The sequence below is a fragment of the Crocodylus siamensis genome, chromosome 3 (genome assembly GCF_052110815.1).
Source record: "Crocodylus siamensis isolate JL-2025a chromosome 3, ASM5211081v1, whole genome shotgun sequence".
Lineage (NCBI taxonomy): Eukaryota > Metazoa > Chordata > Crocodylia > Crocodylidae > Crocodylus > Crocodylus siamensis.
Window position 1 is genome coordinate 218,489,614 of NC_143397.1, and position 72,089 is coordinate 218,561,702.

At 44.1% G+C, this 72,089-nt stretch overlaps 1 protein-coding gene and 1 non-coding gene across 6 annotated transcripts; both read right to left on the reverse strand.

Annotated features, from left to right (window-relative positions):
- Positions 1 to 29,120: 29,120 nt before the first annotated feature.
- On the reverse strand, positions 29,121 to 48,443 carry CFAP418 (cilia and flagella associated protein 418). Of its 5 annotated transcripts, none has more exons than XM_090040384.1 (6): positions 47,780 to 48,443; positions 45,543 to 45,642; positions 41,572 to 41,642; positions 40,636 to 40,701; positions 36,177 to 36,283; positions 29,121 to 32,263 (listed from the first exon to the last, which is right to left on the reverse strand). In XM_090040384.1, the coding sequence occupies exons 1-6, from the start codon at positions 48,196 to 48,198 to the stop codon at positions 32,235 to 32,237; spliced, it is 792 nt and encodes a 263-aa protein (XP_089896510.1). In that variant the 5' UTR covers positions 48,199 to 48,443; the 3' UTR covers positions 29,121 to 32,234. The 5 variants fall into 5 exon arrangements, with proteins under 5 accessions (XP_089896510.1, XP_089896509.1, XP_089896507.1 ...); XM_090040381.1 differs by having other exon boundaries at positions 29,129 to 32,263; positions 36,188 to 36,283; positions 47,780 to 48,439; XM_090040386.1 differs by having other exon boundaries at positions 29,136 to 32,263; positions 36,188 to 36,283; positions 48,073 to 48,431.
- Positions 48,325 to 48,406, reverse strand: TRNAS-AGA (transfer RNA serine (anticodon AGA)). The gene has a single exon. It is a non-coding gene; the product is annotated as a tRNA-Ser (tRNA).
- Positions 48,444 to 72,089: the final 23,646 nt, after the last annotated feature.

Here is a 72,089-nt window from a genome sequence, read left to right on the forward strand (position 1 = left end):
AGTAATTGGTCATTTTCGCCCAATATAACTTTGAAAGAACTTCTGCCCAAAGCAGAGAACAGAGAGCAGAGAACTGTGTATACACTCGAGAAGAACAAATCGTGCATCTCTCCGCCTACGTTATCTTTTTGGCGTACCCTGTCTCGTCTTACCAGTCGGTTTATCTCTCTATCTTTGGCGTTATCTTTCTTATCGAGCTCTTAGTAATCTGCAGACTGCAATGGCTTATATGAATCGCTCGGAAGCAACTGTCTTACCCACTCTGTAAATGCTGGGTAACATGATATCTGCATGCTGTAACTAAATCAATCAGCTCCTCTGCCTAGGCTCCAGTACATCAGAAGCGTAAGTAAAATAAATCTTTTGTGAAACCATCACGCTGTGTTTAAATCATACTGACTCCTGCTCACCTTTATCACCCACCTGCCCAGTCATAAATCCCCTTCCTCGTGCCAAGCCGGTCGTGCTGACCCAGGCTCGCAGGTCAAGGGTGCACCAGCATTATGGGGCGTGACGCCTCACATTGGAGGTACTAAATAAATGCACATTCGGAAAACTGTATTAAGGCATGTGTAGATGTGCCCAGTGACAGCACAGACAACTTAGCTTAAAATGCAACATAATAAACCAAAAAGACAACGGAAAGCCTTGCACAGATTGTATGCAATCCTGAGGGCAGAGTGTCTCTTTGTAGCCAGATATTCAGAAAGTTTTCCTGGGGGATCCACAGGTTGTCTTAAGTGATGAGGAAGAGATCCCACAGACTTCATCTTTGCCTGGGTTTTGATAGGCAAATCTGCACCTCCTTCTCTCCCTTGGGTGCCTTGACCATAGCATGCTTTTCATGTCTGCCTTATGTTGCATAACCCTCATGAGTCTTATGCATTCAGTGCCTGTCTCTTTTTACATATTCCAGTCTCTCACCTCTTGCAGGTTCTTCTTTGAAATTAAAATCTAGCTCCCTGGTTTTTGTTTTTGTTTTTGTTTTGTTTTTTTAAGTCACACCAGCCTGTTTAAGCAGTCTGGTGACCATCTCCTGCTACCTCAGGTCTGTCATGTAGCTTCAGAATCAGTTAAAGGGCCCACACTTGTGATGACTGCTAGGTTGTTGCCAACAGCTAATGCTTTAGCCATATTACACAAAGAGTCTCCCATAACTCTTCACTTACGATGTTGGGTTACTCAGAGTAGCTGTTAAGCCACGCCACAGGTTACAAACTGAAGGGGAAATGTAGTGAGGAGATGGTTTGAATGGAGCTGAAAGAATTGACAGTTGGAAAAGCAATTTAATTTGAATAGTTATTCTTGGGTGGAAAGCAATGAAGATTCAAGAAGGTGGCATAGGCTCTGGACTAATCGTGGTTATGTCTTGTAATTTATTTTGTCTTTTAATAGAGGTGCTGCTTCAAATTTCCAGGCACCTGGAGATATTTTAGCTTTTTGTCATTTTTTAATTATAGCCATGCCAGTTCATAACAGACCAACAGCATGTTATGTATGACATAAAATCTGGCTACATCTTCAAGAAGGTGTTACCTCAAAATTAGTCATGCCCCTCAACTCATCCCTCTGACAGAGCCTGAGGAAACAAGGCCTTCATGAAGGCCCCTCTTGCAAGTCAACAGATCCATGTTTTCTGGGAAGTGAGTTCCAGAGTGAAGGACCCTTTTACTTCCCACTCTATGAAGCCATTCCCTCCTGTGGAGGAAAAAATATAACTTCTGCTTTTTTTTTAGTTTCCCTACGCCCTTTATTTGTCTTTTTAGGTTTGAAGGGAACATTGAGATGTTGGGTTCAATCCACAAAGGGTTTTAGGCTCTGCATTGCTCAGTGTTTCAGCAACTACATTTTAGATGTCTGACACTAACAACAGAACTCACAGCCCTAAGTTAGGCACCAAAGTTCCCTGTACAAGTACATGGGCTGCTAGGTCCCTTAGAACTGGCTCTTCAAAAATCGGCATATTGGCTGAGAAGCCACTTTTAGGCAGCAGGGAAAACTTGAAGCTATGGGTTTGTCTTAAACCCTGTCTTTCTCTGAAGTTTGCATTTGGGGGATACCAGGAGGTGCCTCTCTTTCTTTATGGTCTCTACACCAGAACTATCACTTGAAGGCAGGACCTAAGATCTTTTTCTTTCTTTTGAAATCAGAATAGGCATCACTTTTCCTTTAGAACACTGCTATTGCTTCCCACATCTCACTTCCTGGGCAAGTACTTAAGTTTATTTCATCCTCTTCCAGAGGTGATTTAAACCCTCATCCCCTCAAAGAGTACCCCAAGCACTACCAGGCTAGGTGCTTCCAGATTTTGGTGCCAGCAAAGTAGGGACGGTGATGAAAATTGTCATTTTGGACTTAGGTGCCTAAAATAGGTGAGATTTAGGTGCTTAGTCCTTTTGTGGATCTGGGTCCCAGAAACTTATTACCAGACTCAGTTAATATATTTTGTCTATCTTTGCCAGCTACTAAAATGAAGCATCTATCATTTTAAAGGCAGTTCCTGAGAAAATCCAGAATAACCTATAAGAGAAGCCAGGAAGCAGAGGACACATTATCTAGCCTTCTCTTTACTCCACTTGAATTTAAACTTAAATAAAGGTCTAGGTTCTGTTGCTGATGCTTCTGTATTTCAGTCATGGTCAAATCATTTAAGAAACCCCCCCCCCCTTTTTTTACTAGAAGTATAGATGCAGATTTAAGACTGTCAAAACTTGTTCAAAAAACATGTAATACATGGCTGGTTTTGCCTGCAGAAGAGAAAGCATGCTAACTATTATTACAAAGATCAACAAGCCAGATTCTGGCAATGCAATGTGAGCTTTAATTGATATCACTTCAAAAGTAGCTCAAATCTCGGAGACAACAGCTGACATGGTGCAGTGCAAAGACCTATGAAGCGTTAGAGTACTTGCAAAGGACTTTGCCCTTCAGTCTTTTGTAAACACTTGAACCACTGTCATTAACAGACACGCTGTGATTTTCTAAACAACCCTCTCGAGTTTTGATCTTCTTCCAAAGGCACTTGTATATTATCAATATACACTATCACTCAGTATCGCTTGCAACTTCCTTAATCCTTAAAATAACCTGAACGCTCTGCTACCCTTTGTATTTCCTGTAAAAAGTCAAAAGGGTTTCCAAAGGCCTCTAAATCACAGTCCCCATTTCTGCTCTTTCCCTTGCCTCAGTACAGTATGTGGTTTTATTTGATACATAATTGCTGTTTCTCTTTTTTAGAGAACTCCCTGATTAACTCCTCTTTTGCTGTGCTTACTAGATATGAATTGCTACCATTCAATCAGCTAACCCCCATGCACTAATCAGATATAAAACAGAAACCAAAGGTGTTGCGTCCCATGTGGAATGAACACATTTCTAAATTAATTATCTTCTTCCTCCCTGACCACTGGTAGAAACTTACTTGAATCTAATGTACTGGAGATCAGTGGTTCTCAACCTTTTTGGACTCAAGGCCCCCCCCTCACTCCCTACCTGCACCCCTCCAGCCCTGCCATTGCCTCTCACTCTCAACTCACAGCCCCCTGGCTCTACTGGTACCCCTCACTCCTGACCCACTGCCCCCAGGTCCCAGTCCCCCAGTGTGGGTATGCACATGTACCCCCAGATTTCTGTGCCCACAGCCGGCATGGGGCTGTAACCTGGCTGAACCTTGTCTCCACTCCCTCCAGGTCACCTGTGCTGCCTGTCAGTCTGCCTTCCTTCCAGGCTAGATTTGCAGCCTGAGGGGAGTGGTAGTGATGGCTGGGCCATGGTGGCGGGGTAGAGCTGCAGCCTGGCATGTGAGCAGCTGGTGGCAAGAGGAGGTGAAGGCAGCACCTCCCTGTCCCCTATTCCTTACACAGCTTGTGGTGCATCAACTTATATGCACATAAGCAAGCTCCCCACCCTTAAATCAATTCTGCCTTGGGCTTTTTGAATATCTGAATGTAGCCTAAGAGAAAAGTTACCCAAGAAATAGCAGAATTCAAATCTCCAGACAAAGAATATCCAATGTGTCCCCACTGAAAGGGAAGAAAAAAGGGAAAAAGAAGGATTCAAGGAACTACAGACTAGTCAGCCTCACCTCAGTCCCTTGAAAAATCCTGGAGCAGATCCTCAAGGAGGGAGAAAAAGGTGGTTAGGAACAGTCCGTATGGATTCACCAAAGGCTGTTGGACCTGGACTTAATTAGACAGTCCCTTTGGGGCCCACCCAGGGACGCCAATCTATTGGACCTGGAGACTTAATGACTTAATTAGTACCTGATTAAGGTCACCTAATTAGTGGCTGACTCTCAGCCCAGTATCCAATGGGGTGTTTTTTGGCTCTGGTCCTGTTAACGAGCTAATCAGGGCATATCTATTCACCTCCCAATTAACCTGGCAATGGATTGGGATTTAACTAATAAAGACATTCACTCCAAAGTATAACTGACATGAATAAATGTTATTAAGAAGAAGAATAAGATGTTATTAAGAAGAAGAAATAACACAGCTAAGTAACCACACACACAATAATAATTGGTAACCAGTTCTTTCCAAATCTATCCTATAACAGCTCTCTCTTTGTCTCTGTCTCTGTCTCTGTCTCTCTCTATATATATATGTATATATGTATGTATTTAACTTCTATACTAATTCCTAGCCTAACAGAATTAACTTCATTTAGGTACAAGGCTTTGTTAGGGAAAGGGAACACTCAGGACAGATTTTATTTAACTCATCTCCAGTCCTGATCCACACCTTAGATGATTACTCTGGGTCTCCACTGGCTGATCAGGGAATATGGCACTCAGTATTGGAGGAGGGAGGATTGGGCAATACTCACCCTGAGAAGTAGAGGGTTGCTCTTTATGTGCAAAGCACACCTGGAGGGGAATACATCCTGGGGAGCCAACCCTTTCTACCTCCACCAAGGAACTGCAGTCGAGGGAGAGACTTGGCAGATGGGGCTTCACAATCCACAGGAGTCCGATCCAGTGGACCCCTCCACAGTGGAGTGATCAAACCAACAAGCTACTCCAACACAGCTCTCATATCTCTCACTCAATTTCTCTGTCCACTCCACACGATGACCCTCAGATCCACACTCACGGACCCTTCCAAACGCATCCAGTCACATACACTGTCTCAAAGGCAATTTCCAGCCACACATGCAGACACCTCAGACACACCCACCCACACACACACAAGCTGTCAATCACAGACCTTTTATACATGTGGGGCACTTGGTCACTGAAGTACTGTGCACAGCCCTCAGGTCTGCACATGATACTTCATCCTGGGGCCTTTGCTGGAGGGTTACCTCATCCTTAACCAAGGTAGGTCACGCGAAGGTCACTGACTGACCTACCTTAACATAAGACCAGACAGAAAATCAGATAGCCATAACTTCAGGCCCAAATTTCTCTCCCAACAGGGCAAGTCATGCCTGACCAACCTGATTGCCTTCTGTGATGAGGTGACTGGCTCTGTGGATGCGGGGAAACCAGTGGATGTGGTATACCTTGATTTTAGCAAGGCTTTTGATATGGTCTCCCACAACATTCTTGCAGGCAAGCTAAGGAAGTATGGGCTGGATGAATGGACTGTAAGACAGACAGAAAACTGGCTGGAGCATTGGGCTCAGAGGTTAGTAATCAATAGCTGGATGTGTAGTTGGCAGCCAGGATCAAGAGGGTGCCCCAGAGGTCAGTCCTGGGGCTGGTTTTGTTCAGTGTCTGCATCAAGGACCTGGAAGATGGCATGGAGTGCACACTCAGCAAGTCTGCAGGTTACATGAAGCTGGGGAGAAGTAGTAGCTATGCTGGAGGGTAGGGCTAGGATTCAGAGTGACCTTGACAAATTGGAGGATTGGGTCAAAGGGAATCTCATGTGGTTCAACAAGTACAAGTGCAAAGTCCTGCACTTGGGAATGAAGAATCCCATACACTGGTACAGGCTGGGGGCTGACTGGCTGGGCAGCAGCTCTGCAGAAAAGGACCTGGGGGTTACAGTGGACAGTTACCTGAATATATGCTAAGAGTCTGCCCTTGTTGCCAAGAAGACTAATGACATACTGGGCTGCATTGGTAGGAATGCTGCCAGGAGGTCAAGGGAAGTGATTATTCCCCTCTATTCAGCACTGGTGAGGCCACATCTGGAGTATTGTGTCCAGAAAGGATGTGGACAAATTGGAAAGTTCAGCGGAGGGCAACAAAAATGATGAAGGGGCTGGGGGATATGACTTATGAGGAAAGACTGAGGGAACTGGGCTTATTTAGTTTGCAATAGAGAAGGCTGAGAGGGGATTAAATAGCAGCCTTCAGTTACCTGATCAGGGTTGGAAAGAGGATGGAGCTAAACTATTCTTAGTGTTGGCAGATGACAGAACAAGGAGCCATGGTCTCAAGTTGTAGCAAGGGGAGCTTAGGTTAGATATTAGGACTTTTCTCATTAGGAGGGTAGTAAAACACTGGAACAGGTTACCCAGAGCGTTGCTGCATCTCAGTCCTTGGAGGTTTTTAAGACCCAGTTAGAAAAAGTGTTGGCTGGGATGGTCCTGCTTTGAGCAGGGGATTGGAATAGATGACCACCTGAGGTCCCTTACAACCATAACTTTCTATGATTCTGTGTTGTTATGCATACTAGCCAAACATGAGAATAGCCAACTGGTGCACAGGTGGAAAAAAATTAATGATTGCAAACATTACATTTGTAGCCCTAGAATGTTAATATCTATCCTTGTTAATCAGTGTTTAGACACTTGATATCCCAGTGTTGTTACCTGTGCCAGAAGCAGAAGTAGTAAAGCTCTACAAATTGTTACAAGAGGATATTGAGTCTGTGGGGAACAGGCAAAGGGTGAATTCTATTGTGACTTTTTGAAATAAGTATCCAACATAGGGAAAACAAACTAAAGGGTGGGATTCCACTTTACAGCTATTAAATCTCCACATCCTACTGGAGGGAGGCCTAGCATTTGCAAGCTGCTGTTTAGAGGAAGTTCACAAGGTGACTCCATAGGCCCTGCCAACACAAGCATAAGGCTTGATGTTGTGTTCAGATCTGAGAAGGGAAAAAAAGAAAAGCATTGTCCAGGGTTGTGAAAAACAACCTTAAACTTTAATATAACATTCTTAAAATGCAGATAGTGCCAAATGACTCAGTAGCCAGTATTGTGTCTGTTCTAGAAGTGTTCTCTCTGGAGTCCCTGTGATCCCCTCAAATGTTTGTTCCCTTCCCACATACTTGGAGGCTGGCTCAGGCAGGGACTGTCCCCTTGCGCATAGCTGAGACTCTGTTGCAATACAAATAATAAACAGCCTGCCTGCTATTGAACCTGTGTAAGCAAAACTGAAATTAACCTAGTTAAAACCAAAATAAGAACATTCACAGTCCCTTGCTGATATATATGTATAAACTTAGCCATGAACATAGGGTGACTGTCTAGTTAGTCCATTAAAGTTGTGTTAATGTGTAATATAAATATTATGTAACCCGGGCAGTACTCCAAGAGGTACCCCCTCTCCAATTGAAGGGATCAAAGCAGGTGCACAAGCGCTGTGGGAGGTGTAGGGACTCTCCTCCCCTATAGAGCAGAGCCAGACCACCAATGGGGACTTAACCATATACCTTTTAATACTGGGAACATAACAGGCATAAATCAGAGGGTATGGTGGACACTACAATGCCCCAAGGGGGCAGGATTCAACAGAGGTTAGACACTTACAATCACTGACAAAAACAGGGTTAACAGAATATAAAACACAAACAGCAGAACAAACAATATGGGTTGGTGAAATATAAAAAGGCACAAAATGCAAAAATGTAAAATGACAAGGAAACATAGGGCCCTTTCTTCCCCTGGACGGGGGAGAAAGGGGGGAAACCACAATGGCCCCTTTCCACTGCAAGAAGATTTACTTCTTGTTAGCTCACTCACCCCAAGTCACTTCAGCTGGGACTTAATCCCAGCTCTCCACATGGTAGGGAAAAACACTGCCACACAGCCACCACAGCTGGCACTGCTCCAGCTTGCTAGGGGTCTTGGCCTTCCAGGAGCCCCGGTCTCATGTCAAGCTGCCCGGCCTCTGATTGGAGGAGCTGGAAGCAGAGCTGGGAACTGCTCAGGTCACTGCTCAGATCCTTCCTGGAGCGGGGGAGCCTGTCCTGCTGTCTGCAGCCTCTCCTTGGGGATCCTGGAGCCCAGTGGGGAGCCTCTCCTGCTGGCTGCACGCCGTGCTGCTGAGGGTCCCACTGCTGCCTGCAGGTCCTGCTCTTTCAGGCTTTTCCAGGGCACTGCTCCTGCCCCGCTGGCTCAGCTCTGTGAAGCCCCTTCCTTGCTGGTCTCCCCTGAATCAGCCCACGCTGCTCCTTTTATCTCCCTCCAGGTAACCCAAGGGGCCAATCGAGACACAGGGAGGTGAGTCTCTGGGGCCTGATTGGTGAGGAAAGGGAATCCCAAGTCCTCCAATCATCTTTTGCCCTTTCAAAACCCCTGGGCTAGGTCACTGCCAGCTAGCCCGTCACAATTATATTAAACTAGCCAATTGCCTGTCATGAATAATGGGGTGTTTCAGGGAGGGTTTACATGGCCCTGCCCCCACCTCCCTTCACCCTTTGGGGCTGGCCTTGTAAACAGTCCCTCCACTGCCGCCACCTCCTCCAGCCCCCAGTGTGGCAGCTCCGTCCCCCCTGCCCATCTCCTCCCTTGGAGCAGCGTGGTTTCCTGCTGCCTCCCTACCTGAGGGGGTGGCAGTAGTGGCTCCCTCCCCCTCTCCCTCCTGCCGCAGAGTAGTGGGGCTTCTCTTGCCTCCCTGCTTGAGGCAGCAGCAGTGGTGGCTCCCTCCCCATCACTCACCTCGGCCTCCTCCTGGGAGCAGCAGGGCTTCCCCCTACCTGAGGAGGTGGCGGTGGCAACAGTTCCCTCCCCCTGCCCACCTGCCTCTGTCTCCTCCCATGGAGCAGTGGGACTTCCTCCACCTCCCTACCTGAGGTGGTGGTGGTGGCAGCGGTTCTCTCCCTTAACCCACCTTCGCCTCCTTGGGCAAAGCAGCAGGGCTTTCCCCTGCCTGAGGAAGCAGCAGCGGCTCCCTCCGCCTCTGCCTCCTCCCCCAGAGCAGCGGGGCTCCCACATCCCTGCCTGCAGTGGCAGTGGCTTCTTTCCTTCTGAGGAGGCGGAGACCGTGCAGCCAATCACCGCCGGCCTTCTTGGCGGCAGTTGTCCAAAAGTTTTATAGACTAAGTCCTTTATTATATTAGAATTGTAACAACATGATTTTAGTGGATTAACTAGGAAGTCACCTTAAAATGCAGCCTCCCATTTTACTGGAGATTGTGAGAATGAGAGAAATCTACCTTTACCTCAGGGAAACAAAGTAAGGAAATAATGATGTTGAGTCTTTCGGAAACTTTTGTGTCCTGCTCATTATATGGAGATCTCTTTGGCTTTCATGCTCCTGTTAAAGTAAAATGGATCGTTCTTAATCGTATTTATTTACAAAATTGTTGAACAGTGTCTACACAGCCAGCAATTCTAGCATCTCCTTGGCACTACAGATGCCTAGGGAGGTATTGCAAAGGCAGTGCATGTAGGCTTGTATTAGTTAGCCTGTGCTCCCTGCTTGCTAGATGGCTGGTTTTACCTCAGCAAAAATTATTACATCCTAAAGAAAAGAGCCACTGTTTACTTCTTGGGAACAGACAACTGAATGCAAATATGTACTGACATAATGAACTCTTTTTTTCCCTGAGATATTAATCAAAAGATATCAAAATCAGTGGACTTTTTTTAAATGAACAGTATTTTTACATGGACTTTTAGCTAAACTGTTCTGACCTAACTCAGTGTAATCCAATAGAAGTATTCCAGGTTTACTCTGGATTTGTTCCAGTGCAGAATACAAAACTGGATTCTTCTCTCACGTAAGTCTTTTATGCCATTGTAACTGAATTTATTTTGAAGATAGTCCTGATTTACACCAGTGTAAGTGAGGGCAAGTGATATTGGGCTTGATATGATTATGGTACATACTTTCTGTTTTTCCTACTGCAAAAGCGATTGTACAGGGCTGTTCTTTATAATTAATTGTAAGGATATTTTAAGCACAATATAAACTATTCTCATCGTGATGTGCAGGGATTTAGATATAAAACTCCAAGCACCTCTTATGAGGATCAACCTCATAAATAGTTTTTGCATCAGTCCACTAATGCTTCTTACAGCTGCTCTTCCTGGAAAGCACCATCTTCTACCTCCTGCATTATAGAACTGGTGCTCTGAAATAGGAGCAAAGAGGATCATGTCATTCAGGATATTCTTTAAGAACTAAATGCTGGTACTGGCAGTATTTAAAAAGCACTGTTGGCTTCAGTGGAAGCCATCAGAAGTCAGAATTTGATCCCCTTGTAAAGAGAAAGTTCACTTTAGTAAGCACATAACAGAACTTGCAGCAAGACTTTACTGAATCTACTTCACTTGAGACTAATCTGAAGTCAGGAGATAGCTCCCTTGATGATTATCAATTTCCTGCAGGGCAAACAGCCACTAATGTTCATATATATCTCTTGCTCTCTGCCTGCATCATTGCTTTATGTCAGAAATAGTACAATACTAATACAATACTTATTGGTATTCAAAACAAATGTCATGCTTATGTTACACAGTTCTTCTGTCTGTAAAATCTGAAATGGAATGAACATTGGTAGGCCTTATTTTAACGCTAAGTAAATTGGGTTAAATCTCTGGCAGTGTTTGCATTCTAAGTATTTGTTTCAGGAGTCAAATATAAATATTTCCCTAGGATTAAAAGGTACCAAAGCTCTATTCTATATGTCTGGTTACTCTCAGAAGTGCACAGCTGCAACATCATTGCAGGCAAATTGCAAGGTGTGCTCTCCAGTGGACAGCTGCCTACAGCAAGACCAGCTCTGTGTGATCAGACATGCAGGCACACACCAAGGATTGTCAGCAAATACATTGGCACTTGCTGTTTTGCTTTTCAAACCCTTTTTCGTTTAATAAAGAAGCACGACGGGCTCTGGCAGGCTGCATGTGGTCTGTGGGCCGTATTAGAATACGGGCACAAACTTTGTTAAAGCAATCAGCTTTTTGGTGCTGTTCCAAAGTCCTGGTTTTAGACTTGGATATTTGTTTATAGAAGAGTGCTCTCCTTTCTGGAGATCTTGTTTAAATGGAACAAAAGCTAGTGCCCAGTCATTTCACAAACAGGAAGCAGTGCTAGTTCAAAATACCAGAACTATTTTAAGAGCTAGTCTTGAAAGACTTGAAAGGTAGATTTTTCGAGCAGCCAGAAGACAAGGTGGGTAATTAGGTGACTAACTTGCACATTTACTGCTCCTCCATATGGAAACTGGGCAAGTAGACCTAGAAAAGCCAGTTTCTATTTCAGCCTCAGGGCCTGGGCTGCAGAAAATCTGGCCTCTAATATTGGAATAGTAAGTACCTGATACACATTTCTAGGTTTAATGCTTTCTACAGCAGTGGGTCTCAATCTTTTTTGTACCAGGACCCATTTGTAAACATTGATGGCCAGTCCCAACCCAGTAAATAGTAGAAAACAAAGAAATATTTTGGCCCCAAAATACTTATTATACACTACAAGTTAAAGGTGCTGAACAGTCTTAATTTTAAAGACAGAAATCACCATCAACAGGAAAACATCAACAGCAATATCAACATGTGGCCCTCCATTACTCCCAAATGACATTCATCATTGTGCAATTTGAACAATGTAAATAGCCAGTACCCCTCACTCCAGACTCACAGCGCCCTGGCCCTGCCAGTGCCCCTCATTCCTGATTGCCTGGCCCCTGGCCCTGCCAATGCTCCTCACTCCTGACCTGCAGTCCCCTGGCTCCTTGAGCCCTGCTGGAGGGGGCCCCCCAGCTGCTTCTGTCCCACCTGGGCTGGAATGCGACAGCTCTGGCTTGTGTGGGCAGTGGCAGAGTGAATCTAGCCCCAGATGTCAACTGGAGGGAGGAGCAGGGGAGGCCTGTGGCACCCTCTGACCTGGGCTGGGGCTTCTGCACCATGCCAGGTGGCCTGGCCACATGCCCCCCACCCCCTGCCCCCCAGCAGCATCTCCCAGCTGCCCCAGCTGTGAGCACGGGCACCAGCCCCAGCACTGCTGACCTGGCCGTGCAGTGGCCCGGCCATGCAGTTCCCTGCTGCCCACAAATGGCCCCTTCCCCACCCTGCCGCAGGCCCAGCACCTGGACACCTTCCTCCAGCACTGGCACAAACCTGCCTCCCCCTCTCTCTCACACGCCCCTGCCACACATGTGTACACACACGCACACACACAAATGCATGCATACACCCACCCCCCTATGCCCCTTTCCCCCCACAGTCCCCCAGACGGTCTCCAAGTCCTGGCCCTCCAACCCCTGACCCCCATAGACTTACCTGTATCTACCTGCTGGGGCTGCTTCCACCACCCTATCTTGCTGTATGCCAGCCACATATATGTGCATGTGCAGATGCATGTGGCACCCCCTCCCACCAAATGTCTCAAGCAGCTCCTTGCAAGCTGGAAGGCTGCAAGGGAAAACCCACATTTTCCTGTGTTTTTCTGTGACTGTTCACGACCCTTTCAGATATTCTTGTGATCTACTTTTGAGTCACGACCCATGGGTTGAGAAACACTGCTCTATAGTATATTCAACATGCACTTTTAGAACTTGACTTGTATCTCAGTACCTGCAGAATTAGATCTGCTTTCAAGTTCCCTTAATAAGGTTTCTGCATTAATTGCCCTCCCATGTGTTACATCACTGAACATCAACAGGAACTGAACATGCAGTTTTTTTCTTTCCTGCTCTAGTTCAAGGAATGACTGATGGAAGGAATTCTTTAACCTCTCTGAAATTTTCTGCTATTTCTCACAGCCTCTTCATTGTCATGCTTAAATGAAGATAGAATCATGCTGCTGTCAGTTTTCCAGCCCACTTCAGTGGGTATTGGACTGAGCCTTTGTTTTGGAAGGAGAATCCTGGGGTGCCTATACATGAGCATGGAGGCTGCTCTGGCATGCTGGAATTTAGCGTGTGGGAGCAGACTTGATTAATTGAGTCTGCTGGAATGTGGCAATTGCTGTGCTCCAGCAGCTTCCTGCCTCTCATGTATCAATGTCCTTGTGCTTAAAAATGGCAGTGGGGACGCCAGTGGGGACGCCCGTAGTGGGAACTAAGGCTCATCAAATTAGCTTTAGTTGAAGCGCCTCTTCCATCATTTTTATATGTGGAAACACTGATACAGGAGATGCGGTGGTACTTTACAGTGGTTCTCGGAGTTGCTCTAATTAAAGCTTTGCCTCCCCACCCCCGAAGCATGTGTAAAAGTGCCCCTAAAGACTGATATCTGTATAACTCCAGCCCAGTGTGTCCCAATAATAGTACAGTTTTTCTCACACTGACCTGTCCACTGTTGGCACAGTGTCCCTGGAAGCTGCAATACCCACTGGCTTTCCACCTGATTTATAGGAGTGGCATTATATTTTAATCAGGGACTGTTATTTTTGGCTTGGAAAATCTTCCACTTATTTCATGGTTTTCCAAGCCAAAAATGATAGTCAATGGAACTGAAGTGACTAACTCACATTTGTGCTTATGAAAATCTCCCCCATCTGTAACATGTTTATGAGGCTGCCATTTTAAACTATGGTTTTTTCCTTCCTTATTAGTTCTAACCTTATTTAGCAGTTCCAAACTGCATTTGCTTGATCTTTTAAAAGATTTCCTGTTTTTTTTCCCCCTCAGTCTGGACTTTAGCAGTGTTGGGAAAGCTCAGAGTATGTTGCAATACATTTGATGAGGAAGTTAAATATTAGTTTCTGAATGAATCCAAACAATATCATTATCACGTTTTACAACTACTCTTCCAAACCTTATGCAGAAATATAGGCTCTCTTGTGGAGGAAGTATAGTACTCTACTAGGCCAGAAGGCTGGCTGCCAAGACATTTTGCACTGAATCTTTCAAATATTTTCAAAAAAGGCATGCAAGCCTTAATAGCAATGCAAGGGAGTTGCAAGCAAGTACTTTTCAGTTGAAGATATTTAGGTAGAATAAATTGTAAACTGTATTAATAAATTAGTTGTCTACTGAGTGTTTGTGAATAAACATCTTGATTTCAGTTTATGGTTATTTAGAGGGTCCTGCTACTCATTATGCATGAACACTTGGATGAGTTTGTACCAGAAACATTTACCTATTACTCATGATTCTATCATCTGTTATTCTCTTGTATTAAAGGTTTTAGTCATCCAATCAAGGCTCAGTGTTATGGCCATGTGATTGATTCCACAACATTGTTGCTTGCACTGTGTTGTGGAACAGCTGTCTTGAACAGTTTCAGAAACCACTGGACATCTGAAAATTATTCCATTTACAGATATATTATTTATAATTAATGCATTCAGATATCCCAAATTCTGATATACTAAGACAAAAGAACTTAGAATATGTTATATTCCCCTCCCCTCACCTCAGGGCACCTGTACCCTGAGTCTGACAATGCCCAAGGGAGGGCAGGGCCTCAGGGACCATGTCTCCTTTCTACTACAGATGAAGAGATGCCTGGAAAGAAGCAGGATAAATAAATAATGATGTTTTAGAAACTATAGGCAAGAACCCCTGTTTTCTTGGTTTGGCTGAGTGTGTTTGCTCTTCACTGCATTTGTGCCTGACACCTCTAGAACCAGTTTCCAAGGGTTTTGACACATCCCTTTGGCTTTTTTTCTTTTAATACAAAAATGAAATAACACTTTAGATGGCAGACCTTTTTTTTGCCTTGTAATAAAATTCATTGCCGCTCTGTGTGTGCATCTTTTTTGGTTTTTGGCCTGTCACAGCTCAAACTCATCAAAATTGTTTTTGATTCCATGAATATGAATACTAAATCAGGTCCAAAATGAAACATTCGCTTAGGGATCAAGATTCATGCTATGGCTTTCACTAGTAGACCTGTGAAAAAAATCTAAATTCCTTTGGGGTAGGTAGGGTGCATTTTAGGGTGTCTTAGTTGGTGTAGAATCAGGGAAGTGTTTAATATCACTATACAAAGGATTGGTAAGACTCTGGTTAAAACAGTGTTCTCAACCTGTGCATCATGACCCAAAAGTGGCTCGCAAAAATATATGAAAGTGTTGTGAACAAACTTTAAAAATGGATTCTCCCTTAAAGGAGAAAAACGTGGCAAACAAGGAGTTTCCCCTTGCAGGCTGGCAGGGTTCTCACTTGTGAGGGGCTGCTTGGCACCCCTCCATACCCCACACACACAGCCCCCCTTCCCCATGATATAAAAATCGCGGTTCGTTTCTCGGGAGGTGGAAAAAAAAACCTTCAGCTACAGACACACTCTATTAGCAACACAAAAGGTATATATTTGCAAATAGGGTCAGAGAGAGAGACAAAAGATCAAACACTCTGCCCCCGGGCACAATCATTAGCAGGCTTTTATCCCCTCTCTCCTGACCACGTGTGCAGAAGGAGGAACTTTTACAACTCATTTCCGGTTCATACAAACATATATGTAAACATGTCGCTTCATACGTCCCATGTGCATTATAATTAACTACTTAAGTATGCGGGGCGGATAGGCTTAATATGCATTAGGTTATCACGCGTGCGTAGAAGGGATCCAAGGTTACTCAAGGTTCAACCTGAAGGCTGAAATGGCAATTGCTCTTATCTAAGCCTAAGAATGTGGGGGTCATGAAAGAAAGTGTGATTTAGTGTAACAAAGAGATAGTAAATTTGCAGAACAAAGAGAGAGTGATACCTTAGTACAAAGGGCCTTTGGTGGTTTTCCCTTCAATTTCCAACCCCCCCCTTCCCTCTCCCATTAAGGAGACAAGGAGGGCTAGCAGCTGTGTTTTTTTTTCTAAATCTGCTATTGATAATGCATTTTTAATAATATTTCTAACAATATCCCCCCTCAAGATGCTTTCTGATCTTTACTTCATTCGGGCATATCAAGATAATTACGAGGAATTTTTCTGAGGACCATGACCTTTGCAGCAGTCTGTGCTTTTAGAGGGACTGCTGCGACCTGCATTCCTTCTACCGTGGTGGTTATCAATCTAGTGAGACAAGGAATAAGGCAAGGGATAAAAATCAAACCAGTTAGAGCACACAAAAGCACAAACCCTACCTTTTTCCACCAGGGTCTTCCAAATAATTGAAACCACCAGTCCTTATTCCATGTGGTTTCCCACGTTTGTATTGGTACATGGGCTATTTTTCTAATCTCTTTGGCAATCTCTAAGACTGCTTTCCCGTTGTCATCTATTTGGAGGCAACAATTAGAAAGGTTGAGCTTTCCGCAGACACCGCCTTCCTCTGCAAGTAAATAGTCTAAGGCCATCCGATTTTGGTATATGGCTGCTCTCATCTGAGAACTTTGTCGGGCCAATAACTCGAGAGCAGTGGTGGTCTGGTTAGTAATTACTTCCAAGACTGCCTGCAACCGGATGATTCTATTCAGCATATATATTGGTGTCCGGTATCCCCAACTCCCATCATTAGCCCATGTAGCTGGTCCATAATACTCAATAATCCTCTGAGGAGGCCACTCATCCTCCTTCCACTTTTGGGAGCTACCCTGTGTCAAACTTACATCAATACTTCTCTTGGCCCTTTTCCAATCATCATACAAACAGACTCCCAGCTTATTTCCAACCTCAGACGGTAACAAAAAGAAAGCTGGTACAATTACTCCCATATAGCAAGTTCCTGTCCACCCCTGTGGTAGTATTGTATAGGCCCGTCGTCCGCAAATCCAATAGTATCCTCTTAAGGCCCTATTTTCTCTATTGGTGGCATTTGGAGGGGCCCAACCATAGGGCATCTCGGGAAACCCCAAGCCTCCTTCTGGACCCAAAGGACCAGCAACTGCGTGGCCTCCTTTCATGGAACATTCCCATAGCCCATCCTGGTTCTTGTCTGTACAATCTGTCCGATCATCACTTTGATTTGTGGCACTCCAATACTTATTAAACCACACAATTGTTCCATTGGGATGCTGCCACACTAGCCGATTATACCCTGGGCTATTAGGATAATAAAGCCGTTCTAATCTTGTAAGGTTCATCCACCTTACTTTTAAAGTCCATATGCAACGGCTGTGTCCCAACCTTTTTCCTGTACCATTATTACTGATGCAATACTCTCCTAACGCCACTTGGGAAAGTTCCCAACTGTGGTTCTCATCCCATTTTTGACTAGTACTTTTAACATCTGCCTTACTACTTACTAGCCATTTCGGGGCCAAAGGAAAAGCCCTCCAAGGCCACTGGCCTCCGGCCTCCCGAAGCCCCCCACAGGCCCAGCAGTTGGTAAGATTAAAAGTACCTGCAATTCTTTCCATCATATCAACATACAAATTTGTCCCTGGGGGAGCAATTTGGGAAAGCGAGGGTGTGAGCCAGCGGTTAAGGCTGCTCAATTCTGCTTCTTTCATTATGCAGATAACAACAAGGCACATTAAGATTCCCACCATATTTTCCCTTTTACTTTCTTGTCTAATTTTCTGAGCTTTGATTAAGCCGTCTCAGGCGCACTTGGAGATCACCAGTAGGTTCAAAGCTCCACTTGCTGGCTTCTTGTTCCGAAGACGACTCAGCTTCCGGAGTGAGTTCGTCTTGGGAGATGTTGTCCTCTGACGCTTGTGGATGTCGTTTCACACGGGTATGGTGTATCCAACGATCATGGCCAGTAATCTTTACAGCGGTGTGGGTTGTTAGAAGTACCTGGAAAGGGCCACTCCACCTCTCAGTCAAAGGCTCCTTTTTCCACCGCTGCACCAAGACCCAGTCTCCCGGGGAGAAGTCATGTACCGGTACATCTAAAGGCAGACGCTGAAAGGAGGCTGCATACCTGTGAAGAGAAAACAAGACAGACTGCAAGGCAATAACATATGTATGAAGCTCACTATTACCTAATTCAAAAGTTACATTCTCTCGCATCCCAGGAGGTAAGACTCGAGGCGGCTTGCCAAACATAACTTCATATGGGGTCAATTTGAGGCCCCGTCGGGGAGTGTTTCGAATGCAAGTAAGAGCTAGCGGCAATGCTTGAGGCCACTTAAGGTGTGTTTCAATACAGATTTTGGTGAGCAAAGTCTTTAAAGTTCTATTCATGCGTTCCACTTGTCCTGAACTCTGTGGTCTCCATGGTGTGTGTAGTTTCCAAGTAACCTTGAGAGCTTGTGCGACTTCTTGAACCACTTTTCCCACAAAGTGTTGTCCTTGATCCGACTCGATGGACTCAGGCAGGGAATACCGGGGAATGATCTCCTGTAACAAATACTTCACTACTGTAGCTGCAGTGGCAGTCCTGGTGGGCCAAGCCTCGACCCAACGAGAGAGCTGGTCTACCATGACAAGTAAAAACCCGTGATGTCCGGACCGTGGGAGCTCGGCAAAATCAATCTGCCATGCCTGTCCAGGGTACGCTGCCCAGGGTCTACCTCCCATTGGCACAGGGGGTTTCCTTCGGGGGTTTACTTTCTGGCATGTGATGCACTTGGTAGCAATGCGCTGAGCTTCTACATATAGCCCTGGGGCTACTGCTTGGCGGATCACTAGATCACCCATGGCCAAACCTCCCATATGGGTTCTTGCATGGAGCTGTTGCAGCACCTCCCGAAGCAATGGCCTGGGTATCATGACTTTCCCTCCTGGTACTATCCACCACCCCTGGGAGTTCTTTTCTGCACAAGCTTTCTGTGCAAATTTATCTTCTTCAGGGGAATACTGTGGGACTAAATCCTGAACGTATGGCCATATGGCATGGGACATGGCCTGCTTGGATACCTCTTCCGCTTCTTCCCCAATAAATGCAGCTTCCTTTGCTGCTGCATCAGCCTTTGCATTTCCAAGCTTATGCTTTTTCTCAGCAGCCTTCCCATGGGCCCGCACATGAATGACTGCTACCTCTTTAGGCTGGTGGAGTGCCTCTAGTAGTTTGATAATCTGGGGGCCATTAGCAATCTTATTCCCAGAGGCAGTAATGAAACCCCTTTCTTTCCACAATAGTCCGTGCGCATGGACTGTAGAAAAAGCATAGCGAGAGTCAGTGTATATATTAACTCGCTGGTCTGTCCCCAGCTGTAATGCTCGGGTGAGCGCAGTGAGTTCTGCGGCCTGTGCCGACCATGAGCTTGGCAATGACTCCCTCCATACTACCTTATCCAAGGTTACCACTGCACATCCTGTTCGTCTTTTTCCATCGATGACAGAGCTGGAGCCGTCCACAAAGTATTCAACATATGGGTCTTCAATTGGGTCCTCAGCAAGATCAGGTCGCACCTGCGTGGTCTGATTCAGGACCTCAAGGCAGTCATGCGTCGGTTGCCCTGGCTCTGGCAGCAAGGTTGCAGGGTTTAAGGCTGTAGTATGTTTGAAAGTAAGTCCTGGATTAGAGAGCAAAAATATCTCATACCGTGATTGTCTGGAGGGGTTAAGAAATTTCCCTCCCTCAGTCCCTAGGATCTGGGGAACTCCATGAGGAGTGAGTATTTCCATATCCACACCCATGACTATCTTCTGGGCTTCTTCAACAACCACTGCTGTGGCTGCCACAGCCCGAAGACAGGCTGGCCACCCGAGTGCAACTGGATCTAGAACCTTTGAATAATATCCCACGGGTCTCCAGGTCGGGCCCGATGGCTGTGTCAGCACCCCTGATGCAACCCCTCGATTCTCATGAACATACAGTCGATATGGCTTTTTACTGTTTGGGATGGCTAAGGCTGGGGGCTGGGTTAATGCTGCCTTCAGCAGATCAAAAGCATGCTGCATTTCTTTATTCCATTTCCATTTAGTGAGACTCTCCTTAGTCAGGGATTCATACAGTGGTCTAGCCTTCCCACCGTAATCTGGTATCCATAGTCGACAGAACCCAGTTAGCCCTAGGAATGCTCGCTCCTTGGGTGACTTAGGTGGGGTTAGACCTTGAATCGCCTGTATGCGATCTGCACTCAGGGCTCTGACTCCTTTTGAGAGCTTATATCCCAAAAATGTGACTTCAGGCTGACATATTTGGGCTTTTTCTCTAGAGACTTTATATCCTTTTTTTCCCAGAGTGTTTAGGAGTGACCTGGTGGCTTCCTCGCAGAGCTGCAAGTTTGGGCTTGCAACTAGCAGGTCATCCACATACTGGAGGAGAGTCACTGCGGGGTGTGATCCCTTCCATTCCCCCAAGTCCTTCTGAAGGGCAAGTCTGAAAATATGGGGGGCTGCTATAAATCCTTGTGGAAGAACTGTCCACATGAGTTGGGCTTTATGGAAAGTATCTGGATCCTCCCATTCAAAAGCAAACAATTTTTGACTCTCTCGGTGAAGAGAAATAGAGAAGAAAGCATCTTTCAAATCTAGCACTGAAAATATTTCAGCTTCCCCCGGTACTTGTGTCAAAATCGTGTGAGGGTTCGGGACTACAGGATGGTCTGAAAGGACCTTCTTATTTACTGCCCGTAAGTCTTGGACCAGTCTGTATGAGACCCCATCTGCCTTTGGCACTCCAAGAATGGGGGTGTTATAGGGTGAAGACCCTTCCACTAGCCATCCGTACCTCTTGTATTTCTCTATTAACCGCTTGAGTCCAGCTCTGGCCGCTCGGCTGAGTGGGTACTGCTTTACCCGAACGGGCCCCTCCCCATCCTTGAGTACGATCCTTACCGGGGAGACGAACTTAGCTCGCGCAGGGGTTCCATCAGCCCATACTGAGGGGTCTACTCCAGTCATGTGATCTTCTGGACTTACTGCAGGGCGTCGGTCCTCCAGGAGAGCCATCTGATAGTTCGAGCTCTGCTTGACAGGTAGCTGGACCACCATCTGATCGTCTCTGAAAAAGATCTCAGCTTGCAATTTTGTGAGTAAGTCCCGCCCAAGGAGTGCAACCGGGCAACTTGGAGAATACACAAAGGAGTGCTCGAGCAAATGGTCTCCCACCTTGGTGAGGAGTGGTTTACAAACAGGGAGTCGGGTTTGCATTCCCTCAATCCCTTCTACAAGTACATCCTGTTCACTAGTTCCTGCACAGGGGGGTTTTTCTGGAATCATTGAAAATGTAGCCCCAGTATCCACCAAGGCTTCAAAGTTTTTGCCACCAACCCTAATGGTTACCATGGGATCTTCTCGGGCTCCAACCCGAAGGGTAGTGGTCTTAGATCCCTGTCCCCTTCATTCTGAATCCTCACCCTTGTCTTCTGCCTGCATGAGGTGACCTCTCAGTTCCCCCTCTCTCTTCTCCTTCAACTTCGGGCATTCCCTCTTCCAGTGTCCTTTCTCCTTGCAATAAGCACAAACATCTGCTCCCACTCTTTCTCCCTTCCTCTTCTGTATCCCAGCCTTTCCAGGGTTCCCTCCAGTTATAGCAGCTGCTAGTGCTGCCATCTGTCGCTGAGCCTTTTTATCCTCCTTGCGCTCCTGCACTTGCTCACGATTCCCATACACCTTATATGCAATTTCCACCAGCTCTGAAATCGGTTTCCTAGCACCTCCCTCAGTTTTCTGTAACTTCTTACGGATATCAGCAGCAGATTGACCAATAAACATAAGATTTACCATGCGCTGGTTATCTGGGGCTTCTGGATCCAGATCCGAAAACCTGCGAAACGCCTCATACAGCCTCCCAAGGAAAGCTGAGGGATCCTCCTCTCTTCCCTGTCTCACCTCATACAATTTAGACAGATTGGTAATCCGAGGCACTGCCTTTCCCATTGCTTCCACTATAATTCCCAAATACCGTGCACTCAGCTCTCTGCCCTCTGCAGTATGATTGTCCCATCTCGGCTCTTCTACAGGGCAGGTATCACGCAGAGTACGACCAGCAGCACCCTCTGACTCAACTCTGGCTGCCGCAATACGCTCTGCTGTACCTAACACTAATCTCCTCTCCTCCGGGGTTAGGAGGGTCTGGAGCATCATCTGGACATCAGCCCAAGTGGGTCGATGAGTCTGCCCAATAGATCGAAACAAATCCCTCATCTTTTCAGGGTCTTCACGAAAAGAGGGGCTCTGATTCTTCCAGTTAAATAAATCTGAAGTGCTAAATGGGGTGTAGACAAAAGTTGCAGTGCCTCCTTCCCCAATAACCTCTCGCATCGGACAGTTCAACACCGGCTGTGACTCTACAGGCTTGCGCAAATAATAACCCTTATTTCCTGATTCAGATGAGGCACTTGGCTGAGGCTCACGCTCTAACTCATTAGGTATGCATTGGTACGTCGGTGGTGGTCTCTCTAAGGGAGGGGGCGGTGGTGCAGAAGGACTGGATGCCGAGGAGGCGTCTGACTCATCTTCGCTACCCGACAGGGCAACCGGAGCACGGGTCCGGTACTTAGCCAATTCAGAATCCCCCCCCTCATTAGACTCAGGAAGTACAGGCGGCCCCCCCCGAGCCTTTTTCTTAACAAGCATCACATGAGACTTTGCTAAGTAATTCTTAATCCAAGGTGGCTGATTTTGAACCACCCACAACCAACAATCAATATAAGGAAACTGATTCCAATACCCATTTTGCATAACAATTTCATGGATAGCTATCACTTCTTTTAGCACAAAGGATCCTTTCGGGGTCCAGTGGACCCCAAATGTTGGCCACTCGAGTTGACAAAACTTACTTAAATCACCTTTTTTCATTTTTATTCCATAATCGGCCGGCTTTGCAAATTTATTAAAATGACGTAATAAGACTTTTAGAGGGGTATCAATATTGTTTTCTACACGAGAGCTACTCGTACCCATTTGCCCACAAAAATGCGCCCAAGGCACACCAAATACCAAAAAGATCTCAACAACAGATGATTTACAATGAGAGCTAAGCCTAGAATTTCTCAGCAAACTTACACATCCTTTGTTTTAGATCCGTACACCAGATTGGGCAAAGGGAATTCGTATACTCACTCAGATACCCCAGAGATCTCGATCCAAATTCCAAAGTGTGTCTGCCTCTCCAGAAACTCAGAATTTACATGGGATACTTCCTTTAACTTCCCGGATATTCGGACTTAAACCTCAAATTCCAGGGGCGAGTCCAAAGTCGGCTCGGTGCGCACAACCCCTGGTACCGGAGGTGCTCCGTCACTGAATTCCGGGGTAGTCCTCGAGAAGCCCCACGTTGGGCGCCAATTATTGATATAAAAATCGCGGTTCGTTTCTCGGGAGGTGGAAAAAAAACCCTTCAGCTACAGACACACTCTATTAGCAACACAAAAGGTATATATTTGCAAATAGGGTCAGAGAGAGAGACAAAAGATCAAACACTCTGCCCCCGGGCACAATCATTAGCAGGCTTTTATCCCCTCTCTCCTGACCATGTGTGCAGAAGGAGGAACTTTTACAACTCATTTCCGGTTCATACAAACATATATGTAAACATGTCGCTTCATACGTCCCATGTGCATTATAATTAACTACTTAAGTATGCGGGGCGGATAGGCTTAATATGCATTAGGTTATCACGCGTGCGTAGAAGGGATCCAAGGTTACTCAAGGTTCAACCTGAAGGCTGAAATGGCAATTGCTCTTATCTTAGCCTAAGAATGTGGGGGTCATGAAAGAAAGTGTGATTTAGTGTAACAAAGAGATAGTAAATTTGCAGAACAAAGAGAGAGTGATACCTTAGTACAAAGGGCCTTTGGTGGTTTTCCCTTCAATTTCCAACCCCCCCCTTCCCTCTCCCATTAAGGAGACAAGGAGGGCTAGCAGCTGTGTTTTTTTTTCTAAATCTGCTATTGATAATGCATTTTTAATAATATTTCTAACACCCACACACAGGGGGCGCTCCCTGCTCAGGTCCACTGTGTACTACACACAGAAGCTGTCCATCAGCTTTACTGCCAGTAACAAATCAGGCTAAAAATGGCTGTCAATAAAGTCTGTAAAAAATAAAAAATTTAGTTGTCAGTAAAAATGCTAAGCAGCCATAGCTTGATTGACAGACAGAGCACAGCAGAGCAACCAGTCACATGCTGCTGTTCTGTCCCAGGCTGCTGAAATACTGCTTGGTTGCAGGTAGGGTTCTTTGGGAGTCTGTAGTGGGAGGAGTAGGGCCAGTGACATTAAGGCTGGGACATGGGCTGGAGGGGGCATCAAGATATGCGGGGTGAGTAGGGGGCCCCAGCAGAGTGTAAAACAATTGCTGCAGTCAAGCAGTTTCTTGTTAACCCAAGACATTTTTTTCCGCTACAAACTTTTTACTTACAACCACACTTTTTTTACTTTTAAAAATTTTGGTTGATACTAAACCCTTAAATTTAAACCCACCTTTTCTAACTGGGGCCTGGCAGCATGGCACAGCATAGCAGAAGTCTTACAATTATATTACATAAAACATGTATCAATAAAAACATGTGTCAGTAAACAGCTTGCAGACTGTACTTTTTTTTCTTGGGTTGGCAACCCTGCTGCCTGTGCCCCTGGTAGCATGAGTGCTGCAGTTGGCCACCTCAGCACTACGACATTTGAGATTTTTTGTTTAGTTATTCTACTTAGGAAGTAAACAAATGAATTATATTTCACTGGAACATTGTTCCCACAAATAGTTCCTGAACAGTAACAGTCCTGGCACGTTATATAACTTGATAATGGCCACTGATTTTCTCAGTGGACACTTAAAAGCTAAGAAGTTTTATGGTTTGCAAATTACAGAGTTATACAATTAAAACATTTTTTAGTGGAAGGAAGAAGTCAAATAGAAAATTGTTAAAATAGTCTGGAGAACTCGCCTATGCCATACGCTGCATTGTTTTAAATTTGTGGATCTCTGCTGAGGATAAATTTAGTCTGTTATCCCTACAGGAAAATAGGTGGAATTTTATGAGATCAATATAAAATATTAATGCTTTTGGGCTATGTTCACTGCTGTTGTAAAACAGGATTCAATAGAATGGTATCTGTTCAAAGCCATTATGAATCTATCCCTTTAATCTTCATCTTCAATGGCCCAGCAAGAAACCTGCACTGAGTTCAAACTGAGAAAACTGTCAGTGACTGGGCATGTCTACATGTGCAATTAGGGTGCAGAAAGAAGTGCAGCTCCCAGCTATAACTCAGAACAATTTTTGCGACGTTATGAGTTACGTTACCTCAAAATAACACAAGTTCACTGTTGGTTACAGGAGAGAGGGGGCTGCCTGCGAACCTGCAGCCAGGTTCCCATAGCAATGGCCAGGCTTTCTGTGCTGTTTTCAGAATGGGAGAGAGGAAAGCCTGCAGAGGGAGCTCATTCTTGGGGCTCCCCAGCTGGTGCTGAACGGTGAGGTGTGTGAATTGCAGCCCCACCCCCTCAGGAGGAGGGGGGCTGCGATACACCTGCCTCACCCTCCAGTGGGGGCTGAAAACCTCCCAGACTGAACCCCCTTTTCTCCCTTTCCACTTTCCCATTCGGAAAACTACCACAGGCTGGGAGCTCTGCGGACACAAGTTACAAAAGATGCTACATTCTGTAACATCTTTATCTGATACCTCATGCAATGGGGGGTCAGATTTTCACCCAATCAACCATTTTTGAAGCTACTTGCAGCTGTGCACTTGTGTTTGGTCACAGCTATAAACTGCCTTCTGTGGCTAGATCAGGCGAAAATTGTCACTTCTGTCTGTAACTAAGTCAGAGCAATACAGTCCACAGCAATAAAACCTGAGTTTATTACCATTTGAATGGGCACCCAGGAGCACAGCATGTTGAGCTAGATTGGTGCAGCCCTGACTGGCAGGAGGCCTAGGGGTTCAGCCTGCCAGGCTGTGGCCAACTGCCCCCAGCACAACATGCTGTGAAGGGGCTGACTGGGGCACAAGGGTATTTCAGTGTGGGGCTAGTTGGCAGGCATCCCACATACTAAAGCACCCTCATGCCCCAGCCAGCTGGGGCAGCATCTACATGTGCTCCTGCAGTTTCTTACTCTGCAGCAGGATAGGACTTGGATTTACAAGTACTATCCTGCTGTGGAGTAAATTAGTTTACTCCATAGTTAATTAGTCTATTGTGCAGTAAATGTCTTGTGGAGACGCAGTAGCAATGGTGCCTGGTCTTTTTGTGATGCTTAATGTGCAGACTACTTCTACTGCACATTAGTGTGGTTCTTGCAGTAACACGTTAATGTGCAGTAGAATTAATCTACTGTGCATTAAGCATCTTGTGTAGACGTGCCCACTGAGTGCTAATCAGGCAGGCATAACAACAGGACTTTTGCACCTGAGAGGAGGGTGGCCTCATATGATTTTTTTTCTCCATAAAAATCATAATTAATGTAGCATGCTTAACATGAATATAAGAGCTTAAACCATCAGTTTAATCAATTTTAAAACCTGTCCTTCAGTAAAACCTCAGCTCGAGTACATTTTCTTGTTAAATGCAGACGAATATCAGATCTTAGGTTTTTTGTTTTTTTTTAAGATAGGAAATATAACTTAATTCTCTCTCTGGTGTTAAAGATAAGGACCAAATTCCACTCCTACATTTATGCAGCCCCATTGCTTCACATTAAAGTGTTATGCAGTGAGGTTTTTCTTAGTGCACCATCATTTGCCCCACTGTGTCACTATAACTTCACACAGTGAAGCTTTGTAGAAGCTATCTGTCAAATTTGCTCTCCAGTTACTTTGACTTTCATACAATCTAGATAATCTTCTAAAATGCTTTCTACATTCATTGATGCATCTTGCTTCTTGGTGCCAAATGCTGGCCTTTTACAGCTTTCTCTGCCTTTGAAAACTTACCCTGTTTCCACATACTGAATTACATATATACTATCTAAAAACTTACTGCACTTTATGAGGTCTTAACCTCTAGAGCAAACTTCTACCCAGTCCTGGTATAAAAGCTACATAATCTCTACTGAGCCATAGCAAAAAATGAAATGGGAGAGAGGGGAATGTAAATTCAATTGGAGAAGGATTGTGATGACTTCCTTGTTTGAAGATAGCAGTAAACGAGATGTATGCTCCTGTAGTTTATAACTAAATGACATAGATTCAAATGTTTTAAGGTCACTGAAATAAAATTGTTTTAACCAGGACTGCATGACTGAATGCCACATTTGTAACTGCTGTACAACCCACCTGTTGGACAGTTATCAATTTAACATTTTATGTTTATTTTAGTAACTCAGTTTCTTTTTCTAGAAAAGCCAGTATCACTGTTTTTTTATGAAGCAAGCCAAACAAGAGAGTGAAGAGGAGGTACTCTGCTCTGCATGGTTCTGCTCATTATAGTCTGGGTTAGGTAGTTATTTTTGACATGCAAAAGAATATATTCATTATGACCTCTTTCTTGAATACACTTTACTAAAATGAATTGTGTTTCCCTTTCTAATATTAACTCTGAATTCTAACAGTATGCTGTTTTATAATAAACAGGTGGTAAAAGTTATCAGTAAAATGAATATTTTTGTCTCTTCAGCATGAGATTCACTTTGCTGATCAGAGATCATTGCATTTCTATGCTTGAACAAACACCCTGCCCCACAGGACTTCAGCTCAACTGGAACTTTTTAGTGTGTAAATATTTATAGCTGCTAAAATCAATTCTGACCCAGGGCCAGGGTGCAGTGTCATCTCTTACTGCCACTTGGCAGCCTGTTAAGATCTCTTTGATTTACTAGCTGCATGTGCCTTATGTGAAAATTCACTCTGCACTAGATGATATGGGTCTGGGCCAGAAACACTACTGTTCCCTCACCGCTGTGAAAAGAAAAAGGAGTCTCCCTTTACAGGAGTTGGATTATAGCATTTTCCCCAGGATGAATCCAACACTAGTCTAGTTCCCTTTTTGCAGCCATGCAACCTGCCTGTCTTCAGTGGAGATGCATGCGTTTAATAAGAGACATATATCTGATGAATGTGACTATATCTCCCCAAGTTATTACTAGTTTCATAGGCTCTCCTGTGCTAACTTGTTTGTCAGGACAAGACTCAATGCGAATGCATATTCTCTGTCTGCTATAATCTGGAAAGCTGTCCACAGACGATGTATTCAGGAATTGGTTTCTTCTCCTAATCTTACCTGGCATTTTTTTGTAGAAGCTATTGCAGTAGGCATAGAGTTCTCTTCAGCATAAAGCTCACATATGGCAGCACCTGTGTTGATAAGATTCCTTTTGGATAGGCTGCCCTTCACAACCTCTGAGAGCTGCTCTAATTGAAGTGCCTCGAGCATCTCATGTATCAGCGTCCTCGCACTTCAAAATGACAGCAGTTTAGTTAAAATGATTTAACTAAAGCTCATTGAACGGGATTCAGTTAAAGTGCCCCTGCCACCATTTTGAACTGCATGGACGCTGATACATGAGACAATGGAGGTTGCTGGAGTGTGGTACTTACTATGCTCCAGCAGACTCAATTTAATAGATTTCATAGATATTAGGGGCTGGAAGGGACCTCGTGAGATCAAGTCCAGCTCCCACACCATAGGCAAGAAGGCAGCTGGGATCAAGTGATCCCAGCAAGAAAAATATCCAGATGTTTTTGAAAGGGTCCAGAGTAGGTGCTTGCACCACCTCTGGGGGGAGTCTGCTCCAGACCCTGGACACACACATTGTAAAGAACTTTTTCCGTACGTCTAGTCTAAATCGGCCTTCCTGGAGTTTGTATTCATTAGACTGTTTGTTATCCCTTGGAGAGCTCTGGTGAACAGCTCTTCTCCCAGGTCCTGATGTACCCCTCTTATATAATTGTAGGCTGTTACCAAGTCACCCCTGAGCCTTCTCTTTTCCAGACTCAAGAGTCCCAAATCCCTCTGCCTCTCCTTGTATGGCCTGCCTGCCCTCCAGGCATTGGATCATACGAGTGACTCTTCTCTGGACTCTCTCAAACTTTTCCACATCCCTCCTGAATTGGGGGGCCCAAAACTGGACACAGTACTCCAGCTTCAGCTTCACCAAGGCCAAGTAAAGTGGGAGGATGATGTCCCTGGTTTTGCTTGAGATGCATCAGTGGATGCACACCAGAGTTTGCTTTGCCAGCCACAGCATCACATTGGTCAATCATGACTCCAAGTTTAATATCCTATATTTTGCAAGAAAAATAAGCAAGATACATAACTAAATATTTGTTAGGTGATAATTTTAATTTGCTTTTTTCTTTAATGTTCAATTCTGTCATTTTATTCCTGCACAGTTGTACTCTAACAACAAGACGACAAACTGTTTGGAAATCAAAATAGGATTATATTTCAAATTGAATGCTTTTCTTATAGATTTATTTTCTTGCAATAAACCTTTTCTTGCAATGAATACCTTTTTCATTCATGTGAATTCTTATATCCAGTGTTATGAACAAGGCTGCAGACAAATTATTGAAGAAACGTGATAATTTTGGTGGAATACTCAAACCTATGTCCTTATCTTCAAATAAAAGCCACCTCAAGTCCCTAATATGCAAGTTTTTTTACTATTATATGCTTGTATGTTTGCTGCTATTTGCTGGTAACTTTCTCATCCATAAAAGAACACAGTTTCTACAATTTCCTTTATTTGCAAAACAGCATGAAGTGACCTAAGAGAACAGATGATCAATACTGTAAATAGATTCATCCTTCATTCGCTTGCCACCAAAATGTTTTGGGGTTTGTTTACTTATTGTACTTTCAAGTCCCATTTGATATTTTGATTCCTCACTTTTCTCTTCCTCTCCTCCTCCCAAACCAGTAGATTGGTCCATCTTCTCTTCTCTGCTTGTTGGCTTTGAGAACAGAGACTGTTACCTATTCATTTCTGTCTTTGATTCAGTTGTTCAGCCACCTCCCAGATGCTGCTACACTGAGAAAGAAAAAAACGGTAACCCAGCCCAGCTTTCCCAAAGTCCAGACCAATACCAAGACTGCCTGAAGTTAAGTAATTTATATATCATCCTTTACAAACAAAAGTATTTAACATTAGGTCCATAAAAGAGTGGTTCCTTCCAAATACAAACTTGGCGGCACAGGGTTTGTAGAAATTTCCCTGGGATAAACTGTCTGACCTAAAAGACAGACAAAACCAAAGCAACTTAGCACTCTGAAGAGCTGATCGACTTCCTTCATAGGGGGGAGTGTTTTTTACTAAATCAAATTCTGACTATACGTTTCTTCTCTATCCCCAACTCCAGAGTTCTCAGTATGGAAGCCTCTCAGATAATCTGAAGTAAACTCAGTACAAATCCCAATTGAGCATGGTGGTGCTCTTTATAAATAGCAGGCAGGTAAACTGAATCTTTCCAACAGCATCAGCCCAACTGGCTTATGGGTTTGCCTGTCTCCTGGAACCTGCAGTTGTATATTCTCTAAGAGCTGGGACCTTGTTCTGAAGAAGTTTTTGAAAGCCTCAAAGAAGTTGAACTGATCAAATCCAGACAGATCTAATGAGCAGAACACTTCCCAAATTTTACTGGCAACCAAAGTTCTTCAGGGATGTGACAAGACAGTTTAAATGGCTAGATGAAGATGACTCACAGCAGCAATAAAAGAGTCAAGGAAATATATTTTTGCAAATGTAAGGATTTCCATTTATTGGAGCAACCCATGTAGAACAATCTTTATAAAAAAGATATACAAAAAGCCCACCAAAAATAGTGTCAGTATTATCCTGCTTCTAAGTTGTTTCATTCATGCTGCCCATATAAGCCTGGTTGTTCTTTTTTGCCAGACACCATTTCTCACATTTGTACTGATACTAATAAAAATATGAAGGGCTTTAAAAGCTGGTTTCTATTTTGTATACCTGGAATTGCATACAGCAAACAATTCTGATGTAAATCTTACAATATTACCTACTATAAAGATATTTACATTTTTCCATTCCATTTTTTTACTTCACTGTATAAAATAGTATCCTCATGCTTTGGAGCATTGAAGTTACAGTACATTTTTCAATATAATAATTTCCAGTACTGGAAAAAGGTGCATATTTTATATAGGCAGGTGAAAAAGCAAAAGTATATACATCTACAGGGACATTAATATTACATTAAGTCTTCTCACCAAATAACATAATACTGGAAGCTGTTTTACAATGTTAAGGGGAAAATGCAAATAACTAGTTACAACTTAACTGTGCACAGGTTTTTTTTAAAAACAAACTTTGTATCCAGAACTCCTCCAAACTCTCTCATCATGCATGGTAGACAGTGAGACAGCACACATATCAGTGGGGTATGATTTTGTCATACACTTAAATGCAACTATTTTTTCTCCTGAAACAAAACTGTTAAATAATTGCAGAACGTATAATTATCTCAAATTATTCTGAAAATAATACAAATTGAAAGATGTGTTGAGTGCATATGTTGTTCCTTTCCCTGCAGTGTGGCCTAAAGGAGAGGGAAAGGAAAGTTCAACAAATTAACTGAAATAAACCTGAGTCATAGAATACTCCTCTGGAGAAAAGGTTTGGAGGAGTCAGGAGTCTGGAGGGAGAGGGGCAGAGCGGACCAAGGATATGAAAGAGCACTCTTCAAAGTCTGTAAGTTGTGGTATTGGTGGGTAAAAGAAAGGTCTCTCTGACAATAGCTGGTCCTGTTCTTGTACTTTAGAAGTTGCTCTGCCACTGACTTTTGGGTAACACTTCTTGCGACCACCTGCAGGTAAATGTCAAATTAATGCTTCCACTCCAGGCAATTATCCTCTGTTGTGAGACCGTATCACATGGTTCAGCTGCTTCCCAGCTCTGTCGTTTCTCTCTCTTTTGGAGTCCCAGATCTTGCAGACACAGGGAACAAAGCTTTCTAATAACTCAGAGAAGCAGGCTAGAGCCTCTACTTTTCATTTTTGCTATACCTCATGCTTACTTCCCCAGGCTTCTTCTCAGACTTGCTACTGTTAGCTTGAAGTTCTCCTTTGCTAATTTATAATTTGCATTTCCAATGTCACCAGCACCTGGTTTCTAGAGAACCACAGACCTTCACGGTGGATATTTCCCCTACTAATCTAGTTCCTCTGCACTCACATGAGACCACTACAGTGAGAGAAAGGCAATCATTTTGAATTTAGTGTCACAATCTATTTCTAGATGAAATGTTCAAGTTCTCATCTGTTCTCAGAAAACTGAGTGGGGAATAGCTTGAGTTTATGATCCGAAAGTCTATTTTTAAACAGGAGTATGTACTTAGAATGTGTGAAGACGTCATTCTGCATGTTTACCACAAACCCAATGAAGTTGCCGGTCTGTTTGGAGATTGGTTAACTCGTCAATGGACCTCCAGCTGCACTGGCAAGCATAAGCCCGGGATCCTTTCTTTTTGATCATCTTCGCTCTTAACTTGCTGAGCTCAGGCATATTATTCCTAACAAGTGTGTAAGTCCATGTTAGAATTGTGCAATTTTTTTAAGCATAAGATACATAATGCCTGGAGATAAACTTTGATATGGATATAATCAGTCCACTTCCACAGGAATGATGTGCGATTCTGAGAAAAGGATTAAGCCCACAGTATTCGCTGAAACCACTTTGAACAGAATACCTTTTGTAAAGATACCTGATTAATGTTTGTTGCTTTAAACCTCCTCCCCATAGGGTCTTTCTTATAATAGATGCAGCTGTAATGCAACAGCTGCAACTCCCTGTTGCTTCAATAGCAGTGTGCGTCTGCGCAGGAAATGTCCACGGGGAACAGCAATGACTACTGCTCTAAATTCTCTCAACCATGTTCCCTGCATCCACCTGGCCTCTTCATATCCAAAGAACCCCAAGATCCCCCCACATCTCATTCTTTCACTGTCATGAGTTTTTCAGTAATAAAATACATATAGTTTAAGAACATATAACATGTACAGACCTTCACTCTCCCAAGAGAAACTCTTCTTGGAGTGATTTAACCATGGCTGTTCCCAGGTTATTTTTCTCTTGGAACAGCCACTTTTTCTCTGGAAGAAAAAGCCTGAACATCTATACATGTGCAGCAAGGCTGCTCTGATATGCTGTAATTACAGTGTTTTGGAACAGACTCGATTAATTGAGCCTGCTGGAACCTGTTGCAGGATGGTAATTACTGCACTCCAGTAGACTCCAGTGTCTTGTGTATTAGTGTTCCTGCACTGAAAAATGGAGGCGGGGGGGTTTTAAAGCTCATCGAACAAGCAGTGGCTCTCCCAGGAGAAACTGAATGTCTGCATAAGGCCATAAGCAGAAATTGGGTCACTTCAGCTGTATGTGCTGGAGCAATAGCTAAAAATCCTGAGGAGGACCAGCAGCACACAGGCCCTTCCATTAAAAGCAGTCCTGCTGCCCTCAAAACCGATTCCCTGGTCAGTAATGGACTACTGCAGTGCAAGTACTGCCACTGTGGAATCTATATGAATACAGAGTCTATTTAAAAAAGGGCATCATTGACAAGTACTGAACGAGGCCAGTAAACTTTAATTTTAAATTTAAACATCCTCCTCCTGGTATTTAAATTTTAAAACATCATCCTCATGGTAAGTGGTGTGCTATTTATATTGCAATAGCACCCCTGATTTAACAAGGAAGGCTACAGGCTTAGATGGCCGCAGGCTGATCTGAAATTTATCACTTGATAAAGTGATAAAGAGTGATGCAAAAAACTAAATAAATTCAAGAATGAAAAGTATTTTGAGCCAGAACTCCTTCTACTCTACTGTTTTTAATGATCCACTGTACAACTACTGTGGTAACTATGATAAAAAACTATGAGGTCCCTCCTGTTGTGAATCTATGAAGACTAAGGTCTGAGGATAGAGATACTGTAGAAGTTTGGGGAGGGTAGAGAGACAGATACTCTCCATACACAATCCCTCCAGAAATCTGCAATCAATATAAAACTGATATATATTTGTGGCCGGGGCAGTACCAGCTTATTCTCTGTCCTTCATATAAATCCCTCAACATTAGGAAATTATGGATCAGCAATCAGAGCACAACAGAGCAACTAAAGCACAACAGTCATTCTCTCACGTAGTCCAAGAGTTATGCTGTGGCACGACTTAAGTCAATATGAATCCCCCAATCACAAGTACACAGGGTGTTTCAATGGGATTTATTCATGTGTGTAGTGCTCCCTTGAGTAGAATGCTTTCCCAAGTGAGATTCTTGGGGCAGAGTCCCTGGGCCCTGTCACATGTTCACTCCAACAGTTGCAAATTACTGGAATTTTGTGCTGCATTAAAATTAGTACATGTTAACGGCAGGGGGGAGGGGAGGGGAGGAGAGGGAAGGGGAAGGGTTGGAATAACAAGTTCACTCCAACAGTTACAAAGCACTGGAAAGTTGTGCTTCATTATAAAGTTGCATGCGTTTACGGTGGTAGCCATTATTTTAAATCACTGGAATGCAGTTACTGATTATTGGAATGGAGTGACCTATTAAAGGTAGTATGTATTAGGAGATAACCCTTGCCTGAAAGGGAACAACTGCAACATGGATGGCACTTGACACATACTAAACAGCTTCCACCTGTATCTGCTTGCATTTTAACTGCGCTCAGTGAGTGTTACATTGAACGTGTGACATCACCTCCTGTCTTCTGCAAGTCTGTTAAAACCTTAAGTTTTTGTACATCATAATCCTGCCAATTCTGCAGGAGGTCCCAACTCCCCCTTTCAAAGATGCAATGAGGGAGAAATATTCAAGAATTATGTAATAGCTCTTCTACTTGGGAATCATCCATAAAGGTACTGATCTTTTCTATAGGGTATATTCTAAGTATTCATTTTGTTTAGGTTAACACAACGATTAGCTTAAATTGGATGAACTGTATAATAAAATGAGTCCCTATATAAGGTCAAATTCAACTGTAAAGAAAAACTATCCAAGCTAGCCTGTGTGGGATCTGCAACGGAATATGATGAGGGGAAAGATCATATCACACAGTACAGAGTGACAGAAAACAGGAGGAACATGTAGCAAATCACAAATGATGCTTCGTTTAAAATCCGTCAGTGCAGAGAGGCAGAAATAACCAGTGTAAAAGTTAATTTAAAACTTGTTTAAAACATGGGGTAATGTTACAACCACTGCTGATTGTTTTTAGCCTAATCTTGCTAAATATACCAAGACATCACTGGCTACTCCCATAAATGTTCAAATATTACATTCTTACTATGAATTAAAATTCTCCAATAGAAATCAATAAGATTAGAAAGACTGGCGACAGATGCTAGTTTATTTATTTGTTTAATCCCCTAATTTGTTTTAAATACAGATTAACCTAAATTAAAATAACTGAAAATCCTGTTAAAGGTTATACACTATAATCAAGATTATAATTACTTGATAACAATGCCTTTCACTTTATTTAATTAAACTATCTAATTACTAATCAAGTGAAGAACATATGTTAATACACAGAGAACACATACAGCCACTTCAGAAAACTGTCAGTCCAAAGTGTTTTTTACTAATAATTTGCATTACTGACAAAAGCAGGAATCTCTCTTTAAGAGAGATTCATATTCTTGATCAGAAAGAAAACAAGAGAAGACCTACAACAAAGAGCATGAGAGAGATTACATAAAACAAGATGATCCAGTAACATATTTTTATGAATACAGCGAACTGTTTAGTGTTCTATGCAAGCTATAGTACACCCTCTACTGGTCACACAATCTGAACATCCACTTAACTTGATCCTCATACAACAATAAAAGAGATTTTATTAAAACAAGTGAAATGCTCTATACCTCAATTCAATGTATAAAGTAAAATAAAACCTCTTTGTTGGTAGATATAATCTAACAGAGAATTTAGAAACAGACAATGTCTAATGGGTAAATTCAGACTTCACACTTCTTTGAAAAACAAAATAGAACAATTTTAATCAAGAAAGCAAAATCTCCTTTAAAAATGGCTAGTCCAAATTCTTCCCTATGGAGAACTTCTGGCAATTTGATGGACTTCACTTTAAAAAAAAAAATCAACTTAGACTTAAACTATTAGTATCTCACTGAATATCTTTTGTAGACTGCACAATCATAATTACAGTGGAGGAAAAAACCTGACAGAAGTAACGACAGTCTGTGACAATAAGGGAACAGGTATATGTAAACATATTCATTAATAAATTAGACATACTGCTGAAGAATGTCATACAGCAGGGACCACATTTCTTCATTAGTAAAAAAAAGAGCCATTGCTTTATATGAAATACCATTTATTGATGCCAGCAGTAAATATGGCCTGGACTTGTACAGTTCACATTTCTGATAAGCATATTAACCCCAAAGTACTAATTACAAACCCACCTGAGACATACCTGAAAAACAGGTAATCACATGACTTATCCCAAAGGTAATCATCATAGTGTGCTACACGGAAGTCACAGGCAGTACAACGTAGCTGATCACATGTTCTGTTCAAAACAAGAGAGCCAAATGTCAGTACTGTTACACACAAAAAGCTACATAAAAAGAATATTAATATTTCAAAATTAAGGACTTAAAAATTAGGAAAATGCCAGAATTTAGGTTGTCTGTTCAACATTTATTTGTGCCCCTTATGCATATGCTTTATGACATGTGCTTTAATTAAATTACTACATACACTTCAAAAGGATTCCTAACTCATTCAGTAAATAAGACTTTTCTTTTTATATAGTTAGCATTACATTTTAATCTCTTCATTCAGCATACTGCCATATCTTATTTGCTCCTCATCATTCCACTCTGCGCTGAATACAGAAATGTAATTTTCCTGATAGGCCATTTTATAGCAAACCTCAAATTCTAGTGCATCTAGAGGCTTTACAAATGTAAATTAATTATTTTGACAACAATCTTGTGAGGAGTAAAGCTACAATGATCACTTGCATTCATTAATTTTAAGTAACCAGTCTGAGACATCTAGGATCTGGTATTTCAGATTAAACAGAGACGGTATTGTAAAATGTATTAAACATAAAATATGTAAAAAATAAAATTACAAATGTACTTATAAAAATATGCATTAAAATGTGTGGCTGCTCTGTTTGATTTGTTACAGCACTGGTTGCTCAGCACTGCTACAAGACAGTCACCTAAAAATGCAGAACAGGCATGGTTGCCTGTGAATATTTTAAAGTGATTTGCTCAGTATCACATAGGGATACTGTGACAGAGCAGTGACAGAATCCAATACTTCAGGGTAGTATTCAATTTCTTTAAACATGAGACCATGCTTTCACCTTTAACACTCCTTTGCCTCATTCACTAAACACCTTCTAACTTCTGCAACAAATGAGGCAAATAACCAACAGACACCAACTTTATTTACTGCTTGACTGATCCCTAGAGCGTCATCCATCCTTGTTCACTGTAGGAGAAAGGCACTTTGTGGAAAATACAGCATGTGCTCCTGTGCTTAGACTATCTCATAACGAACATACCAGTTGGGACCATTATAAGTTTGCATAAGTAACCCTGCTTTTTACATTTTCCAAACTGCATGCTTTGGCTCTACAACTTCTGTGTTCTTTTAATGGAATTATTTTGCGTGTAATTTTCTAGGTTTTTAAAAAGTAAACAACACTCACCCCACCCAAAAGTTCCAGCACATGAAGCAATTCTGACTTCCGTATCAATAACCAGCAAGGTTAGAACTTTTAGACCCACAGCATGGAGCTGCTCACTTTGCACTAATAGAATAACTGGTGGTAATAACAAGTTGAAGCTGTTATCTTTCCGTATCAACCATCAGACATGGTTAAAGTACATACTTTCTCAGTGGGTTTCACAAATATTTGTTACCAGTGGACATTTACTAGGACTTGATACTGATTTTGTGAGGAAATGAAGCTGGGTTAACAGCTGGGAGGCACCTGTACCAACAATGCTCCCAGACAGTGGGGGACAAATTGGAGAGAGCCCAAAGGAAAGCAACAACATGATCAGGGCTCTTGGGAAACATGGCAGATAAGGCAAGACCTGAGCTTAAACTACAGCACAGGAGACTTAGGTTAGATATGAAGAAGAATTTTCTAATTCTGATGGTTGTTAAGTGGTGGAACAGACTGCCTAACAAGATGTGGCATCACCATCATTGGAAGCTTTTAAGTAGAAATAAGACAAGCATTTGTCCAGGATGGTATAGACAGGAGTGACCAGTTGTTAACAGGGGGCTGAAATAAGTGAGCTCTTGAGGTTCCCATTGGATATTTTTCTATGATTCTGACTCAGGAATCTGGGCTCTGGAGGAGTGTGTTCTTTAATGGCTGGTTACAAACTTTGGTTTGTTTTTTATTAACCTTTCATTGGAATGATTAATCATCGTTCTGGAGCAAAAAAGGCTTCACAGATTCTACACCTGCACTCCTTCAATTAAGACATTAGAGTGTAAAATAAGCTGTCCTGAGGTACCCAGAGCTCTTCTAGTAAAACAAGATAAAACTAGTTTTGACATCTAAGAGTGAAAAACAAAGGACAACTTTCAAACCCTTTAATGCCTTCTTTATACATCAACAAGAAGAAAAGGGCATATAAACCAGAGTTTAAAAAAATCCTTTAGAGATTGACTTAAAGTTCAGTGAAATTGCAATCTGCTGATTTTTCAGAGGTAAGTAGGGGAAAATGCAGTGTATGATATCTTAAAGGTTTTCAGGTAATTATTTGAACTCAGAATCATGAGGTTGGAAGTGACCTCAAAGGTCATTTCATCTAAGCCCCTGCACAGATGCAGGATGTGCTATTCCTGTATTATTCCAGACAAAGGGCTATCTAGCCTTTTCTTCAATAAAGGTGCTGCCATAACTTCCCTGGGCAGCTTGTTCCACTGCCCTACTGTTTCGATAGCAAGGATGTTTTTTCTCCTTTTCAGTCTAAATCTGCTTTGGTGAAGTTTAAACCCATTGCTTCATGTCCTGTCCTCTCTGCCAAGGGAGAATATTTGAAATATCTGAAAACTGCAATCCTGTCTCTCCTTAATCTCCTTTTTGTCAAACTCTTCTTTCTACCTTTACTCTTACAGATTGTGTTCTAACCCTTCTATTATCTTGTTGCTTGCCTTTGGAGCATTTCCAGTGTCTTCACATCCTTTTTAAACTCAAGAACTCAGAATGGTACACAATACCTAAGTGAGGCCTAACCATCATTTATTATATAGCAAAGTTTCTGGCTAAAGTTTTCAAAATAAGTTAGCTTAAAGTTGGTGCCTAACTATGAATTTAAGAGCCTTTATATTTCTTTCTTAAAAATTAGAATAGCATTACCTTCCTCAGTGGCAGCCCTAGGAACTATGGAAGCTTCCCTGTAAATCATGTAACTTTTACTTAGGGTCTGAAACATGGTTTTGACAGTATAACTGAGAACACACTTGAAATGCTGTCTTTAATTTAAGGACCAGTTACTTTACCTATTCAACTCAAATGGAATTTGACCAGCTACTACAAAGAACAAGATCAAGTCATAAAACTTTATGCTTACCATAAATACGTGTACAATCTGGAAAATGTTTTAATTATTTCTACACAAATCTTCAGACTTATTCAAGTTATAATTATGATGCTGCATACAGTTAAACTTAGATCATTTCCATCTGGGTGGTTTGCAACCCATCTAGTTTACAGTGGGTTGCTGAATTAAGGATAAACTCAGCTTTTTGCTGCAGGTTTTACTGTCTGTATGTGAATCCAAGATAACCCTGAAATTAAGACAACCACCCATAAAAAAATTCTTAACATTTTCTCTGTATAGAATCTAATTATTGTAGGATAGTTTTAATTTGTTCCCCACAATACTGTAAGCAGTGGGGGAGACAGGTTATGAGGAGGGCAGTAATGGGGCAGGCAGTGGAGGGAACAGTGGTGGACAGGCAGTAGAGGGGTAGGTAGTGTGGAGGGCATGCAGACAGTGTGGAAGGCATGCAGCTTTCTCCCTGAAACCTGTCTCTCCCCCTACTTACCCTCCCTTGTGCTTGCCCCCCCACAACCTCAGACCCCTGTCGCCTTCTTCCTCACCCTGCACTTCTGCACCTTCACCTCTTTGGACCCCTCCTCCCCAACAAAGTCTCTACCCCTGCCTGCCCCTTCATCTGCCATTTACCTTAGCTCAAGCACTGGCAGGCTCCATCCCTGTTGCAGCCTGGGGCACCGAGCATTGTCTCACTCCAGCCCTGTAGCAGTGGCATGTAACTGTGTAACCGGCCCTGCAGCAGCAGTGCCGGTCTGAGGCCATGTTCTGTGCTTCAGGCTATAGCAGGGATGGACCCTCCTAGCGCTGGAGCAAAGGTAAAGGCGAGTGTGGTGGGGTGGACCGGTGGGAGAAGTGGCAGTGGGAGGTGTGCAGACTGGGTGCGGTGGGGGCCCAAGGCTGCATGGAAGAATTGGTAGGGTAAGCACAGGGTATGGGAGGCAGAGAGCAGCTAAATCTTGCAAAGCATACAGAATCTATTGCATATTTAAACTATGTATTACACCAGTAGTAAAAAGAAGATAAATTGCAACAGAACAGTTGAGGGAGAAAAGAGAATTCTGGCTAAGGATATAACAAGAAACCTTATTTTTATTAAAAGAGCCATGGAATCTTTAGTATCAATGGTAAGCAGATAAATCTCAAGAAATCTTTAAAGCATTTTCACAAAATAGAAACTAAATTCCATGTGATTTTTCTCTTACATGTGTATGTAGGGAAAACTTTATTTCATTGTACTATTAAAACTCAGAATAGAATAAACATTGTAAACGTGGTAAGGATTGTAATAATGCAACTAGAATGGATCTTTCAGATGTCCTACCTCTTTGAAATATTTGTTCCTATACCATATAGTGCAGTGCTTCCACCAAGATACACTGGACAACATCTACGTGAATTTAAAAAGAAAAATAGTAAGTTTTAAATAAAACACTTTGGAGAAAGGAATATACTACCAACTTAAGCTAACCTTTGTGCATCATGACCCAGTCAGCACATGCACCTTTTCAGAGAGTCCATTACTTTCAGTACAGTTGCAAAGCACAGTATTTATACTGTAACTGTTACTTTATTGGGCGTGGGCTGAGCACACAGGTGTTTAAAGACTTAACTGTTTTTCAATATGCATATTAGCAGGAGTCATAGAAATACAGTACTTTATGTAATGTTCATCAAATAGCACAGAAAACTTAAACGAAGAAAAATGAAGAAAATATTTATTTTGAAGAAAGGCTAAAACTTTTTAATGTGGCACGACTTTACAATTGCAATAATCTTCCATGCTACTACTTCCTTTGCTTTGGAGTCACAAACTGTCAAATTGCTACAGTCTTACTTTTATTTTTTTCCTAAAGAAAAGCTTCTCTGAATTCTGAGTTGTTATTGTGTTAATACAGTTTTAACAGTAATAGAATAGTGGTTCTCAACATTTTTATACTCTGGCCACTCTGGACAAATTCAGCTCTTTGCTTTCACTTGGATTTTGACTATGGAAAAAAATTAAGCAATATTCTTGTTGCAAAGAACTTAGAACTACCACATGTCAGAATATATTTGACACTAAATTCCTATTTGAAATCTTTGAGTTTAGCTTGGGCCTTGTGGAAATGCTTACATACCTAACAGTGCTCATCTTGTATGGGAACTTATGGCACCCTTAAAAGATCTCAGGGCACCCTAGTTGTGAATCACTGTAACAGAAACAACCAACTGGTTATGGCACACATGCATTAGGTTCACCAAAGTGTTTTTCACTTACCTCTTACCACAAGCCTGCACAGAACCACTATTGGTTTCAGATGTGGAACTTGTAGATTTAGATTTTAATTTCTATTAAAAATACAAAAGAAAGAGCCAGGCACAATTACAGCATCATAGCACGGCTATTCTATTTTGCTTAACAAACAAGTGCTAGAAACCCCTGTGGTGGAAGCAGAGAAAATTGTAAGATTTTAATTTCCCCACAGTTTTTTGCAATGATTCTGAAGAGAGGCCTATTTCAGGAGACTTCCTATGTGAGGACAGGAAACTAGGTTAATAATATACTTGCAGTCACTGCAGGTCCCTCCCATCAGTGACCCAGCAGAAGCTCTGCAAGAATCCACTGCAATGGAGGCAGCAAGAACCTTCTCCAGACAAGTTTATGTGGATGAACCACCAATAGGGAATGGTCTCTTCTACTCTCTGTTTCTGATCTGATGAATCTACAAGCTCCTGTGGTCAACATGCCTCTAAGCATATCCCTGCTCAGTGTACTGGGTAATTTGAATACTACTTTGAGACATGCATTGTTCAGGGAGCCTAACTGTCTAGCACTGGGCCTAGTGCCTAAGAATTACTGCAACATCTAAGGACCTTCTCAAGAAGTTACCCAGTAAATGCTTTAAACACCTAAGAATTGTCATTAGATCAGTACTTCCTGCTATGCTAGATAGTAACTTCAGTTAATTAGAGAGAGAGGCAGCAGATTGTAGAGGAGAAATCTTTTATATATGCAAATATATTGGTAATAGCAAAATAGGAAAATCCAAAGTGCTACACCATTTCAACTGCAATTAACTAAAAATGTAGGACCTCATGAAGGATTAATCAGAGTTCTATGCAGCTTTACAAAAATTTGTTAATAGTCAGTAAAGGGGGATGGCAGAGTTTCAGCAAAATATAAAGTCTTTCTTCATGCAAATATTACGTCAAAATACCTGGATTACTGAACTGCCATGACTCTCCATATGGATACTGTGATTGTGACAAGTAGACCTTTTGATTTAGTTTTAACCACTTCCCAAGCCACAGAAAGCAAAACCAAGAACTCATAACAAACTAAGAGTGCTTACACAGGGTATTATGTTACAAGAGTCTTGGTTTAAATTTACACCTTGACTTGTACTGGAAAAATCTACCATGCAGACATGGCTTTAATTAGTTTTAAACCTATGAAGCTTAATTATCTTTATTTTTAACATCTATAATGACTTCTACTTAACTATCTGCTTTGCCTGTTCTGAACAAGCCAGTTTGTGGCTTCATTGCCACTTCCTCCAGCCAATGACAGATGTACTTCTAACACAGGGGTGGCCAAAGTCCAGCCTGCAGCGAACTCTATTCCCAGCAGACCCTGACCATGTCACTGCGCTTGGTTTCCATGGAGACCCGACGAGTGACAGGGCTGTGACACCGTGGGGACCAGCGCTTCCACAGAGACTAGCCCCAGCAGTGTATGGAGCTGGACATGGAGTTGCTCCACTGCTGGGATCTTGCAGTGGTGACAGTGTGGTCTGGACCTGGGGCAGAGCTGTAATCCATTGCCCACGTGCCCTGGGCAGGGTCATGCAGGGAGAGGATCGTGGCTATGCCCCATCTCTGAACCACCTGTCACCACTGCAAAATCCTAGCCCTGACCCCAAAGCAGCTCCCTGACCAGTTGTACACCATGCCAGTACTGTTGGGACTGGTCTCCATGGAAACCTTGACCCTGCACTGTCACAGCACTGCTCCTCCTGGGGTCTCCATGAAACTGGGTACAGCGATGTGGGCAGGGGCTTGTGGGAAATGGAGTGTGGATGCCAACTGGATCTGCTATTTTGCCCACCCCTGTTCTGCCAGAACAAGAAAAAAAGCTGAAAGACACTCCTATGTTCTGTTTATCTTTCTTTGACTCAAAACCACTTCCTTCTTTGACAGTCTATGCTCTTAACATTATTATTGGCCCAAACTCTTCAGACACATCTGTTATATCTGACTATTAGCACTTTGGTAAGATGATCCATTTATAAACTGCTTCTCATTACAAGACTACTGCACTTTCGTTCCTTCATGTCCTACTGTATGTCTCTTCTCCAAAGTCTGTTAATTATCTGCCCCTAACCTAGGCTTATTCTTAAAATCACAGAATCATAGAAAAGTAGGGCTGGAAAGAACCTCTAGAGTTCGTTTAGTTCAACACCCTACCGGAGTCAGGATCATTCCTATTCCAAACCATATCACAGAAATTCATACTAAAACTCTACAAAACAACCTTGTCACACAAACTCACGTGCCATAGATAAAGCACGGGGACAATGGCAGTCAGTGTCCACAGCTGGAAGGTTGTCAAAATATACTCAAGAGATCCAAGTAAGAGGACAACAACCCTCGCAACAGAGGAACGCAAAAATCCCCACAATCTGCACCAATTGGACCATTCCTTCCTGATTCCAAATGTGGTGACTGGCTTGACCTTGAGTGGAGGGGCAAGACCCTGCAGCCAGAAACCTCCAGGTTTTAGTTACAGCAGAAGCACTGGCACAACTCCTGCCATGCAGCAGAGCTTCTAAGGAAATTGGAAAAAACCTAAACAGACAAACCTGGATACATATAGCAGCAGGAGGGAAAAAAAATTCCTTCCTGGCCTCACATGGCAACCAGCCAAGCCCAGAAGCATGGGAAACTCCCATAGCTGTAACTACTCCTATACCATCCCTGTTCAGTGCTTATGCAGCCTCTTCTTGAACACCTCCACTGACGGAGATTCCACAACTTCCTTAGGCAGTCCATTTTACCGCGTCGCTGTTCTAACAGTGAAGAAGTTTTTTTCTGATATCCAGTCTAAACCTACTTTGCTGCAACTTCATGACACTGGTCTGCATCCTTATCTCTGCAGCAAGGGGGGAAAAAATGGTGTTCTCCTGCTTCTTTATGGCAGCCCTTCAGATATTTCAAGATTGCCATCACATCCCCTCTTAAGTGACTCTTCTGCAACTGAACATGCCTACTGTCTTCAACCTCTCCTTGTATGGCTTGCCTTTCAGGTCCTTTATCATTTTTGTCAAACACCCATGGATTTTAGAATCTAGTTCAGTACTCTTCTCCCTGTTTAAAGCCTTTAAAAAACAGCATTTAGGGACCCTTTTTTTGCATCATCCTACACTTGTCATTTCCAGTCTCCATTTTTTGTCAGACAAACTTCTCTCTGTCAGTACAACACAGTCTCATTTTTCATTTCTAGATATCTGGGTGGCCTTGCATTTCTTGCCATCATAAATTCACCTTTCTCTTTGCACATAACCCTTATTCACACCACTCAAATAGTAGCAGAAGAGACAGTAAGTGTTTTGGCATGGAGTTCTAAGAATACAAAACAGAACAGCATTGTGAACCTTTCAGCAGAGACAAACATTATTGAAAAGGCTTTGCCATGCAGTAGGCTGTGAATAGCCAAGGTGAATGATCTATAGTATGAACAGAAATATTTTTTAAAAATTAAAATGAACAGCCTCTTAGGTTACCTTTAGGCAAAGAGTAGAGAAGAGCATTTTTTAAAAGAAAAAAACTACTTTCTAACAATATTGTGTCTCCAATACTGCTGGTTTTGTTTTCAGCTTAGGTCTGCCTACTCCTGATGGAGTCTAGCATTTTTAATTTTTATGAACATTAATAACAAAATTATGAACTCCATTATGCCACTGCAAATGTTAGGCTTGTCCCAAGTCTAACCCTAAAAGTATTAGCTTGTGTAATAATTTGTCTACACTGATTACATACTAAAGGGAAAATCTGGTTCTGTCTTTCCAGATTTCAGAATGTCTATGCTGTTCACATTTGGTCTGAGCTTCCAAATTCAACAGGTCTCCCTTCTTTTTCACACCAGAGTCAAGAGCCACCCCTCCTTAAAATGTCACTTTTCTTAGTTTTTCATCTAAAAACATTGCGACTGAGACCCTCCCTCCAGCACTGTTTCTGATATCTGCTTACCACTGGTTTTTTTGCAAAGCTGCTTTCATCAAAGATGTCATTAATAATGTCATCTATGTCCTCTTCACTGCTCTCACCTTTTGTGAACAGTTTAGCTGACCTGAAAATAGGACAGAAGGAAGTTCATTGTATAAAAGTGAGAAATACACTAATTGCAAAAGTTTCCACTGCACCTACTTCACATTTAAACAAAAGGTATAACTCATTCCAATGTCTTCCCTTCTAACATATCTTTAGCATCTAAGGAATGAACACTTAGTGGCAGTAACAGCACAAGCTAATTTGAAGTCAGTGTACAATTACTCATACTACTAAATTAATAATGCAATACCCTTTTTCATTTTGAGTAGTTCTATCTTGCTGTATCCACAATGCAATGCCTTTTATAATTTTTAATACATAGTTCTATTCTGCCGTGTTTCCTGATTTTTCAGGAAAATCAATATACGGTATTTTTTGAAGCAAAATTTCAATGTTTCAGAGTTTTTGTTAACAATGGTAGATAATCTTTCAAAATAATGGCAAAATAGAGAGGTAAATATATTTACAAAAGAAATATACTGTGCTTCAGAGAGGCACTCTTAGGCACAGTACATCTGAAGCCAAAGCAGTGCTGTCTTTGCAGTACTAAAAGTGGGCTAATTATCATTAACATTGTCATCCAATTAGCCCACCTGAAACAGTACACAGATACTACTACATTGCTTCCAGCTGAGGAAGCAGGCTTCCTGGAGCAATGTAGCATATTTGAGAAAACCACTCTGAAACACAGTAAGTTTGCTGTATAGATAGATATATTCCTGGAAACATTTATAAGAGATTTAATGCTTACTGTATTTTCTTGATTTGAATATCTGTGAGACTGTCCTTTATACGATAAATTCAGGCCCAGTGTGACATACCATAAAAGACAATGGACCTACTATGCCTGCTTAATATTGCGTACAGCTCACTGTCTACTTGGACTATATGCCTAGAATTGTATGTTCCTATGCAAAAAACTAACAGTGAGTGTTCACGAGTACTGACAGCTTTCTTTTCACAGTTGATGATGGACTGGGAACACTGTTTCTCATACTGACTGACAGTGGTGCGTGCACCAATAAAGATTTTGTGGACCAATACTGATGGCTAATTATTAACAATACCAATCTGACTGCCAATATGCATCCCAGCAGCTTGGAGAGCAGCAGTCAGCTGGTAAGTCTGTGGGGAGAGCAGATCGAGTTCCCCCTCAGTGAGGGAGGGAGTAGGGTTTGGGGCAAGGGTAGGTGTTGCCCAGCTGAAGTACAGGACAGAGCCATGAATAGCTCATCTGGGGACTTGGGGGCTCAGTGGCTCCCATCGCTAGTGGACCCTGCGGGAGACATGGAGAAGCACGTACCCCCCTCGATCTGTGCATGGGGCAAGGGTGGGCTACTGCTGCAGACTGGGGCTGGTGCCAGGCTTTTCCCAGCTGGGGGGATTGGGATGTGGTTAGGGCAGGCAGCAGTGGTGGTGCTGGGAGAGGGGGGGCTACGGGGTGGGCTGTGGCCACCCCAAAATTCACTGTAGCTCCCCCCCAGCCCCTCTCCCAGCGCTGTCACTAACACCTGCCCCACACGCAGCTCTGGCCCAGCCCCCTGGCTGGAGGAGCCAGGCACCGCCCCTGAAGGCACCCTCACCTCAGGGGCAGATCTGGGGAGGGTGGTGCGCATTCACTCCCTTTAATTTCTGTGGCTCATTGTCATGGACCTGAGTCCTTCATTCCATGGGTGTGAACAACCCTTCTCTTCAAGGGTCTGGACACGCCTGCAGTCAAGCTCTGCTCTGCTCTGCAGTGCTGCTGTCTGTTTGCTGCCCCTGGTGAGGAGGCTCCTTTTCACAGCCCTGCAGATGGATTTTACCTTATCTCCAGGAAGCTGTATTTGTTTAAACAGTCAGACAGCCTAAGGCCCCTCCCATCGTAGCAGCGCTTCTAGTTTTTTTCTAACTGGAGAAAAATGTGCACTGTTTTATATTGGAGGACACACCTCACCATCTGCAACATACTTCCCAAAGTCCTGCCTCTGCCAATACTCACCCCTGCCTAAACCAGCCTGGCCTCCCTTTCACATACCTCACGAGCCCTGTACCTCAGCCCTTCATTTTGTACAATACTGAACGGGGTCACTACTTTTCTGAAATACGCTAATTAGTTCAGTAGTCAAACAATTTAATCGCTGAAGCGCTAAACTTGTATTGTAAAACGTCTTTACATGAACTGTCGATACCGGCTCGAGGGGCCGGCCACGCTACCGCATAAGGCGAGACGCCCCCACGCCGCGCCGGTCCGACCAGGGGCCAAATCCCGGCCTGCCCCACTCCCGCGGGGGGTCTGCGGCCTCGCCCAGGGACAAGCCCGTCCGGCCCGGGCCCGCGGGAAGGCTCTGGAGCACAGGCACCCGGGCCCCGCGGGAAGGCCGCAGGCCTCGCTCAGGCAGCAGCAGTCCCTGAGACCCCGGGCAGGAGCCCTGCCGGGCACAGACGGGTCCGGGGCGGCCCGGCTCACCCGTCCCTCTCCTCCGCGCCGCCGCGGCGCTGCCTCCCGGCCGCCTGTGGCCCGCACAGGTCCCGCTCTACTTGGTCCAGCAGCTCGTCCAGCCCGTCCGCCATCTTGCTCCGCCTCGGTTGCCATGGCGGCCGGCCGCCTGAGCAGGGGCGACTGGGGCCGGGCCGCCGCAGCGCGCAGCCAAAAGCTAGCCGGGCTGGCCGCCCAGCTCCGCTGCCGCCGCGAGCGCGGAGAAAAGGAGAACAACGCCTCCGTAGTCGGCAGGATTCGAACCTGCGCGGGGAGACCCCAATGGATTTCTAGTCCATCGCCTTAACCACTCGGCCACGACTACCGTAGCTAAACATGCCCGCGCCGTGCTGAAGAGCCCGAGCCAGACCTGAGCTGACTGCCTTGTGTCCTCCGCAAGGGGCTTCGGAATCTGATCAGCTGAAATAGTTGGAAATTATTATATCTCTTTTTCTAGCAAGGTTTCGGGCTTAAAAACCAGCCCAGCCTCTGGCTTCTTTACTATTCGTTCCATCCAAGAAGAGCACACACCAACTGCAGAGGCTTTCTCAGCCTGACAAAGGATTTTTAAATGCAAAAGCTTGCTAATTCCCTCCCCAACTATTTAAGTTGGTCTAATAAAAGATATCGGATTCACCCGAAGAACCTTGTCTGCCTATGTCCTTAGCCCAACATGGCTACAACCTGCACCCCTGTATACTCTTCTACTTTGGCTGGGGCTGCCCTGCATCCTGCCTCTGCTGCCCACGCTAGTGCAGTGCGGTGGGCTTTGGGTCAGGCCGACACAGGACACTGACACCCCCGAGGTTCGTCCTCACACAATACCGGCTGCGTCTACGCTGGGCACTGACTGCGCAGTAGCCTGACACTACTGCACAGTGGTGTAGCATGGCAGTGACCATGATGCACAGTAGTATTAGGCTACTGCGCAGTAGTGTCACAAAAAAAGATGTTCATTGGTGCTACTGCGCAGTAACTCAGGTTATTGTTCAGTCATGTAGTACTTCAGTACATAGTGTAAACAAGTACTAAATGACTGCTCAGTCCCTTGAGTTACTGTGCAGTAGCGCCGACGAACATCTTTTTTGTGACGCTGCTGCGTAGTAGCTGAATATTTGGTACTTGTTTACATGACTACTAAATGACTGAGCAGTAATGACTGATCCTTGTAAACAGGTGGATTAGCACATGGGCCCTGGGCCCAGGAGCCCCTGCCAATCGGGCCCCTTGAGGCCCCAGAGGCAGCATGGCCCAGGAGGGCATCCTGGCAGCAGGCATGGGGCGGGCAGCACACGTGCCTTCTGCCCTCTGTCAGGGCCAGGTCTAGGGTCAGGGGCTAGAGGAGGGCATGGGGCTCCCTGCAGGTGGTGGCAGCTTTCCAAGGCCATCTGCTGCCCCATGGGCAGTGCTGGTCCCACTCCCTGCCATCTGCAGGTAGCCACTGATACCAGCACTGCTGGGACAGGACAGGACAGCCCCGCCCTGCCCAGGCCGACAGAGGGGCAGATAGGCAGCTGGGGGTGAAGCTTGTGTGTCCCCCCAAGCCGTCCCTGTCCCTGGCCCTGGCCCTGGCCCATCCCTTGGCACTGGGAGACCACAGCTCTGGCTCTGCCACAACTGCCAGGTGGAGGGGCTGGGCTGGGGCCAGAGCTGCCTTCATCTCAGCAGCGCTTGTGCCTCCTGGCTCACCCTGGACACGCTGAGGATGCTAGGCAGGCCCAGCTGCAACCCCTTGGCAGCCATAGAGGGAACCTGCCCTTGCCTGGCCCCCAGAAATGTTAATCCACCATTGGTTGTAAAGTATGCCCCAGCAACAGATGGTTCCCCATTTCTTCTCTTTCTATCCAGCTGTGAAAGGTGAGAGGCAGATGAGAGGTACCACAGATTTGAAGTAGTACTGTGCAGCTGCTTCTCCAGGCTGCTAGTGCTGCTTCCTCAAGGGTCAGGTCTAATTTTCTGGTGTTCTAACTGCAGCCTGCCATTTCTGTGGAGATCAGGCAGAAGCACTAGCCTAGAGGCAGACAGTAGGTATCTCACAGCTGTGGTTTTATGCCCGCTGGAGATATCAGGAGCAGCAGGCTGGAATGGAAGGCCAGTTTATTTAATTCCTTTAATGATTTCTGGACCTATGGGGAATCCTATGGGCCAGATGACACTGTGGGTCAGGCTGGCTTGCAGGGTTGCTCCACAGCCAGATCTGGCATGTGAGCTCAGGCCAGCACATGGGGTTGTTCTATGCCTGGATCTAGTGTACAGGCTGGGTCGACACAGGGGGCTGGTCCATGGCAGGATCTGGCACACAGGGCTGGGCTGACATTCCAGGTTGCACTGACAGACTGACCACGTGCGCTGATCCCACTCCTGATCTGGTAAACAGACATGCCTTATGCCACTTATCCAGCTTGTGGGGCTGAAAGGTTGAGCACCACTGAGTTAATGTGCGCTCAGCCTAACCAAATTTAACTCATGATCTTTCCTTGTAACACATGCCCTCCATCTCTGCCTCCGTCACTTCTTATTCCATGGTAAATTCTCATCTTGCTGTTGACACTTCTCAGGTATTGTGATCAGATTGTGGTATTTCCACATAGGTTTCCAGACTGTATGAGAGGCTATTCCCCTAGTACTTAATGAAACAAAAATTTTGGGATTAAGTGAATGCAGTAGCCCCTGGTACAGTCCCTCCAGAGCTACAGAAATCTCCTTGTTCTGTGATGATAACTCTATTTATGGATCCTTAACTAACTCAGCTTCTTTTCATCTTTAAAACTATATATTCTTCCAAAAGCACACATTTAACCTTATTATATCCCCTTTCATAGCTTGTCTAGAGTTGTCTAATGGCTTCCACCAATAGTTGGACCTTTAATCAACCCCAATAACTTTCCAATTCTGGATGTTATAGCATGAGAGTATACTTATATATTAGAGTAATTTTTGGGAGCTTAGATAACCCTACTTCCAGGAAGTGCCTGATAAGAGAGGATAATATAGGTGAAAGTAGGAATAAAGGTTAGATGTTGTACTGTCTTTCTTGGCTTTTACTCTTTTCCTGCTTGAACCCAGAACATGGTAATCAGAAGTGAATTGGCTTTTGCAAGTCTGTGAAATCAGAAACTAAACATATTGAAAAACAAGCACACAAAAGATAAAACAACAGTCATGACTGCATACTAGATTTCTGCATGCTGGATTCCTAGAGTTTGTGAAAAGATGGAACTGAAATATTTAGAAGTTAAACATTCTTTGAGGGGGCCAACCATTTTGGCAGGAATGCCATAAATTAAGCCTTTTCCTGAGTGACACTGATCCCCTTTTTCGCCTTTCTGCCCCCTTGCCCTGCGCTCTCTGTCAAATATGCTGCTTGCCACACACAGGAGCTGCCCATGACACTTGTGCCATGTGTGCTGCAGGTTGGTCTCCCCATCTTAGATCACAATGAGAAAATGACAAAATTGCAGTGGGGCTAGATAAAAAGGAAAATGAAATTAGAGCAGCAGCACTATTAGTTGTGCTGGACTAAGGCTGCTGCATGTTTTGGTAGCACCTGAAAATGTCAGCAGTTTACGAGGAGGACTCCAGTTGACAATAAATACATGCAACTAACCTGGGAATGGGAGTTCAGTCAGGATATCTTAGCCATTTCAATAGCTAGATTGAATTGACAAAGAATGTTGAGAAAGCTAAAGAAACTGCTACAGACATCTTAAATAGAAACCTGGTAAAAAGCTTGGTGCCTAGACTAGCATAACTGGCAATGGTGGAAGGAATAGAAGGCAAAAAGGAAGGGAAACATGTAAGGGCCAGAATGTTTTTTGATCAACAAGCCAAGGCACATGCAGAACTACAACCCATAAGGTGCCACGATCAAATTATTTTTTCAGGGCAGATCAGGGACATGAAAGCAAGTAATACATTTTGCGTAAACAAGTCTTTAACATCTGTGGAATTAAGAGTTTAGAAGGAATTGGATAGTTTATAATGAGTCATGAAGTTAATTGACTCATTCATAGTCTCATAGTTTCATAGTAGCTAGGGTGGGGACGGACCTGAACAGATCATCTAGCCTGACCCCCTGCCACAGGCAGGAATGAATGCTGGGTTCACAAGACCCCAGACAGGTGATCATCCAACCTCCTCTTGAATATGTCCAAGGTAGGGGCGAGGACTACTTCCCTGGGAAGTTGGTTCCAGATTTTGGCCACCCTAACTGTAAAATACTGCCTTCTGATCTCTAACTTAAACCTATTCTCCATCAACTTATTACCATTGTTCCTCATCACCCCAGGTGGGGCCGGGGAGAAAAGGGCTCTACCTATTTGCTGTTAACCTCTCCTGATGAGTTTGTAGGCAGCCACCAGGTCCCCCCTCTGCCTCCTCTTGCTGAGGCTGATCAGGTTCAGGTCCCTCAGTCTCCCCTAAAAGGACCTGTCCTGCTGCCCTCTCACCAAGCGGGTGGCCGTCCTCTGAACCCTCTCCAGGTTGGCCACATCCCTTTTGAAGTGCGGCACCCAGTACTGGATGCAGTACTCCAACTGCGGCCTGACCACTGTCGCATAGAGGGGGAGTATCACCTCTCTGGACTGGCTTGAGATGCATCTTTGGATGCATGACAAGGTATGGCTGGCCTTGCTGGCTGCGGTCTGGCATTGGCGGCTCATGTTTCTCTTGTAGTCATTAATGACTCCAAGATCCCTTTCCGCCTCTGTGCTTTCAAGGAAGGAACTCCACAGCCTGTATGTCTGCTGTGGATTCCTTCTCCCAAGGTGCAGCACCCTGCATTTATCTACATTGAACCCCATCCTATTCTCATCTGTCCACTTTTGTAGCCTGTCTAAATATATTTGCAGCCTCTCTCTCCCTTCAAGTGTGCCCACCTTGCCCCACATCTTAGTGTCATCAGCAAACTTGGGCAGCGTGCTTTCCACCCTCTCATCCAAGTCGCTGATGAAGATGTTAAACAGCGTGGGCCCGAGGACTGAGCCCTGGGGTACCCCACTGCTCACATCTTGCCAGGCTGAGTACAACCTGTCCACCACTACTGTCTGGGTGCACCACATCAGCCAATTTTTTACGTACCCAACTGTGCAGGCATCAATGCCACAGTTGCTTAATTTATTGATGAGGATGGGGTGAGACACAGTGTCAAAGGCCTTCTTAAAGTCTAGAAAGACTACGTCCACAGTGAGACCATCATCCAAGGATTTAGTTACTTGGTCATAAAAGGCAATCAGGTTGGTCAGGCAGGACCTGCCTTTGATGAACCCATGCTGATTACCCCTGAACATGATCTCCCCTGTAGGCCCCCCACAGATGTGCTCCTTGATGATTCTCTCCAAGATCTTCCCGAGCACTGAGGTGAGGCTTACATGCCTATAGTTACTTGGGTCCTCCTTCCTCCCTTCCTTGAAAATTGGGACCACATTAGCTAGTTTCCAATCCCCTGGCACCTGGCCAGATGACCATGAATGCTCATACAGTCAGGCGAAGGGCTCTGTGATGACCCCTGCCAGCTCCCTCAACACCCTTGGGTGGAGGGCATCTGGACCTGCAGATTTAAAAATGCCTAGCCCTTCCAGAAGATCCCTAACTACATCTGCACTGATTGAAGATCTGACAGAACTATCCCCAAGATTGTCCCTACCTCTGATAGGTGAGCTATCCCAGTCCCTATTCAAGAAAATGGAAGCAAAGAAACTGTTAAAAATATCAGCTTTCTTGTCTGGCATAGCCACAAAATTACCATTTGCGTCTTGCAGGGGCCCTACATTGCCTTGTACCCTCTTCTTGCTCCCAATGTACTTGAAAAAGAACTTTTTGTTGTCCTTAATCCTGGACGCTAGCCTGAGTTCCATCTCTACCTTGGCCTTCCTAATAGACCTCCTACACTCACGAGCTGAGGAGGAGTCTCCTCCTTGGTGATAGCCCCTCCCTTCCACTGGTTGTATGCCCCCCTTTTAGTCCTCAGGCATTGCTGTATGCCCTTGCTGAGCCAAGGGGATTTCTGAGGACTCTTACCCTCCTTGCTTCTCTCAGGGACAACAGTCCTCCTTAGGGCCTGGAGGATCGCCCCCTTGAAGTATGACCATCCCTTATGGACTCCCATCTCTTCTACCTTCTGGGCCCTCAGTGCCTTCCCCACTAGTTTCCTAAGCTCATTGAAGCTGGCCTTTCTGAAGTCAAGGGCTTTAGCCTTGGTGTGAGCCCTGCATTGGATAGTGAAATCCAGCAGGTGATGATCGCTATTGCCCAGGTGGTCAAGGACCTGCAGCCCCCTCACCAGGTCACCCCTGTTGCCAGGACCAGGTCCAGCAAGGTGTTACCCCTAGTGGGGCTGTGCACTTCCTGGATAAGGTGAAGGTCCTGTAATACAGCGAGGAACCTATGCAAGTGGTCAGACCTGGCTGTCTGCTCCTCCCAGCAAATGTCTGGGTAGTTTAGGTCACCTATGACAATCCTTGACCTAACTGCCTCCATAAGCTGACTGGAGAAATCCTGGTCCAGTTTTTTCCCCTGGTTGGGTGGTCTGTAGTACCACTTTAAGGTCCCTTTCACCACGCCCCCTTGTAGCTTGACTCATAGTGTCTCTGTCCGACCCTCCTCTAACCCGAAGCTAATCCTTGATGATGTGAGGTGCTCTTTGACATAGAGCACCCCCCCCGACCTTTTCTCTCTGTCCTGTCTCTTCTATATAGGGTGTATCCCCGAATGCCCACAGCCCAGTCGTAGGTAGGGTCCCACCGTTGCTGTTTGAATAAAAATGCTGCTACCACCGTCAGGCATTTAAAAAAAAAAAACTTTGGGTAGACCAGGGATCAAGGGGAGGGAGGTGCAACTGCACCACTGCACCTGCCCTGAGTCTGAATGTAATGGTGGATGGGCATATACTTCACCAAAACTACAAAAACATTTGTCCATTAAGAGCTGGCACCTTTAACAGAAAAGCAAAGTTTCTGGTTTAGGGAAAGTTATTGTTTTATACCAAATTAAAACAAAAATCAAATCAGAGTGAAACTAACATTAAAAAAACACCTTTCTTATGAACCATTTTAAGTGATGGTGTTTGCTTAAACACATGTAATATATATTAGCTGAATTGCATGTACTTATATATATAAAGACATATACATATATATGATAAAAGTGCAAAACTCCCCACTTATTGATGATATTTAAAAAACATATATAAATACATCCATATATATATGACATACATACATACATATATATCTATATCTATGTCTATATCTACACACACGTATATACATATACATGCATATACATATATGTAAAGGTATCATCAACAAGTAGGGAGTTTTGCACTGTCTTTATCATTGCCAAGTGCTTCCTGTAAAAGTGGACTCTCACCTCTAGCCTTATTAATAAATTCAGCCTTATGTACATGTTTTTAATCACTGGTCTCCCAATGTGTTCTGTATAATCCTCTGTCTTTAAACACATATGGAGGGTCAAACGTTTCATAGTTGGCACCTGGCCAGGTTTGTCAGTTCTAATATAGCAAGAAAAATGATAGAAGTGAGTTATGTATGTTATTATGTTTGATTAGAAACTCAAGGAAGCAATTTAATGAGAGAGAGAGAGAGGGAGAGAGAGAGAGAGAGAGAGATCCCATTCAATAAAACAAAGCAGTGCTATCTGCTTGAGCCAATTGACAGAAAGGTCACTGCTGGCTTTTCTTGCCAAGGCTGTTCAAAATTTGTCAGCCCATGATGAAATGGGGCCTGCAGTCCTTAACAGCTCCAAGCAAAGCCTCTTGGTTACTAGGTGTTTTATAATTCTCCTGGTACTACAAGTAATGGATTGCAAGTCCTTTCTGAATTCCCTCGTACTTAAGTTTTTATTTCATAGTTGCATTTTCCTCCCAATACATCTCAGGGCTCTTTTAATACCACAGCTTTATAATGACATTGCTGCTGGGAGATGTGCTGGACAGAACAACTGTGAGCCTTGTGGTTGATGCTTTGGAAGAAACTGAATAGTGTTGATGCTGCTCCAGCTCTTTTAAGTAGTCCCTTGGTTGGAACGTGGTGTCATGTAGGTAAATTCAGTCCAGGAGAAGTGGATTCTTTAGTGGAATTTTTACATTTATCTCTCACAGCTGTGGAGAGTTTAGGCTAATCACAATTCTCCCTGGTATACTATCATCTCTGTAATTAGAAAAAGGAGCAGGACCCATAGGCTTGGAAAATCTTGAGGAAACTTTTGTCCTGAATACATCATCACATGTGAAAAGACCACTTGTTGCATCATTTTAAGGAGCTTAAGAATGTTGAAATCAAGTATCTTTCTGGCGTTCTTTCAAATGGCCTTAGAAATCCGAGTACATTTTCTTTTGACTGCAAAACAGCTTCTTTCCCTTCCATTCAACCCTGTGGCTGTCAATGCGTCTGTTGTCAGGTGCCAAAAATGTATGGAGTGTCTATATGTGAACAGTGCCAAAGTCAGGACTGCCGCAAGGGCTTCTCTTTGAATCCATGGCTGTATTTGCTCAGTTAAAAAATATTTGAAGGTCTGTGCCTTTTTCAAAATTCATTGAACTGAAAAGGTTGTTTTTGTTAGAATTACTGCCTGCTCCTTGGATTTGGGTAGTAAAAAACTTCTGAAAGGCCAGATGCAATCTGATAGACCTATTGGGTCAAACCAATTTCTTACACAATAACCAAAGGACTTGCGAATAGAGCCATACCTGTCATTTTAGCTAAGCTTTGCTTAGCACAGGGACCAGAACAAGGTTGTCTTTAAAACATGGGTGAACTTCCCATATTTTAGTTTTAGTAAGGTCTTGGCATAAGTTGGGGCACATGCAGGGCTGGCTGCTCTATCTTGCACTACCAGCATCTGCCATCATGGTAGTTCTGTAGCTGGGACCAGAGCAAAGTACACTTCCTTCCCCAACATAACTCTGTTGGAGTCTACAAGTGAGGGTAGTATTGAAACATCATGGCAAATTTTCTCTACTGAGAATGCTTTCATGCTTGGGGTATTCTGTTCATATTTGATCATTATACATTACTGGAATAGTGGTGAGAAGCGAGGTAAGCCATTCTAAGTATTTTCTCTGTATCAAGAGTTCTACTTTGCCCTGATGGAGAAGGTCTTTTGTCCATGTCCTTTTGACAGAGAATCCTGAGTGGAACTCTCTCCTTTTTCATGAAGGCTGGAAGTTGTTCCACCTTTTACAGGGTGGTTTGCAAGAAATTCCCAAAAAGACTATGACTTATATGATTTAAACAAAAACAACATTGAGATAAATCAGATTAAAACAGAAGCTGCAGATTAAAATACATGTAGGCATACTTTTATCTGTTATGAGTCATCTGCAATGGCTCTTGATTGCAGCCACTGGGGAAGACGGGCTGCCATGAACACCTGTGAAAACAAGGAAAGCTGTGATTTGTACCAGTGAGGATTCCTAGGTTCAGAGTTGAGATAGATGTGATTTGTTGGTGCAAACCACATATTCTCTACACTAGACAGATACCAGAGTACAAGAACTTAGAGTTACTTTCTACTTTTCAACCTGCTTGATTTGAGGTAGTAATTTCCAGGCTGCGCATGTCATTAAAAGTAATCTGATGTATTCAGTTCCTTTGCATATGAAGATTTTCTTTAAAGTAGATAAACTTTTAAAATGAAGTGCTGGGCCCATCTGAACATGTATAGCCACACAGGTAAGTTTTCAAATAAGGAGATCAACAGTGTGACAATGTAGATGTTACCAAAAGAAAGTCATGATAAAAAAATCGATTAATGGGACATTATCCTATTTAATAAACCTGGCATAATGTTAAAAATCTCATCCACAACTGAATTTTGATCTCTGTGAGGCAGAACAAATATTGTAAAGAAGTTTCTGAGAAAAAAAAGAAAAGCAGTTGGCTGTGTATCAGAAAGGTAACACTGCCAAATCAATAATAGCTACATGTAACTTCAAATAAAACCTGCATTACCAGGTGCTGTGCAGCTCACTGCACCTGTATTCTGTCACTAGGACTGCCTGTCCTAGGGCCAGAAGGAGGTAAATGGTGATAAAGCAGGTTTGTTGCAGGAAACCTCTTATAACACAGAAAAAATATTTCTGCCTGAAAGAAAAAAATAATAATTAGGAATAACTGTAAAATAATTGGTCTGGGAGAAAGAAGCCAAGCAGTGGAATCTGAGTAGTATAGCACAATCATCCAGCATACTGATCTTGACTAAGATTCAGGGCTATTGTGGAAAAATCATACAGACTATCACTGCACAGCTGCAGGGAGAGAGAGAAACAACATATGAGACTGTGCTAGCAGAGGGACAGAAGGAATTAAAAACCAAAACAGTGATACTATTACTGCAGGGTTGCCAAAATTGGAAAATATTTTCCAGGGACAATTCTCTAGATAAGATGGGAATTTGGGCTCACTAGGCCCCAATCCACAAAAAGTCTGTGTGTGTAGCATTGTAATTTTGGTGAACTTGAAGATTTTTTTTTAAGTATCTTAATTAGCAGACATTAAGCTTGTTGGTGTCACTAGGCATAACCCTAGGTAACTCAGAGGGATGGAAGACCACGAGTGTCGATGAAGCCCCTCTGCTCTAGGCCCAGGCGAGCCAGGGCCCCCCTTGCCCAACCTTTGTAACCCTTTCTTTGGTGCCTGTAATCTCCTGTCCTTCTGGAAAACAGGCAAGCTAAAACTGTTATCTGTGGAACGCAAGGGCACTGCTCAGATAGAGAAGGGAGGAGGGAAAGGGGAGGAAGAGGGAGGCCAGCTGTGGAAAACCACAGCAGAAAATTGACCAGGGTATAAAAAGTACACTGTTGCAGGGCTAAGTGCGCAGGATTTGAGACTATACAGCCTCCCTGCACCTTTTACTTGAGCTCAAATTAACTCTGTCTACTTCTCCCCCCATTGTGTTTATTTGGCGCGATGCACACCGGGCAACGAACCCAATTGTTGCCTCCCTCGGGCACCTTGTGCCGGCAACAGTTTTTGGTGCCCAACGTGGGGCTTGAGGCTAACATTTTGCCTTGCCTGGATCCCTCCTGGGGTCGACGACTTGCGGCAACAACCGACGCCCAGCTCGCACCGGTGGTTTCATCAGGGGCCTCGGTGGAGACGTGGTTTGATCGACCCCGGAGGGCACAACGGTGCAACGTGCTCTAATAGTGGAGAAGCGATCGTGGGCGACGGTGTGAAACCGGTCCCTTGGACAAGGTAGGATAAGCTCAGCAGTCTGAGCATTGCCTGTAAGACCTGGGCACGCCCAGTGTCTCCCTGTAGGACCTGGGGACGCCCATGAGTATGGGGCAGGGACAGAGTACGGTTGGCAGGGCACGGTGTACACCCTTAGAATGCATTCTGACTAATTGGAAACTGTTTAAGTCAGATTTAATGACTAAAAATAATATTAAAAGGTTTTGTACAGTGGAATGGCCTCAATATCAACTGGAGGATCAGGGAAGGTGGCCTCCGGAAGGGTCAATTAACTATAATACAATCCTCCAATTACTCCTGTTTTGTCAGTGGACGGGTAAGTGGAATGAACATTTGTATGCACAATTGTTTATGGCTTTACGAAATAAGACGGTTATTTTGCAGAAGTGTAATTTGACTCCGACAGGATCGGTAGTTGTCAGTGTTGAGTCTCAGCATTCCCCCCCAACCACTGTAATGCCAGAGTCGGCGTCCCCTTCAGCTTTAACACCTCCACTGTATAAAGATCAGATGCTCCCAGTTCCAGAGATCCCTCCCTCAGTGGGATTTTATCCTTTACTTACTGAAACTGTAATAGCCCGGCCTGGGGCAGATGGGCATGCAGCCCAGACCATGCAAGTATACACCCATGTACCTTTTAACCCGGTGGACCTGGCGGCTTTTAAGGCACAGGCTGGAGAATTTTAAACTAGCCCGAGTAAGTTTATTTCTGTCTTTGAGGGATGTTTAGCTAGTCACAAGCCTGATTGGGATGATTGTAATATCCTTATGCGAACCTTATTATCTGAAGTAGAGCAGAATCAAGTTATTTCCAAAGCAAAGGAGGAAGCACAGCAGAGGCATGAAAGGGATCCCGTCAATGTTCCTGGTCCGGCAGATGTGGTTCCCCTAGCAGACCCTAGATGGATGGGACCCTAACAATCCTGTGGATCATACCCATCTTACCTCTTACAAGGAACTGCTTATGCATGGACTCAGGCACTCGGCTGTCCGACATAATAATTGGGCAAAGCCGTATGAAATAGTACAGGAGCCGAAGGAAAGTCCAGTTGCGTTCCTACAGCGCATCTGGGATGCCATTTGGCAAAATACCAATGCAGACCCTGATGACCAGGCAACGGAGGCGATTATAAAGGGTATTTTTTACCAGCCACGCAGCCCCTGATATAAAGAGGAAGTTACAAAAGAAGGAAGACTTAATGGGTATGTCTGTAGCACAAATCCTGGAGACTGCAAACAGGGCATATACCCTCAGAAAGGAAGACGAGGAAAAGAGACAAGTTAGAATGCTAGTAGCAGCAGTACAGGCTGGAGTCAGAGAAAGGCCACAGAAAGGTGGGAGAGGCAGAGGTATAAGGGGTTGTGGGCGCGGGCACCCTGGCCCACAAGAAAGACGCCTGGGACGGAACCAGTGTGCCTTATGCCGGCAAGAGGGACACTGGAAGAATGAATGCCCAGGGAAAGGGAGAGACTGTACTCCTGTAATGGCAGTGGAAGGACAGGAGTAGGGGTGGCAGGGGAAATGGACCACCCCACCCCCGGAACCCCGAGTAAAAATGCGGGTGGGGAATTCAGAAATTGATTTTTTGGTAGACTCCGGGGCAGCACGGACCACTGTAAATCAACCTCTTCAACTTCCCGTAGTGGACTCTCTCACCGTGGTAAGTGCCACGGGAAAAAAGACTCAGTGCCCAGTGTATGCTCCTGCAGAATGTGCTCTGGGAGACCGGGCTCTTTCTCACAAATTGGTCTACCTTCCAGATTGCCCAACACCCCTGCTAGGACGAGACCTGCTTTGTCGATTAGGTACATCACTGCATTTTACCCAGGATGAAATAACCCTCGCATTGCCCCCTGAAAATGTATGGATAATGACCCTCGCGATTGAACCCTCGGCTATGAACGCCCCCCCGGAGTGGAACCAGTGGGAAGACTGGGTATACCCTTTGGTGTGGGCAAGGGGGGCCCCGGAAAGGCTACACATCAAACCCCCATTAATATCCAACTACTGCCAGGAAAAGGTCCAGTATGAATCAAGCAGTACCCAATCAAAAAGGAAGCCAGAGAGGGACTGCAGAAGACTATAGACTGTTTCCTAAAGTACGGCATACTGCGAGAGTGTCAGTCAGCCTGGAACACTCCTATCTTGCCTGTACTAAAGCCTGATGGCACATATCGACTGGTGCAGGACCTAAGGGCGGTTAACGAACGGGTTAAAACTATTCATCCCCTCGTCCCAAAACCGTATACCTTGCTGGCCTCCATAGGGGGACAGTATACTCATTTCTCAGTTCTTGATTTGAAAGATGCTTTCTTTATGATTCCAGTTGACCGCCCCCCTCAGGAGATATTCTCTTTTGAATAGGAGGACAGAAAAAGGGTTAAGAAACAACTTTGTTGGACAGTATTAGCCCAGGGATTTAAGAACTCTCCCACCCTTTTTGGCCAGTCCTTAGCTAAAGACTTGGAGGAATGGAATAATGAGCATGAAGTTCTCTTGTTACAATATGTGGATGATTTATTAATTGCTACTGTAGATTTAAACTCTTGCCTTAACGCCACTGTAAGCCTCCTGAACTTTATTGGACTTTGAGGATATTGGGTGGCTCGAAATAAAGCTCAAATTGCTCTCCCCAAAGTACGATACCTGGGATTTCACATAAGACAGGGGGAGCGCCAGCTTTCAAGTGAGCGAAAGGAGGCTATATGCGAGGTGCCACCCCAAGCAACAGTAAGCAGCTCAGGGCGTTTCTCGGCATGGCAGGTTTTTGCAGAATATGGATCCCTGAATTTGGACTATGGGCAAAACCACTATATGACTGTGTAAAAGGGGCAGACCATGACCCCTTTTATTGGACTTCAGAAGCCAACAAGGCATTTAAAATACTAAAAAGGAAACTAATGGAAGCCCCCGCCCTGGGTTTACCGGACCTTTCTAAACCTTTCCAATTGTATGTGCATGAACGAAAAGGGATGGCTCTGGGAGTGCTTACTCAATTGTTGGGGGCGTGGAAATGTCCCGTTGCTTATTTCTCCAAACACCTTGATCCAGTTGCCAAGGGATGGCCAGCGTGTTTACGAGCAGTTGCGGCAACTGCCCTAGTACTTGAGAAAGCTGAAAAGTTAACGCTGGGAGGAGTCGTGCAGGTGTATACCCCTCGTATGGTCCAGGCTCTGCTAGACGCGAAGGGGGGTCTCTGGCTCACCCAGGCTCGGGTGGCTCGGTACCAAGCTAAGCTGTTGGAGAACCCTGAAGTGACTCTGCAAACCTGCCCCTCCCTCAACCCGGCTACTCTCTTACCTGAAACGGAAGAACAAGAGCATGATTGTTTAGACATCATAGATGCACAGTACTCCAGCCGTCCAGACCTACAGGATCAGCCACTTCTGAATGCTGATTGTGAGTGGTACACTGATGGCAGTAGCATTGTTGTAGAAGGGCAAAGGAGGGCAGGTTATGCTGTTGTTACCCTCTATGATGTTGTTGAGGCCAAGGGTTTGCCCGCCGGAACATCTGCTCAACTTGCTGAACTGGTGGCCCTGATCTGGGCGCTAGAACTGTCAAAAGGCAAACGGGTCAACATCTATACCGACTCTAGGTATGCTTTTGGAGTACTGCATGCCCATGCTGGCCTATGGAAACAAAGGGGACTGCTGACAGCCCAAGGCTCCCCAGTGAAGTATGGACCCCAAATTTTCCGACTCCTGGAAGCTGTTCAACTTCCCTCGGCAGTGGCAGTAATGCACTGTAAGGCGCATCAGAAAGAGGATCAAGACGTAGCCAGGGGTAACGCCCGGGCGGACAGAGAAGCTAAAAATGCTGCCACCCTGAGGACACCGAGACCTGCTGACACCCATATGCATGCCCTCACTCCATCAGTGGGGGAGCTCCCAGATCCCCAGTACTCATACAAATCAGACCCTCAAGCATCATCTATCAAAGATCTGCCAGGAGACCTCTCTGCAATGGCCCGATGCTTTGCCCCTTGCTCTGCTTCGTATCCGTGCCCTCCCCAAGGGAAGATTAGGGCTTAGCCCCTTTGAAATTATGTTTGGAAGGGCATGGCCTATGAACAGGATGCCAGTTCTAGCAGGGGAGTGGGAAATAGGATGTAATATTTTGTCACAGTATATGTGCTCTCTGTCTGGTGTTCTTTCTTCTCTCCATAGGTACACTAAAGACTTGCAGCCTCTTCCGCTGGATGCTCCAGTCCACTTGTTACAGCTGGGGAATTCCATGCTCATTCGTACCTGGAAGGATGAGCCCCTTCAAGAGAAGTGGAAAGGACCTCACACTGTCCTACTAGTTTCCCACACAGCGGCAAAGGTCAATGGACACAAGAACTGGATTCATCACGAGACAGATTTGGCATGATCTTTCTCCCATCGTATGGAGTGGGCCGGTTAGCCAAGCTGTATCGTCAACTTTCTGCATTTCTTACAAAATTTGCCAATGACACTTTAGCTATTGAAAAGAGCCTTAACTCCGAGATTTATCAACTTCATTTATTATCTCTTCAAAACCGTCAGGCTCTAGATTATGTTTTAGCATCTCGGGGGGTGAGGGTATGTGCTCTAATTGGGAACGAATGTTGTACTTATATCCCATAAAATTCCCAAGATATTAACAAACACATTTTGTCAGCTGAACAGGCTTTTGAGCAGTGGAAAAGTCAGGAATGTGAACCCACTGTTTTTGATCCTCTCTGGAGCTGGTTGCCCAACCTCGGAGGCCTACGAACGGGCATCCTTCACCTCCTGGTCACCGGTGTTGTGTTGTGTTTAATTACCCTCCTCTTATTTGCGTGCTGTAATGCCCTCCTGCACAAAGTCTGTGTATCCCCCTCCCTGAGCGCTTCACTATACCCCTGCATTGAAAATCCCAGTTCCCAAACACAATCGTTTTTTATCTTCAGAATATGAGAAAACTCAGCCAAAACTTTGCTGAGTATTCTCAAAGTGGGGAGTTGTTGGTGTCACTGGGCATAACCCTAGGTAACTCAGAGGGATGGAAGACCACGAGTGTCGATGAAGCCCCTCTGCTCTAGGCCCGGGCGAGCCAGGGCCCCCCCTTGCCCAACCTTTGTAACCCTTTCTTTGGCGCCTGTAATCTCCTGTCCTTCTGGAAAACAGGCAAGCTAAAACTGTTATCTGTGGAATGCAAGGGCACTGCTCGGAGAGAGAAGGGTGGAGGGAAAGGGGAGGAAGAGGGGGGCCAGCTGGTGGAAAACCACAGCAGAAAATTGACCAGGGTATAAAAAGTACACTGTTGCAGGGCTAAGTGCGCAGGATTTGAGACTATACAGCCTCCCTGCACCTTTTACTTGAGCTCAAATTAACTCTGTCTACTTCTCCCCCCATTGTGTTTATTTGGTGCGATGCACACCGGGCAACGAACCCAATTGTTGCCTCCCTCGGGCACCTTGTGCCGGCAACAAGCTGATAAGAATTTTCAAGCTACTTTTTCCTGCTTCAATAAATCCTACATTCCCTTACTTTCCTATAACAACATGACATTGATTTAACTTGTGATGTTTGGACACAGTATCATGAAACACACAGGAGTAACACAAATCTAACAAGCTGGCAAAATGCAGGTGAAACTAATATTGGGAGGGGAGCTCAGAAATTCAGCATCTGGAGAGAAATTCTAAAATGTAATCACTTGTCTGAATATGCAGAGGCTCCTGTTAGCCACAAAGACCATGGATTTTTACTTCCAGTTGGTACCTGTGCCATACTACACTCAAAGTGACATTTTTATGAGGCAAATTTTGCCCCTCTCTGTACTTCTGATTTTTTCCGAATTCTACTCCCTCCCTGTCCTATCTCCTTTTGTGCCCTTGGTTTTTACTATTATTCAGAGGACAGTGACTCACCAAGATTGTAGCACCGTGTACTCTGCCCTGTACTTACATAGGACTAGACTTTTCACCCTCCAGAAAAGCTACCAAAGGGAGGAAGTAATTTATCAACATCACAGATATGGCCAAACTGTGAGAAGAAGCCCTGTCCCCTGAGCCCCAGGCCAAAGCTCTTTCTGCTGGTTACTGGCTATAAGATTTTGTGATCCGTAAGGAGCCCAATGCCACAGTTCTGCAGGCCACATTTGGCCCATGAGCCAGCGGTTGAGCACCCCTAATCTAAACAATTGTGCCCTACCTATTTTGTCCTTTTAGGGAAGTGAGTCTCAGCTAGGGTGACATGGCACCTAGATGTGCCTTGAGATCCTTTCAAGGGTGCTGTGTGGTGTCATGCATTGTTATCACTGTGAAGTGTGCAAAGATGATTTAAAAGATAAACCCAGCAATTTCAAATAGGAATTTGTAGTGTTAAAAAACATTCTGACCTGTTGAGGTCTTTCTGAGTTCTTTGCAACAAAAAAATTGGGATGACTTGAGTCTAGAAATGTCGAGAACTAATGTATTAGAGTATGTCTACACTGCCTCCATACTATGCCTGGGAATGCTGCCGTGAAGTCCATCTCCCTATTTGAAGTCTGTAACAGGGCACTGGTCTTGGGCCCTGTTATGGCCTGTGCTTGCAAGCTAGACCAAAGCTCACTTGAGGACTTGCCTCATGGTCAAAGGGTCATGGCGCAGGCTCTGAAGATGCATGGCCAGTCACTGGGAGATTGGCTGAGCCTGAAGCAGTTGACTTAGGCAGTGTGCCACCATGTGCAGCGGAGCAGGGTCCAGTTGGCTTCCGGAAGTTCCACTGGAAGCAGTAGAATTGTGGCAGGAAGGGATAGGATGTGGATGACTGAGGGAAGATCAGCAGAAGAAGACACTGCATGGATCCTGCACCCTCCTAGCCACCATAGGTCTATGCTGAAAAGGAGGTGATGCTCATCTTGCCTATTTTCTCAGTGTCCTGCTACCTGCTGAGGCTGAAGGCTGGTTTCTGGATTTGCCTCCTGGTAAATAATAGAAGAAAGTCCTTCCTTTAAGTATTTTCCATTTAATGTAAATACCATTAGTGACAGTTATTGGACCTTCTTTTAATGTATGATTTTAAAGATTCTTCTAAATAATATTTTAATGCCATTTTAATCTCTTATATGTTTAATTAACTTTTGAGATATTTTAACATTTTCTTTCCTTTCTGGAAATGGCTTTTTTTTATACCTTTAGCAGTCAGGGGCTAGGGACAGAAATTACACATAAACTGGTATAAGTGATCAGAAACGGGTTCAAATCTATAACACAGCAGAAATTCAGTGTGCATAAACTGCTTTCAAAATGGCCAAAACCAGTTTAAGTTAAACCTGGATGGATGTAGTATCAGACCTAATTGATTTAGGTTAAATCAGTTTATTAAACTTCTGTCCCAGATCCCCTCCAGATTCAAGTTAACTCACAGTACCCCAGAATCCCAGGATACTTTACACTTCCCTCACAATCCCCCCTTGCAGGGTGGGCGGGCTGCCTGCTGTAGCCCAGCAGGGAGGTGTGATCTAGTGCCCCCTGGCTTCAGACCTGGGCCAGTGAAGGCATGTGGCTGCATTTGCCCAATCAAAAGTGAATGTCTTTTCACTTGCTATTTTGGTTCAATCTACGCAGCCTAGATTAACCTGAAAAGATTGAATTGATTCAGCCTTGGGGCTTTGACTGTCTGTTCTTAGCCAGGACAAACAATTTTAGTGTACTTCACTTTTTAGCAGGACAGATATAACTTTTCCCCAGAACTAAGCAGATCAGAGAGAGAAAGAAGAGCTAATAGCAACAGTAGGAACAACACAGGTGCTCTCTCAAACATCAGGTTGCATATGCATTCCCTTCTTTGTCTCCCTGCAAAGGTGTGAGATTGAATCCTTTTTCTTAAACATCAGAACTATGTTCACTGTAAATTTTACAAGGCAGAACAGCACGTAGCATTCGTGCATAGCCTATCTCATGAGTGCAACTTTGCACAGGCTTCCATATATTATTCACTTAGCCATTTTTAAAACTATTTTGCTCTTATGTACAAGTGCATAATCCCAACCCATCTATTTAAATATTTCCCCCCTAATTAATTTATATGACAAGAAAGGTTTATTTAATGTTCCTAAAAATGAAAGCAAAAGTGGCATTTTCACTTACATTTAAAATAACTAATACAACTACTAATTTTTTCAGCACATTTTCCCAAGTGTAACAGAGTAAATGGGGGCAGGAGGATAAATTCCCCCACTTGTACCCACTCCCTTACCTGCACTGTGGCGAAACTCCTGCCTGGCAACAGCTGATGCAATTGGAATGCCAAGTGTCTCAGGGCTGGGCTTGCTGTTTGTGCTGGGAAACGTAGAAGTGCAGGAAGGCACCCAGCTGCCAATGGAGGAAGCTCTGGCTGGGGAAGGAAGTTCCTCCAACCGGATGCTGGGGCCAGGTGAATGCCACCTTCTAGGCTTCAAGGAGCTCGCCCTCAACTTACCCCATGTGGGCTCCTCAGCAGGGACCGTGAGTGACAGCTGGGTGGAGAACACTGTTCCCTGACTAGCTGGATTTCTCAAAGGGTGGAGGTAAAAGGATGCTGGAAGTGAAGGGAGGCAGGCCCAGATGACAGATGATGGGACCTGAGCTGGGAGCAGGTGCCCACATTTCCTTATTTTCATAGAGAATGGACTGTCAGGGATTCTTGGTATAAAGTCAGGGATTTACTGTTAAGGATCTTTCTGTGCAAGCCTAGCGAACTAGTGCCTGGTGGATGCTACGGCTGAAGCTGGCATCTTTTGAAGACAGTATACATGGAAACCTGTGGTGGGAGTGTAGGGGTGGAGGAACTCCCAATCAAAACCACCTAAAGGTCATACCAACTGGCATATGAAGATGGCAAAAAGCCAAACAGGGTGAAAACCCCAGACCAGGCAAGGTACGGGTTCTCACAGAGCCATTTCTACCAATTATTTTTTTCATTAAGTTGTGGTGGGTGAGAGTCTCAGCAAAAACTGGGCCTTACTTGTGGAAGGGGAAGGGGCTGGCCCTGTCACACTAAAACATAATGATTGAAGATGTACTCTTGATCCCATTGAAGTCAATGGCCAAAATCCTATTGACTTTAGTAGGGCCAAAATTTCATACTACAAGTGAAAATTTGTCTTCTCTCATTTAAAAATTGTTTGTTTCTTGCTAGAAAAAGCAAATAAATCACTTTAACAAAAGGAATAGCTCTTTCTTACCAGCAGGGGGCACTGCAGGGTGAGATTATTATATCACAGGCAAAACTAGTGGAATATAAACTGTATCCAAAGCAATAATTTCACAGGCATAATATATTTTTTAGTATTCTTCACTGTGATGGTAGATATTTTTTTTCTGTAAGTTTAAAATCAAGAGTTTCTGTTAGGAATATTAATAGCTGGGCAAGGAATAAAGGCATCTGTGGTAGAAGAAAGACTAGTAAAATCATACTAATAGAAACAGTTTGTTCTGTAATGCCTCAGATGGTACACAACTTCCATTCTTGTTCTCAAATGATATTGCAGTTTGAACTGATAAAGCAGCTATCTGAAGCTAATTGTATCCTTAAAAAAGTTAAATAGGGAGGGATATTGCCTTCTGAAGAGGGAGCTTAGAAATTACATTCACCACAAATAAACACAATGCAAAAGTAACAAAATGCAAAAGTATTTATCAGTTTTGGTGGAAGCAGAAATCTCATTAAAATGTAATTTTAAAGAAGCAAATATGAGAGAGAAATCATGTAATTAAGTATCTAATTTATTCTTCACAACAACAAAAAAAGCAGAAGAATGACTTTGAACTTTATAAGTACCTTAGATTGGGAGACTTAGTTGTTGGAAATGGTAACAACACAAAAGCAACATGTAAACATAACAGGATAGATTTAAATTAAGCACCATATTTTCTTAGATAAAACACACTGATGAATATAATAAACACTTTGTTTTTAAAGGGCAGAATGAAAAAAAAAGATTTTTCCAGACTTTATAGTTGTATAGATCAGGGACACCATCGAACATTCAGTGGATTCATTCTCCCTTTCCTCTTTAATTGAAACTAAAACTGTAGTTGCTGCTAACAGCTGGATTCCATAGATGATTTTGAAAAGAGCTAAAGAGTCTTCAAGTGTGTGAAATAGGAGGAGAGATACCAGAAGCAGCTAGCAGACAGAAATTTGCCCCAAGAAAGTTTAGCTTGATTACTGAAACATTAAGACTATTAGAAAGGAGAGATGATCGTTAACCCCTCTGGAGTGAAGAACAATGAGCTATTAAGTCAACCTGCCTGAATGATACTACAATAGCTGCTGTACTGTGAAGAAGGCATCAAAGCAAGGAGTTTCTATCCTGGTCAGAAAATCAACTTCCCTGCTTAATACATACACCCCAAAGGTGCATGTAGTATTCAAGAAAATACAGTACATAAGAAATGCTAAGCAGAAACAAAATAATATTTTGTTTGGCTCTTTTTATCAGTATATTTCAAAGTAATGTAAAAAGGAGGATAATAACATTATTCCCATTGTACAGATAGGGAAGTGGATGGACAGCAGAGCTGTGCTGCTACCTAGTATGTCCACAGATGGTGGATAGTGTAATGACCTTCAGGGAAGGTTAGCTGTGAAATACACAGGGGTAACTTCGATAAATAAGCAGTCATGGACCAAGCAGTAGCAGCACCACCAGGATGTGGTGGGGACAGCAGATAGCAATGCTTTGACAGTGCTGTGACATGGCCACCAGGCACTGGTTCGCTAGGCTTGCACAGAAAGATTATAGGTCTCCACTATAATAAGCCTGCCAAGCCCCAGGCATGGGTCTACAAGTCCTCAGTAGTGGAGCAGGTGGAAGAAGATGTTAGCACTTCAATGGCTGCTAAGGTGGACAAAAACTGAAGTGGTGCCTCAATAAAAAACTGTTGAATTCCAATCAACAACAATAGGAGAATGTTGGTAACACTTGGGGTGCCTTCAAGTCCATTGTCATCAGTGCCTGAGCAGAGACACTTGCATTTTCTACCAGGAAACACCAAGACTGGATTGATGAGAATTACTGGGTGATCCAATAATTGATTGACTGCAATTGCAAGGCCTTTTGTGCTTAGAGGAATGACGTCAACTCCAAGGAGAAGAAACTGAATCTCTAATAAGCCAAGGCAGAGGTCCAAAGGAAGATGAAGAACAGATGGTAGTAAGAGAAGGTGAAGGAGATTCAACATCTTGCCAACATCCATGATCTGCATGTTTCTTTCAATGCCACCAAAGCCATCTACAGTTCAAACACTCACAGGCCAATACCTTTGAGACCTAAGGATGGAGGAGTCCTGAATCAAGGAAAGGGGAGCTGAAGAAGGACTTGGGCTGAACGACCACATCAGGGTGGGGCCCAGGTGCTGCATGCTCAACAGGTGTCTTATTCCCCTATATTTGTATTTCACCTGCCATGACTTGGTGTAACTATAAAGGATATCAGGAGGTAGTACCTGATTGTATAGGGTTTGTTAAGACCAGTGCGGGTCACAATGTCTGAGAGTCTTCTGTGGGGCTCCACCTCCCCTAAACCCCACCCATTTCTGCTTGGGTGTTCTGTTGGTGATCACAGGAGGCGCCTGGTCTTTCTGGGTGCCTAGCTTTGTGTGCTAGGTAGACAGGTCTATGTAGGAAGACAAGCAAGTGGCCTGGGGTCAGCATAAGTTAGCTGAGACCAGGGGTCTTGTTGAAGGTCTGTTGTCAATGGTATTTAGGCCATTTAATAAAATGAATAAACCAATATAACTTAAATAATAGTGTCCATGTTTGTTTCAGGCCTCACCTTGGCCCAATAGTATAACGCAGCTGCCTTTCTCCAGGCAGGCAGGGCTCTTCAGGGTTTGTCCTCCGTTATGAGATCAATCTGGACAGTCTGGCCTGTCTCAAGACAAGCCCTTTGGGTAGCCTGTGGCCACAGGTATTATGGACCCCCATGGGGCCCCTAAAGGTATCTGACCTGCAGTGGCTGTGTGACAGTCAGGGTTCTGTGGGGAGAGTCAGTATCGAGTTGGTTTTTGAGCTCAGGTCCTTGGCTCTGCTGGTGGAGGGACATGACGTGGGCCAGTACTTAGCTTGGTGTTCCCTGATTTCTGAGGCTAGTGCTGCCTTGTGCAGAAAGTTCTGGGCTGTCCTGGGCCAACCCCAGACCCCTGCCTGCCCCCATGTGACCAGCAGCCACTTCCAGGGGCTCATCAACTCTTGCAGTTTCAGCTTTGGGGCCCTAGGCAGTGCTGGCTGTTCTGGCTGCCTTCCCTCTTCTTGAGCAGAGTCCTGGGCCCATGTGATTCTTACTCCAGCCTGGGGAATAGGCCCATGGAGATCATGGTACTTATTAGCTGCCCATTCCACCCAGGAAATAGGGATGAGGAGGTGTGCACTGTTGGTCTGTGGGCTTGCCACTTTTCTTTGGGACCAAGTGGGAGTATGCTACCTGCAGACCACTTGGTAAGTGTGGAGCTCAGCTGAGCCCCTGCTACAGGAACCATCAATGCCCATTGGAAGGAGCATTTTCATAGTTTCATAGTTGTTAGGGTTGGAAGTGATCTATTAGATCATTGAGTCCAACCCCCCTGCCTTGGGCAGGAAGGAGTGCTGGGTCAGATGATCCCAGTCAGGTGTTTGTCTAATTTCTTTTTAAACACCTACAAGGAAGGGGACAGCACCACCTCCCTTGGAAGCCTATTTCATATTTTAGTGTCCTCACTGTAAAGAATTTTTTTTTGATGTCTAATCTAAATTTGTTGTCTTCCAGTTTGTGGCCATTGTTTCTAGTTACCCCGACAGGTGCCCGGGTAAACACTGTATCCCCTATTTCTTGTT

Excerpts from the sequence above, each read along its gene's own strand:
- CFAP418 (XM_090040381.1), bottom strand. The coding sequence starts at position 48,198 with ATGGCAACCGAGGCGGAGCAAGATGGCGGACGGGCTGGACGAGCTGCT. Across the intron at positions 36,284-40,635 it reads GGAACAAATATTTCAAAGAG|AACATGTGATCAGCTACGTT; the intron begins GTAGGACATCTG and ends TGTTTTGAACAG. Across the intron at positions 32,264-36,187 it reads TGTGATTACCTGTTTTTCAG|GAATAATATGCCTGAGCTCA; the intron begins GTATGTCTCAGG and ends CACACTTGTTAG.